The following is a 53,590-nucleotide window of genomic DNA, read 5'->3' on the forward strand; positions in this document are numbered from 1 at the left end:
CCCACTAGTTAATACTCAACTTTGTCACAAAGGTTCCAAAAATATATAGTGAAACAATTTGGTGCATGAGGCAAGGCAAACCTTTACATATCTTAGAGCCTAAAATATCTGACACCATATTACATTTTTTTTATTTATTCATCTTATACGACTTCTTATATTAGAATTTTTTTTATTATTTTTCACATACTCCTTGGGGTCAGAGCACAGAGTTAGCCATTGTACAGCACCCCTGGAGCAACTGCAGGTTAAGGGTCTTGCTCATGGGCCCAGTGGAGTAGGATATGTTTTGGCAGTAATGGGATTCGAGGCAGCAACCTTCCTGAAACCAATGCAGATTATTAGCCTTAAAGCCACCACTCTACTAAACAAAACTGCCAACAATTGGTATATCTACATTGTTTCATGGATATCTCAACATCTTTTAAATTTTTAACATAAAATGAGTTTGATGAACATGTGGGAATATTAATTAAACCTAAAAGTGAATATGTGATACATACTTGTGCTCTGAAACAGTCCAATGTGCATTACTGTGTGTATGGAAGATATGGTCAAGTCTGTAAATCATTGAAATTTACATTAAATCACAAAAGGTACTAAGCAATAATGTATTGGCCTTACCCTCCAAATAAGATAATTGGATAATGTCAGGCCATGGTGATCTCAGGATGCTTGCACTGCTGTTTCATCTTGCTAAGAATGCCTCCAGGAGGTATTTGACAGTTGTGTCAGTGAGACCAGGAGGTAATCCTGAAACATTGTGACAGCAAGTTGTGTGTAAGGGTGGAGGAATGGGACTAAGCTGATTAGTTGTAGGAAAGGCAATAACATTGATTATGAAGGATTGTTCTAACAAAGAGGAACACCATCATGGGTACTGTAAAGAACATTTCATAAATACTTAATAGCATTATGATTTTCCACCATCTAGAAACCCTCCATAGATCATTTAATAATAATAATAATTCTTTACTTTTATATAGGACTTTTCTCAGTACTCAAAGTGCTACCACACAGAGAGAACCCAAGATCTCCTTACTGTGAAGCAGCAGTTCCAGTTGTGTGTACTAAGTAACAACTCAACTTATAAACCAACTACGCACAGAGGGGGAATTTTATTTCTTTTATTAAAGCATGTCACTTTTAAGAAAAATATTTTAAAATAAAGAATAGTTGTGAGTCATCATTATAATTTAATCCAAAAATGGGTGTCCTTTATTAAACCAGGTTGGTGGAGCTCCGCCATGTGAACAACTGAGTGCTCTATGGCAAGACTAAATAATCTTCATTTATCAGTTAGCTTAACTTACATAACATAGACAAGCAAGCATTTTAATCACACCAATCATAGAATAGATACCTGATATGAACACCCTCATGGCTAAACATTATCTAAAGGTGCCAAAATAATTAAATGGATTAAAAGTCTTAAGTAAATATCTGGTTCCTAAATAAGACTTCTTATATGTGTTATTATCAGAAAATAAATTAAAAAGTTTCAATAGCTTAATGTACTGATACAAATAATAGGATGACCTAGTTAAACTGGCAGTCGTAGTCTGAAGCACTTTGCACATTCATACAGTATGTTTTTTTTCCCTTACACTTGCATTAACTGCTTGCTAGTGCTAAGTGTATGATAATTTGTGTCCAGCTTGAGAAGCCTGAACTGCTGTCATTTTCTAGAGTCCAAAGACCTCCATATTCACACAAAAGTGTACTCAAATGGTATATAGCTAGAAAAGCACATGAGCCAGTTTTAAAATGTTTGTTAAGGACCAAAGTCTCTGATTTATGAGGTTTAGGGTGAATGAAAATGATGCTTGTGCAACTTTTAAAGACTTCTGGAGGAACTGATGTTTGTTTGAATGTTCTGAACTATGTAAGTAAATGGAGCTCTATCAAAAGGTCAAGGAAGCCAGTTGTGTTGTAGTTTTTATAATTGTGCACCTGCTACAGGTGTGGGAAGGGTTGGTTCAGAATCTTACACAATGATCTCTTTGTTATTTAACCTGATAATCTGTTGTACACCCCTTCCCTTAGTGAGTTTGCACAAAATACTGTAAAACATGCAGAGAAAAGGCTGTTGCTGCCACCAGAAGTAATGCTGCTTTAAAGTAATCCACTGATATTTTGTTACCCATGCAACCATTCAACCTGACAAAAGAAACACCTAAAACCGTTGAAGTTATATACGAGGGATATCCAGAAAAAAAGGTTACAAGTGCCCTGGAGGGTGCAGGGAATTTTTTTTTCGAAGGTTGGCATACCTGCGTGTAGGGGGGTCCAAGTCAGTCAGTTGTGAAATGTCATCACAGCAAGCGAGTTCGTCAACCTCTGCTGAGGCCGTTTGCTCCACCTACCGTCGATGCGAGATTCGTTCGGTCATCAAGTTCCTCACTTTGTGTCGCGAATCCGTGGCCGAGATCCATCATCAGCTTGTGGAAACTTATGGACCTTAGGTAATGTCACGTCAGCATGTTTACAAGTGGGTTAGGTCGTTCAAAGAAGGTCGCACTGACACTAATGACGAAGAAAGGAGTGGGAGGCCTTCTCTCGTTTCAGAAGAGCTTCTGCAGCAAGTTGATGAAAAAATTCGCAATGATCGTCGTGTGACGATTGACACCCTTCATGAAATGTTCCCACACATCTCACGAAGTCTCATGGGTGAAATTGTCTCAGAAAAACAGGATTACAGGAAGCTGAGTGCAAGATGGGTGCCAAAAATGTTGACTCCAGAACATCAGCAAAATCGCGTTTTGGCTGCACGTGAATTTCTTCAGCGTTATGAAATCGAGGGTGAGGCGTTCCTTGACTCTATTGTGACTGGAGACGAAACTTGGGTATGTCACTATACTCCTGAGTCCAAAAGGCAGTCCCAACAATGGCGCCATACCCATTCCCCATCAGCCAAAAAAGTTCAGTTTTCAGAGCGGAAGATTATGGCATCTGTCTTTTGGGACAGAAAAGGGGTTTTGTTGGTGGATTTCATGGCCGAAGGGACCACCATCAATGCTGAAACATATTGTGAGACCTTAAAAAAATTGAAAAAAAAGAGTAAAGACAAAAGGAGGAGAATGCGGACTCGTGGTGTATCCCTCCCTCAGTACCTGCTTGAGTCCTTTGGATGGGATATTGTTACCCACCCACCCTATTCTCCGGACCTTGCGCCCTCAGATTTTCACCTTTTCACCAAACTGAAAGAATTCTTGGGTGGGAAACATTTTTCCAACGATGAGGAGGTGAAGGAGACAGTGGAGAAGTGGCTTTCGGAGGTGGATTGGAGCATATTCGACGAGGGTATAAAAAAGCTGGTGCCCAGGCTGAAGAAGTGCGTCGAAGTTGACGGCGATTATATTGAGAAATAAACACATATTTTGGAACATACCCTGTAAATTTGGTTGAAATATATTCATTTTTCGATTTTTAACAGCTGTTGTAACCTTTTTTTCTGGATATCTCTCGTATATACAGAATTATATGTAAAGCAAAAGTAAAGCAAGATGTGCAAGTTTTAGTATTACCCATGCAAACCTTAAGATATAAAGGATCGAGTGAACTCAAGGTCTGAAAGAACAGCAAAAGTAAAGCGGTTTGAATTCTATCTTTTCTATTTATGAAACTATATCCTTTTTGTTTTTCCTTACTATTGGATATTATCTTTTATGTTTTTAAGTCTAGCCTTTTTTGTATTTTTTCTCTTAGAATGTACGTTGCATCTCTTTAGTTTTGTGCACATTACACCAGTATTTATAAATGTTAGTGTGTATGGGAGAGAGCGGTATTTCAAAGTTCATTAGTACTAGGGGGCTTCGCCCCCTGCTCGCTTTGCTCGCCAACCACCGTTTTTGTTTTTCCAGATACACACTTTAAAGATTTTTTTTTCTTTGAATTGTTGCTATTTCATTAGTTTCACTTTTATTTCAGAGCTTCTGTAAAAACAATATTTGGAATCTTTCAAGTCCCAATGTGCTGAATCTTTTTAATGAGGTCAGTGTACATGTGTTTAATGACTTTGTACCATAATTCAGGATAGGTTTCTCTGTTTGGAATTTCAGCACAGACAAAAAGATCCACATCATCAGCAGTTAATAATTTATTTTGCAAAGTAACCAATAAAAGCATGTGAGGTAAACTCCGTTTTTGAAATTCTCTGACTTAAACTTCAAAGCCTTACAATATTTACATACTTCTGACATATCACCTATGTCCATATATTCTATCTCTATTCGCCTTTTCATTATTTCTCCAAGTAATAATTTCTCTTTCTTTGCGCTAATGCAATGTTTACTTTCTTTGTTCTGACACTGTCAATTTTTTCTGCTTTCATATTTTGAATCTTGCTCTGCATGTGTTTGACCCCCTTGTTCTTTAACATCTTTATAACGTTTTACTTTGTTTTCTACTCTGTCTTTTCTTTCTGACCTTGCTTTATCCTGCTTTTTTTTCAATGACACCTGGTCCGTGGTGATTATTTTCCCTTTTTCAAGTAATAATTTCCGTTTGCTTGTGCTACTGTGATCTTTACTTTCTTTTTTTTATACTTTCTAATTTTCTTAGTTTCATATTCTTTAAATTTCTCTGTGTATTACACCAACTTTTTTTTTCTGAGCCTTTCGAATTCCACTGCTTTCATAATCTATAACCTGCTCTGCATGTGTACAGTGCCAACGTCTGGATTGGACGTGCTTTTCTTTCAATTCCACTTGTTCCAGGCTGATAATTACTTATAATTACTTTCATAATCTCTAACCTGCTCTGCATGTGTATACCGTCAATGTCCAGATTGGGACAATTTTAAGAACTCCTACATTTTGCCATACTGATCTTCACCTTTTCCTTTCTAAGGTGGACCAAAGCCATTTTTCCTGTTGTTAATGTGTAGTTTTCTTAAGCCTTCAATAGCTGTTTGTTATAAGAAGTGTACCTGGCATTAATATTAAGGCTAAGTTCCATATTTCCTGTAGTGTTCTGGTTTCATATGGTCTCTTATTCCACTATGGGTAGGAGGGTGCGACTGTGATATGCAGGTTTAAGGAAAATAAATATTCCCATGTGGTATTCTGCAAAAAATGTGAACCTCATGCAAAACACAGCTACTGTGTAATTTTAAGAGTGAGTAAAATAAATATAATATTTCTCTATAAAGCATTAAGATAAATGCAAGTTATACAAGCAAATAAGCTTCTTTTAATCCTCAAAACACTGTTCATGCTTTGGACTTTGGGACTCATATGGACTTTGGCCTCCTCTGGTCTTCCATGGAACAAATATTAACAGTACAACAGCATTTTGTAATCTAAAACAAATGTTATCTCGTTCAAACTATGTGCAAGCAACAAAGCTTTCAATGAAAAACATCTGATTTAACTGAACTAACAGTGCACAGTGCATAAGGTCTGTAAACATGAGGTCTCTTTCCAAGACACAGGTGTCTTTTTGTTGTATATTATATACATATATAAATAATATAAATAAACAACCTATTAATAAAGAGTAAAGGAAAAAAAAAAACTATGCATAAAATTTGTTGAACAGAAGGGTGGCACAGTTGTTAGGACTGCCCAGGAATTGTCTGTGTGGTTTCCTCATGGTCTTGTATGAGGTTTTGTTCCAGATATTATACTTTTCCTTATACATTTCAACTGCATTTCAGTTAGATTATTAGGTAACTGGCATCATATCCACAGTTGGTTGCTGTTCATTGCAGCGAGAATAGGCTTTGGTACCTCATGACTCTGTACTGGAAAAAGTGATTTTAATAATGAATAGATTAATGTACAGATATATTTTGTTAATTATGTAGCTATACACAGGGTCAAAAAATATTTCTCTTATTATATTGTGACTTCTTCCTCCTGCCAGTAAGGCTTTCTCTTAAACTGTCCACCTATCTCCACCATAAGTGGAACCACTGGCCTGAACCTCTTTAAGCCTTAAAATCATTTTTAGAGTCAGGGGCAACCCTTCTTTATGACACCAGTCTATAACTAGCAGCCTCCGAGGTCCCTACACCAGCAATCGACCTTAGGTCAGTTCAGTAAGTTACACAATAGGTCACACTGCTTGCAGCAGATTGATGTATAAATGGAGTTGGGCAACTACTTAATTTGCATTTTTAACTTTATGTTTTGAATTATTTAATATTTAAAAAAAATCTTCACACATATTCTAATTCGAACAATTTTTAAATTATTCATTTTAAATTTTTGCCTTGACAGTTGACCTTAAATGTCTGTGATAGTAAGTAATACAATATTTTAGACTCATTCATGCTTTACAAATTTTAAATTTCAGGTTGGGAATATGGTCTGTTCACAGTCTGTCTACCATATCAGAGCAGCTAGCAGTTTTTTGAGCACATGCCAGTGATGGAAATGTTGTCCATAAAGGGAGGACACTCAGCTTGGTTATTGTATAAACCAACAATCACTGGGGCCTGAGTCTACAATATGTAGATAGCATTACATACTAGGCAAAATCCAGCAATACTAAGGGCACCAGTTTGTGACAATGATATAATTCCATTTTATACTTAAATGAGTTTCAGTTCCAGCCCATTGCAGAAAAAAATAAATTCTGCTTAAGTGTACCATAAAATTAACTGCTGTTGTCAGCATGGATCACCCAAATCCACCCATAAAATGTGTCCTATGTTTCACTGTTGTCATGATCTACAATCATGGTGGAGGCTTTCTTCATGGCAGACAGCAATGTTACCAATGTAAACTCTCAGTATAAGAATGTAAGAAGTCGTTCCTTCAGCAGTTCCAATATAATAAGAATTAAGGTTCCATCATCTTCACAACTATATGTATTGAAAAATTCTTTGGACATGGGTGCAGATAGTTTGGGCATCAACATGGCGAGACCTTGTTTAATAATTTTCAAAGGAAAATAAAAGCAACAAAAATGAGTCTGCTATGTCTTGTCTGAGAGCTCAGACTTCTTCAGAAATTGAGGGTACAAAACAACGGCTTCCATTGAGTGGATTGTTGGCACATGAAAGCCTGGGCCTGGGCCCCTTGTGTGAAAGAGTTTAATTGTCAAGGTTTTTTCTCTTAGCCTTCTAGGTGGTCCCTAAGTGTACCTGTGTGTGTGTGTGTGTATATATATATTGTGGTGGATGGCCGGCCGTTTATCCCGGCCAATACCCCTAAGCCGCCAGGTGGAGCCCTCCTTGCAGAATGGAGGTCCCCAGAAGACCAGCAGAGCATCATGGACAATGTAGTTTTTATACGCAGCCCTGCTGGATGCCATGGGGGCAACTATGAGACGCTGCAGGGAGGAATAACGGATATTTTCCCTACGCCCCGGAAGCACACGTGGACAAGGTGAATGACAGGCTTCCAGGGTGAAGAAAAGGACTTGTACCTGACCCGGAAGGGATTGAGAGTCACATGGACTGGGGATTGGAACACTTTCGGGTCAGGGAATATAAAAGGATTGTGGGAGCTCCCAGACGGCGAGCTGAGCTGGGTGGAAGGAGGGCAACGCGTCTGGGAGTAGGAGGATTGATTTATTGTTGAATTATTGTTGGTTGTGAGTAAATTGTGGAGGAGAGGGTGCTTTGTGCACTGTGGCATTTAAATAAAGTCAACTTGTGGACTTTTACCTGGCGTCTGGAGTCGTGGACAGGGGTTCAAGGGAGCGATAGCGCCCCCTATCTGTCACTATATATATATATATATATTGTCACGCACGAGTGCATGGGGAGCAGCTTAAGTACCCGACACGCATCGCGACAAGTCATTCCAGGGGGCAATGGCGGGGTACTAACTTCTCTCTCTCTCTTCCTGTAGAAAAGATGAAGCGCCGCCACCATAATCCTACCTGGACAAGCAAGAGAACAACACTTCTGGGTTCCTTTCTCTCCTCTGGTCCACTGATGACGCCCGTTACCCATCCACCACCATGCCTTCCCAGCATTCCACATTCCTAATTTCCGGTCCATCTCTTTAAATTGTCTGTCCACCCACTCTTTTTTGTCTTATGATTTCTTGGAAATTTTTGACTAGTTTATTTACAGTATACAGGGCCCAAAACCGCAAACCTTGATCTGTTTGTGCTTGTTATTATTACTATATATATATATATATATATATTACACAGAGGCACGTGTAAAACAAACAGGCTTTTATTTTTCTCTTTAGCCGTGGGGCATGTCTTCCCCATGTCCCACAGGCCCAACACAGTTCCAAAAGCACAAAATACAGCACAAACAACCCTTCCTGGCACCACCACTCCTCCCAGGCAACCTCGTCCTCTTCCTCCCGATTCTGGCCTTGAATGAAGGGAGGCTGGCCTGTTTTATAGCCCACCCGGAAGTGTTCCAGGTGCTTGACCAGCTGGCCCTGATTGCACCTCAGGGTGGGGCTGATAACTTGTCCAACCGGGTTGTTGGCTCTCAGCAGCACCCCCTAGCGGCCACCCCATCTCCCAACCAGGCTGTGAAGGACTCCATGTCCCATAGAGCCACGTGGGAGATGGGGAAACAAATAACGGTTGGGGAGGCTGCCACCAAGCGTCCCGGGGGAGGTATTGAGCTGTCCATGGTGGCTCCCCCGGAACATATGCAGCAGGCCGGGCATGGGACCTGGCTGTCCGTCACATATATATATATATATATATATATATATATATATATATATATATATATATAGTGGACACTAGGTGGTGCTCTTGCCCCTTTAACCCAACAGACAGACACACAAAACACAGGGTAAAAGCACCAAGAAATTGTTTAATTATATTTTCTTCCTTCTTATAGTGCCCTCCAAGCACCACAGCCACAATAACACATGTAAATATAATAATAATCACAATTCTCTCTCTCTCTCTATCTCTATCTCCTCCACACCTCTCAGCAAGCTTTGTCCACCTTCACCTGACTCTGGTTCACTTGCTGGGTTTTCAGCAGTCCTTTTTATTGTCCTTGACCTGGAAGTACATCTGTTTTTCCATCCATGTGACCTGCCAACACTTCCAGGTCAGACATTGAAGTCAAGTTTTTGATCAGCCCGGAAGTACTTCAGAGTTCCTGTACTCGTGACCCACATGTACTTCCGAGCTAGGTGAGAACTTTGTCTCCTACCATCTTCCCACAGTGTCCCCTGGCGGCACCCATGGTATTCAGCAGGGCTGTGTTGCCGAACTCCATGTCCCATAGTACCCTGCGGGAATCCGGGGCACCACTGCGGTCCAAGGGACCTGCCATCTAGCGTCTAGAGGGAGGCAGTGTTCTAGAAAAGCTGCCTTCCCCCATCCTTCCATATCAGGGGCGTCCCAGCCAGGTTGAGCTGCTTGCCGTCTCTTACAATATATACTGTATAATATGTTAATGTGTTAATCTTTGGGATTAATGTGGCCAGTTTAATGCGTTAAAAAATATTGGTGCATCCAGGGCAGGTAACAAAGCAATCGCCTCACACTGGTGTTAATTTTCTTGATTTATACATACCCACACAGATGCAGGTGAGTGGGAGGAAAGGGGAGAGTCTGGGGGTCATGGCAATCTTAGAGCAATGCTAGAGAAAAGACACAAAGCTAAAATTTGTGCACTTTTTTTTTCATTTCACGTTTGTGTAAGAAGATCATATCAATGTCATACCATATACGTGCAAAATAATTTATCTTTGAATGGCACTAAAATCAAATGTAGACAAGAACCAAGCAAAATGACACCTTTTATTGGCTAACTAAAAAGATTACAATATGCAGGCTTTCGAGGCAACTCAGGCCCCTTCTTCAGGCAAGATGTGATTACATGTAGTTATATTCATATAATTGATCACATCTTGTCTGAAGAAGGGGCCTGAGTTGCCTCGAAAGCCTGCATATTGTAATCTTTTTAGTTAGCCAATAAAAGGTGTCATTTTGCTTGGCTCTTCTCTACATTCATAATGGCTAACACGGTACAACACCCTAGTACTACTAAAATCAGATAAATCTCTAGTACCGCTGTGTTTAACTTGCCAGTCTGTCAGGTAGCTTGCAGTGCTGACTGCCCAAATATAATGACAATATGAAATATAATAATTATCCCTACCCATTATTCCAGTTTGCAGTATCTGCTAATTTATGCAAAGAATGCAACATAGCCATCCAAATAATGTACAGTTTTTAGGTGTAATAGTTGTTATGGAGAACTTTTTGCGTGCAAGAAGCAAAGTTGTACGTGATTTGACCAACTACAAAAACATTAAATGTCGTACATGTACTAAACTCTCCAAACAGTTTTGACTCCTGGAGATGATGGCAAAAAAATCAGTGAGCACTTGTATGTCCTCTGTCCTTTGGCTCTTTGAGAGTCGCTGTGAACATGCAGCCCAGCAGCTGCACCCCTGACACATCTCCTGGCTGCTACAGTGCACTCTAAGTGCTGTGTCTGCAAAATGGAGATCACGGAGCTGCTTTTATGTCACCTGTCTTCCTTAGACACCTGAGGAGTGTGTTTCTCTCAGGGCAGGAAACAGAGGCACTACACTGTTATTTCCACAGTGCACCAGTTGAAAAACACTTATGTATAAATTAAGTATAATTATCAAGTCTTTGATGATGATGAACAATTAAGAATTGTATTTATGGAGTTTTAACACAATTTTTATATATGCAGATTTAAGAGCTGCTGATACTTCAATTAAATTTAATTTTCAATAAAATTAGTCTTTAGCAGTGCATTCAAAATCTAAAGTAATTTTGATCATTTAGTTTTACTTCGACACGTCTGTGTTTTATATACTATGCCCATTTGAGAATTAACACAAGATTTTTGTTGTTATTTTTGTAGGTGCTTATAATACATTGGTCATATTTTTTTATTACCTTCTTTTCAACTTATCTTTTAGGAAGGCATTCAAATTCACATTGTACTTGCTCAAATAGAATTTTGTTAAAAGTTCAGGTTTAAGGTCATTGTTTAAGCTTAAGTTATGACATTCAAGTTTTTTTTCAGTTCATTTGTGTTGATTCTACATTATTTTTGTGACTCAGTGTGCATTTACTTGATTTACTGTGATTTAAGTACTTATTTTATGATTGCATGTTTTAATGTAGGGTGGCGCAGTGGGTAGCGCTCCTGCCTCGCAGTTAGGAGACCCGGGTTCGCTTCCCGGGTCCTCCTTGCGTGGAGTTTGCATGTTCTCACCATATCTGCATGGGTTTCCTCCCAAAGACATGCAGGTTAGGTGCATTGGCGATTCCAGGTTGTCCCTAGTGTGTGCTTGGTGTGTGTGTGTGTGCGCCCTGCAGTGGGCTGGCACCCTGCCCAGGGTTTGTTTCCTGCCTTGCGCCCTGTGTTGGCTGAGATTGGCTCCAGCAGACCCCTGTAGTTAGGATATAGCGGGTTGAATAATGGATGGATGTTTTAATGTTAATCATGATTAATTACATATAATGATGTGGTTAATTAATTTTTTATCAATTACCAGCCCTAATATACATTGTGTATGTGTGTGTAAATATATATATATATATATATATATATATATACATTGTCACACACGTGCGAGTAGGAGGCAGCTAAAGGGGCTGAGTAATGGTAATACCACAACAGACCAGGAGGTGGTGAGGTGTTCTGACTGTCTTTCTCAGTTCCTTGCAGACCATTCCCAGGAAATCCCACCAGGTTCCCGGGGCCCTCGGTGATGTCACTTCCAGTCCCGATGAAGTCACTTCAGGTCCTGGTCCCCTTGATGAAGTCACTTCCTCTACGGCCCTTTAAAGCTGCCAGTTAATCAGTTCTGTTTTGGACTCAGTCTTGTGAACTACTCTGTTCTAAATCTGAACCTTTTGCAGCCAGGGCATATTATACGGGTGGCTGCCCCAAACCTTTATAATGTCTGGCATTCATTCTTATCACAACATACACATATATATATTGTCACACACGTGCACATGGGAGACAGTTTACAGGCTCAAATAAATATATTACTTTCCGAACATGGGTTGGCAACTCCAACTCTTTCTCCTCTTTCTCTCTGCAGACCATCAGAAGAGCCTGCCACATAGAAATGTCACTTCTGCCTCCGGTTCCTCAGAACCTGCCTACTACAAACGTAATTTCCACCTCCAGTCCCTCAGAACCTGTCTCTCTATGATATCCTTTCCACTTCCAAACCTGCCTCTTCCTGTCAGTGAGCTATATATCGGCCACCTTCTCCAATATACCTCATTTTTATTTTGGACTTATGTCTTCATTGACCTACTTTCAAGTATATGGGGTGGCTATATCAAACCTTTTTCTGTCTCCACTGTTTATTTTACTATATATATATTGAGGTGTACGGCTGTGGTCCATGACTGGCCGGGACGCCCCTTCATTATATGCTCAGGTGGAGCAGCCGTGGACAGTGCAATACCTCCCCCTGGATGCTAGATGGCCACCCCCTTGGTGCCTCAGTTTCCCACAGGGCTCCATGGGAATTGGAGTTGGGTGCAGCCCTGTTGGGTCCCGCAGGCACCGCCAGGGGGTGCTGCAGCTGAGACTCCAGAGCCTAAATGGGCAGCATATTCACCACACCTGGAAGAGCAGCTGGAACTCGGCAATCAACCACTTGGAGCACTTCTGGGTGGACTATAAAAGGGCCCAGCTACCACCACTCAAGGAGCCAGAATCGGGAGGAGAAGGAGGACAAGGTTGCCTGGGAGGAGTGGCGGAGGAAGAAAAAGAGTTTTGCTTGATGTACTTGCTGTTTGTGCTTGGGAATGTGTACTGCCTGTGGGACACGGGGAAGACGTGCGCCCACAGGTGAAGAAAAAATAAATAGTTTGTGTATTTTATGTGCGCCTCCGTGTCCAGTCTGTGTCGGGTCGGGTGCCTATATAGTGCCTTTATCACAATATATATATAAATATAAATATAAAATTTAGGAAATGTAAATTGGTGTGCAGATGGTTTACACAAGTTCAAACTGTTGATGTGGTTTGCTTTTCCTCCAGAATATTACTTGTAAATGTCTTGTGTTTTGTAAACTTACCATTTGAAAACATCACAGAAATCCCCTACACCTTTTTGATAAAACTACATTTCTTGAAGTGTTAGTTCATATATAAAAACATGTACATTAAACTCATTTTATATGGTTTCAATGGGAAGATTCAATCTGCTATAGCTCTACTTTAATCTGTTAAATAATAATTATATCCATAGATGTGTGTCCTGCACTTAATGGAACTACAAGTCACTTTTTATGTCTTTCTATTAATAGTACAGCACCCCAGGCTATTGCACTGATTATATTACATTCTCTTCCCAGGCCAGTGAAACTTTCTGGAACACTACAGCAGTGGGTGTGCAAATTCCACATTTACAATTACAAATTACTTCATCATGCAGCCAGTGATCACAGATTAAGAATGGAACAGATAACTACGAGGTCAGCAGCTGCAAAAGCACTAAAAGATACTTTTCTGAAAGCACTGAAGTGTAACAACTATGGAAAGATCCAAGCTCTTCTGCAGAGCAGGAAAGTTGACGTCGACACAGTATTTGAAGTCCAGGATGAAAACATGATTCTGGCGTCCTATAAACAAGGTATGTAGTGAAGGGGGAAAGGATCACCACCGAACTGGATTAAGTGGGTTGGAAAACTGAATAAATGGCTAGTCAAGAAAATATTTGAATGCAAATCTGGAATTATAGATATTTTTATTTCTGGTAGTCTGTACTTTGCCTGTGTTTATTTCTTGCATGTGACAAAACTTAATTCTAGGAGGTCTGCTACACAGACCGAAGAGCCAACATTGGGGTTATCATTTTGTGGTACAAGACACTAATGTCCCAAAGATCACCCTATAAATCAAGCAGTACTTACAGTAGTAAGTTCAATAAAAAATTCATTTGATTGCATTTCCTAAGATTTTTTAACCTTTCTCAGACTGTAATCTTTTATCATCAGAAAGCTATTTTTCATCTGTTTAAGGTATGATTAGACATAATTCCAAATCTTGTTAGTGATATATGTGCATGTTCACACATGAACAGAAAAGGAAAGCTTAATTTTTTGCAAAAAAAAAGAATCTCACATTCGCAATATTGACATAATGCTGCACTTTATTTGATTCAATATTAAGTGAAATGGGTGAAATGTGAGTGTATCAAAAATGGCACTTGCATACTAATATGGGAAAGATGTCTGATTTTATTAGTTATTTGTAGCACAGTCACTACAACAACCTAGGTGAAAAAATACATAAATGGCATGCATGAAATGGGCTGCATTTTTTCATTATTTATGCAGGTGGAAGATATTAAGTACAAAGCAAAAGTGCAAGACACAGTCAACTTTGACCCATTTACCCTGCAGTACAGCTGAAACGATCAATCCAGTGTGTGCTTAGGTCAAAAGGTGTTTAGCAGCATTTGAGTTTCTATAAAAATAGCAAGACAGCTTTCTAACAATAAGTATAGCTTACTTCTGGGCCAGCACCACATGTCTTACTGACTACATGCAGATGCTACTGATATGTTCACTCGGGATAATGTATACTGACAACGAAATGATTTGAAAAAGAATCTTTTGTATATGCTGTTTTTGCTATACTTCACATCAACAGTTTCAGATCAAGTTCCATTTCAGATTTACAAAGAAAAGTCTGTATACTTGGTGATGTGGCAATACAGTAGGAAGCAAACAACACAACTATACACTGTATTAAAGATATCTCAGAAATTATTGAGATAAAGCAATGTACCTCTCATGGGCACCCTAAAATGTAAAGTGTTAAGACAGTCTGAGTGGTTCAAAATGAATAAAGAAGCAGCAGTTCCATTTTTGGGCAAGAAAACAGTGGCTGATACCCAGTTGTGGGCTATGTAGTTTGGGTAATGTGAATGCAGCGGTAAAGAAGTTATGCTAGGAGACTAAACTGATTCATTTTATATTGAGTGTGGAGAATGGATTCATTTTTGGCATACTATATGTGTCCTACTGGCTGTAGAATGGTATCTTACTCTTTAAAGTGTGTCAGTTGGTGGGGATTACATTCATGTTAGGGAAGCTGGAAGGACATACTTCATGTTTTCTGCAGCTGTTTTTTGATAATTCACTCCTCGGTAGCCTCAGCTCTTAAGTGGTAATTCATGACTCAGTAGCCCCAGCTCTTTAGTTATAATTTACTACTCGGCAAACTCAGCTCTTTAGTGATAATTTACTATTTGATGGCCTCAGCTCTTTTATGATAATTCACTCCTCGGTAGCCTCATCTCTTTAGTGTTAATACCTTACCTATATAATGCATCTGATAGTTGAGCTAGGTATAGGGTAAATAAAGTATTAAGGAATTTTACTTCCTCCATTGATTGATTGATAAAAATTGTGTTGCAAAGGGACTGCTCAAGTATGTTTTCATAACATAAATAATGTAAATGAATAAAGCAATTACTGGTTTAACAGCACAATTTGTATCTTCAGAGCTCACCAAAGAATTCTGGAATCATCAGACTGTTGTACTCATTAAACTTACTATTTTTTTTTTTTTTTGCTCATACCACACTGCATACTACATATGAACAAAATGTCCATGATTTTCTACCCTTTCAGGGTGTAAAACAGTGTCTACTGACTCTACAGGATTTAAAGGTTATTTGAGTTCCTATGTGCTGCAGGAAGTCTACTCTGACTTTGATTATAGTTTTGCCTATGCAGTAAAACTCTGATGGATTAAGTTTATTAGACTTCTGTTGAAACAAAGTTGACCTGCTCAAGCTAAGTTTAGCTCTAACTTAAAAAGAACTGACATAATATGCTAATTCATAAATCAGCAGTGCCTCACCTAGCTTGTAAAAAAGTCTGTTCTGAAAATCACACCATTATTTTGTATAAACTTATGTCTGCTTTTTGCTGAGATCTCAAAGACTGGTCTTTCCTGAACTTTTTTTGTATATTTCCTGAACATATTTTTCCTGTTCCTGAATATTTCACCTCATCTCAGTTTTTGAAAAACTGTTTAATTTTAATAGTTAATAGATTCCTCCAAACACATTTGTAATACTTTACCACCTAAAATCAATCACTCATATAAAATTAATATTTAGTTTTAATGTATATCCCTCTCCTTATCACTCTGTTAAATTAAATGTGTTCTGTATTAATATGAAGATGAAAACAAAATCCCTTTAATAAGGAAATATTAACAGTGAAATGTTCAAGATATCTAAGCCTAGTAAGTGTCACTGTAAATAGGAATAACCACTTTATTCATGTTGTCACACACACGCATTTGGAAATCAACCAAAGAGACCAGAAAATACCAATTCCATGCCAGGCTAGGGGGCTGCGGGTTGCACTAAATCTCTCTTTTTTTCAGCTGACTGGCTCGTCCACTCTCACTCCCAATGCTGCTCATCCTCTCTAAGCCTCTTTGTTTCTTTTTTGTCTCTTTTTTTCCTCCTTAGAAGTCGGATATTCAGATGGTATGTCTAGGCTCTTCTTAGGTCTGTCTCCTGATTCATGAAGGAGGCCATCCTGCCGACTACGCCAATGTGAAATAAATGGCTGGACACACAACAAAGGTTTGGGGAAGCCACCCGTATACTTTCCCTGGCTGCAAAAGGGTTTTAAGTTTTTAGTACAATGTGTACAGGTTTGAGTCCAAAGAAGAACTGATCAAGTATGGAGGATTGTGGGTTTATGATGCAGTTCAAGGGAAGTGACATAATTGGGTTGGAACTGGAAGTGACATCCTCGGGGCCAGGACAGGAAGTGATACCCTCGGATACAGGCAGAATTTCCGGTGTCTGGTCTGCCAATTGAAAAGAGAGAGATTTAGTACAACCCGCCACCCCCTGGCCTGGCGTGGAATTGGAATTTTCTGGTCCCTTTGGTTGGCTCCAAAACACGCGTGTGTGACAATGTCTACAATAAACTTTCATATCGTACTTAATGACCCAATTTCAGTCTTCAGTATTGTAAACCTCACAACAAAGTATATGCGTCTGTAATACTTTATGTAACACATAGCATTTATTTTACTGTATGACAGAAGAACAGGTATTTTGAAAGAAAGACTAATACTAATTTTGTCACATATGTCTTGCATAGAAACACACAAAGGTGTGTGCAAATGAGAACAGGTCACTCGGTTAAGTTGTCACATAGTATGCATTACTTATAAAATGTCTACATAACATAACTAGCATATCTTTCTGCAACCTGTTTAATCTAATTTAGGGTTGTGGGAGGCTGAGGCCATACAAGCAGCAATGGGCACAAGGCAGGAAATAGCCCTGGCCGTCACAGGGCTCACAAAATCTATATATCTACCAACATTTCAATTATATTTAAGACAAAACAAAATACAATTCATCTGTTCTTCCTTTACATACATAGTTTAAGTGCTTGTGCAAAAAGTGAAATTGCCTGCATGCTTAGTTGAAAATGATCCCATATGAACACAGACTACATTTTGGCAGTAAACATAAACAAGAAACCTACTCATGATGCAATGTTTTGTAATACAAGAATTTTTTAAAATTGTCATGTCCATTTAGAAATTAAATATCCTTTCTTCAAGATCACCTCTGAGTTAGCATTTAGTGGAAACACCTGTTCCTTGAATTACTGCCATAATTCTGCTTGGCTAGGTATGTATTCACATAGCACACCTAGATTTTGCAATGTTTGTGCATTCTTGAACACCAAGTAATTCTATAATTTTTTTAATCGGCTTCGTCAATGCTCTGATATTTGCCTTTTCACGTGTTAGTCATTCTACAATTACTTTAGCTGTGTACTTAGGTTTGTTTATACTCTATGTTAGAGCTGGGCTGATCAGCAATAAGAATTTGCTATTATTCACTCTTAATCAAACTACATGTAAGTGTATAATAGCTCATACGGAATAAAGAATGTGCTGGGATTTGATCATTTAAAAGAAGAAAGCAATACGAGTATGAAATGTTATTGCCATGTTAGAGTAGTTTTCTCAGCTTACTTGAATACATTCTGTTTATTTAAGTAAGTGTAGCTCAGTTTCAACATGCTGCTCCCCAAGAACGGACATCTTAATGTATTCAAGTGGTGATCTGGGTTTTTGACACTAGATGCATAGAAGTTTGCAATAGAAGGAAGATGGTAGTGAATAGAAGCAGATTTCATTTACTTGCAAATTACTAACATGTGAACATACACAAAAAATGTGATTGTCAGGCACCTGAATCAGAATCAGAATCACTTTTATTTGCCAGTACATAAGGGGCCTTTGTCAAGTTCTGTTTAATCATCTTTTTTATTTTCTGGAATATAACACAGTAGTAGTTTCCCAGTAATAAAGTCAAGTGTTTGTTGATCAGGTGACTCAAACATTGTGAAAAGAGTAAAAGGTCACCAAAAATCACCCAAACTAGACCAGGACATTCAATGGCCTGCCTAGAGATCGGTCTCAACCAAGGCAGCCTGACCACAAACGTACATAGGTGCAAAATGGGGCTTGCCTTTCAAAGTTCAAAAAATATTTTAAATGTTCAAAATGCACAAAACTGCCTCTCAAGGGAAAGGAAACCATAAAACCTCTGGCTCAAAGGACAAGGCCAACAAAGAATATTTATAAAGGAAGAATTTATTTAGAATAAAGAAAAAGAGAATAAAAATGGATAACAGGCAAAATAAGGCAAAATGATTTGTCTTTAAAGGAAATCCAAAGCTGTCCAAATCCACAATTCATCCATTTCCTAAACCCACTTATCCAGGACCAGGTTGCGTGGCCACCAAACCCTGGACAGGCGCACCAGCCCATTACAGGGTGAAGACAACACACACACACACACACACAAACATACTAGCAAAAAAACTAAAACAATAGCAAAATCTATAAAACCAAAAAAAATGAATAAAGTACTCAGAACACAATCTTTACTCCACAAATTCCATTGAATGCCTAGTGGGACCAAATTGTCCACCAGAATATAAAAAGTGGAGGACAGCACCAGCAGCAGGGATGTTAAGCTGGACAAACCTCTTGGGGATCAACCAACAGAATACAAGATACGTAAGAAAACAACTTAGATGCACAATGCATTAAATAATATTTAAATATAACAATGCTAACAAAAATTATATAAAAATAATAAATATATGAAAAATAATAAACTACAAAAATAACAATAAAAAGAAAATAAGCATAAGCCAAGAAGCAAACCCTGATTTTAACATGGTAATGTATGTCTGACAATGTGAAGCCAAGGCTTTTACTTCTTTTGGTTAAATCCAAGAAGAAAACAAGATACTCGTACAAGGACAGAGATGAATACAAAGAAAAGTTCAATGTGATCCTGTTATGCACAGAGTATGAGGTCATTAAAGCGCTGAAAGTAAAGGGCAACAAGTTTTCCTTCCGTCCTTAAATGTGCAACAGACCTTATTGAGGAGAAACACCTCCAGTACAAAACAGTGATAGTCTGTCATAAGTACAGAGTACAGTAAAATGCTTATGTGCATTTCTGACCAGCATACAAAGCACTGCTACTCTCCAGTGCTGTGGGAAAGAACTCCTTATCCCATTTCCATACCACATGCTCAGTGACGCTCCCAGTACAGGTCTCAGTGTTAACATTCGTATATTGATGCTGTATTCTATGGGAGGCATACACTCTGTAGGAATTGTATTCTATCAGAAATGTAACATTTACTGAAATGAAACCTTTTTACCTTACACATTACAGAAAAAGAGGTTAGCAAAGAAGAGTGCACTTTTTCAAAACACTGGCTTGTACCCAAATGGCTGAAGGAGGAGTACCATGAGAAAATGTGATGCAGCCATGGGGAAAATGTGCTAAGTATTGTCCCATGTGCGGCGCTCTATTAATATTCATTTATTTTAATTTATTGGGCCTTGATGTACACTTCATAATTTTGAAAGGCACTATACAAGTATTAAAATACTATCAGTCAGTCTCCAATCACCTTGATCTAGATAAAGTCTTACTAAGGATAAGCATTTCTTTCCTTAATAGAGATAGATAGATAAATACTTCATCCCCTCAGGGAAATTCAGTACCAGTCTTAATTGTGTTCCTTGGGATTATTAAGGGCTTTGCAGTCTTTTTATATCCCTTTTATGATTTGCCCCACTCCAGACTTTATCTGAGAGGACTTAACGCTCCATAGTTGATTATTTACTTTGAAATGTAGTACTTATCAAATTAAACATGCCGATGGCTATACAAGAATTGATTTACAAATATTGTTATTGTGTGTACTCAACATAATGTTCTTAAATCTGTTTAATTCAATTTATGATCCTGTTTATATGGAGTCTATCACACCCTGCATGTGACTCAAAGCAGGAACCAGGCATGGACAAGGTGCCAGTTTACTTAACAGCCTACTCACACCCACAATCACGGAGTGCCAGTTTAAAAATTGTCAGTTCATCTAACGTTACATATCTTTGTGATGCAGGATGAAACCGAAATACCAAGAGAAGAACCCACACAGATGCAGGAAGAACACGGTGACTCCTTACAGACAATGAACAATTTTGATACCCCCAATTCATTTTCTTTATTTTAATTTTTAATCAGTTGTCAAAATTATTGAACCTTTCTTTTTCACTTGCTGGTTTTCAGTTAAAATTAGCAAATGCAAAAAAATATTCTGACTGAATGCATCTTCTTTACTAGCTGTCAAATCAAAAAAATCAGTGTTCACTTTCTATAAGCATTATATACAGTAGTAGCCTTCAATTGCTAACAACTCTGTATATTAGTAGAGCAATGCTAAAGGTGATGCTGTTTTATTTTTTGTTGTATACTATATTGTTTACAGTACCTAAAACTGAAATGATGCTTCAGTACCAGGACTCTCTGCTTACCACTGATGAGCAGGTAGCGGGAGTTTAGAGCGCTTTAGTCCACTAACATTCATCTGAAGGACTGGGTGGTCGGTTGGGGGTCTGACACTAACATACTATCAAAGAATTGAGGGAGGGAGGCTCCCATAGGAATTTGAGTAGCGTGTGATGCAAGCTGAGACGTTTGAAAACCATGCTGGTACATAACTTTAATAGAGCCAAAAAAATAGAAAAGTCTCAGAACTCCCTACTAATGGGTATCTGCCCAATTTAAGCACCGTATACATTTAAACTAAATACCACTTCCTTTCACTTGCGTACAAAAATATTTTTGAAATAAGCATGCCTGACAATCAGTTAGGAACATTTTAAAACAAATAAGAAAAAAAGTCATACTGCATATTGTACTTGTGTTATAAGACAAAAGCTTTGTTAAAAAAGGAAGTGAGCTTGGAAACTGGATAAAGTGCTATTTACAATAAAACTAGTGAGAATGAACCAATCACATAAAAGTCAGAAGCACATCTGGATGCCCATCCAGTTGTGGGAGTAAACTTATAGCTGTAATGTTCCTTGCAATAACTTAATTAATTTGCCTAAGAAATGGTTACTGGTGCTCTTAAGAGTATCAGCATGTACTCTTCACCCACGTAATTTAAGTACTTCTCATCTTCAGCTCGTACTTGAAATCAATAGAACTTACTTAACAGGTTGGATAGGCTCTAGTCCCTGTGACTATGAACTGGTTTATTGTGCTTTCATAATGAATGAATGAACGAATAAACAAAGGAAAATGGCATGTTATGCAGCACCCTCACATACTCCCAGCATCATTTTAAAAGAGTCTAACTTAAACTGTAAATGTGTAAGACTTGGGCTCAATTCTTAAAGTCATGCCAGTGTAGATACGTTTTATAGCCGGTATGGCCTGGTTGTGATGATAGGCAGGTAGGAAGTCAGCCTTTAGCACTACTGAAGCACATGAAAGGGCGAAATTACAGCCAACTCAGGCCTTGCTTGCCAGAGAATGTGAGAAAAAGAATTGATTGATTAATGCTAATCTATCAGTTAATTAATTATCAGTTTTGCCTTTGGCCCATTCCAGTAGTTAATTGAATAATTTCATATGGATTCCACTTTATTATCCTTACTGTTTCTCTGTTGGAGAGGTTAATGGCCATCATCCTCTTTAATAAAACCCCTGTGTGCGTCCAGGTGTCCGTGTGTGTGTGTCTTCTGGTGAAGTGCGCATGCGTGGGCCGTGCCGCACATCGCACCGTGCCCCACCCATGTGCTCGGCACTGTGGATGCAAACACACTGGAAGCTGGGCACACAGTGAATGGCCTTGCCATGGCTGCGCATGATAAGAAATAAAGGACACCATTGCTGGGGAGATTGCTAATTGGGTAGTCGCGGCCGCGCACATAAAATCCATTGCTGGGGAGATACCACACATTAAATAATCAGCTGCACACCCCTCACAGATTAAAATACTTGCTGGAGAACTGCACAGTACTTGCTGGGGAGACGCCACAGGTACGATTATAAGCAGCACGCCACACATTACATTAGTTGCTCTGCTGATTGCCCACTGTTGTGACAGAAAATTAAAGTCATAATACGGACAACAAAGCCAGTATTACTGTCAGAGAAAATTAAAGACATATTAAAGTGATGCATATTACAGCCACATACAAGCCAGTATTACTATAGGAGAAAATATTACGGACGTATCTACTAACAACATGCCACGTCAAGTAGGACAAAAGACACAGACAATTAAATCCTATACAAGCAACACCTCCTGGAAGAACGGTCAGCTCAACAAGTAAACATCAACAAAAGAAAGGCTGAAAGACAAAGAAAAATATGAGCAAATAGATAGATTGAAGAAAAAGAAAATGACCATCAGAAAAACGCTAAAAGAGAAAGACTCAGAAGAGCAAACCTTACAAAAAGTTGGCATTTACTTGCCAGAACCAGTATTCAGCCACGGTCAGTTTTATGTTGCATTATCAAGAGTTAGAAGTTTTCCTGATGTTGTTGTCAAGGTTGTAGAGATTCCTGAACAAGGCAAACTGTTGCCAAACTCAGACAGAATATTTACTGTACAAGAAATGTTGTCTATAATGAAATTGTATAGAAACATTTCATGAGGTAAAAAAATAGAAACTTTTACCTAAATATCTTCTTCAAATATTGTGTCTTACAGATTGTTACAAAGTTTTACATTAAGACAATATTAATTATACTTACTGTGTTGTCATATACATTTGTTTTATTTTTATTATTATTTTACTTTAGGCTTCTTGCAAAAATATTTTTGACAAAAAAAAAAAATGAAGACAAGAAACAGAATGAGGTCAAGGTCCCTTGCCGTTTAATATAGACTGTTCCTACTAATGTTTATGCACTACTGTTCTAGCGCCCATTATTGTAACGGGCTTAACGTCTAATACTTATATAAAGGTAAATGAACCTCATTTTAAGAAACAGAATAATATAGTTTATTGATTAAACTATTCTAACAATATCATATGCAGTATATGAACACTGAAGACAGAATTCAAGACGGATAAACATATAACACATTTATATTTACAATACATTACATTCACATTTATTTGCTTAGCAGATACTTTAATAGTAAGTGACTTACTTGTAAAACAAAAGAGGCTGGATGTTTACTGGCTATTTAGATTTCTAATTTATCTTGGAAAGATAAACAATTTTATAAAACTAGGTCTTTAAGGATAGTGTCCGATGCTTTGTAGAGTTGTGTGTTTCTGCCCTGTGTTCAGGTGGAGACCTTTTTCTTGCTTTGCTGTGCACGTTTGGTTTTTGTCGGATTTTCCTTTGTTGGCGGTGTATTGCTGCTTTCCACGGCTTGCTGTTAGGCTCTTTGCTGTGCCTCCCATCACTTCAAATAGAAAAGCGTTCATTTTTCTGTCACAAGAGTATATGTGCCGAAGTTCCCTTCCTAAAATAATTCTGCTTTTCGGTCGTCACAGACCTTGGCTTGGCGGAGTCAATCTTAGAGCTAGTTCAGAGCATCCAGCTCCAAGTCTTTACGTAACTTCCAAAGCAAAGAAAGTTGGTGAGCTTTTTGTTCCGTAGAGAGTGGGTTGCTTGTCACAGTCGCACCAAAGAGAGTGGCTCGTCAGCTTTCAGCTCAAAAAAAGAACAGATTGTCAGCTTTCAGCTCCACCCATAGAGAATGGCTCATCACTTTTAGCTCCACAAAAGAGGAGGAATAACCTCTGGTGATAGGATCAAAGTCACCTCCAGTTACTGAACCAGTGCCTGCTTATGGGGGCTTTATTTTGCCAATCACATCCAGCCAGAGTTTAGTTTGAAGTTAGAAGCCTAAAATGAATGTCTGTTTGGGTGCCTTTTTGTCTGAAGGAGTCTCTGCAGCAGTGTCAGCTCAACTCTGATTTATATCTTTGTTATCAGATGAAACACAGGGCTGATCAAAGTGTTGGTTCGATCTGCAGTCCAACCATTCATTCAGAAATGCATGTGTGTGAGGTAGAGGTGCAGCTAGATTTCAGCAGTTCCCATTAAATCTGTTAGTGTGTCACTAATAAGCCTAGCAAAATTGGCAATGCCTACTTTTTCCAACACTACTACGTATTTTCTGGTCCAGTTGCCAACACGGATTGTGACTGCCTGGGTTGGGTGCAGTTGCCCTAGCGTCCTTTGAATACAGGCCATTGATAGTCGTATCCAAGGATGAGCATGGCAATAAGGACACAAAACAGCAAGAGTAGGTGCACTCAGTGCTTTTATTTCAAAAAGTGTTCCAAAAATCAAATAAAGTGCAGTGCAAATGTCATCCAATAAATAAGTTAATAAATAATTCTTGATAAAATAGTGATAAAAAGGAGGTTAAAATACTAATAAATAATGCCAAAAAGGTTAAAATCCAAGGTTAAAACACACAGAATCTGTCTGTTTAGAACAAACACGAGCCTTTTGCCTCCTTTCAAAGCTGTTGTCATCTTTGCTCCACCTTTAGGGTCTCCTCAGCAAGAGAAGACCCATCTCCAACAGGCACAGTCATGTTTTAAACCAGCTTGTGTCCATCACTGCCAACACTTAGCCTTTAGCGGAAGCCCCACAAGCCCTTTTCCTTTCTCCTGCTTCAGTTGGTCACTCCTGCCCCTCAAGTGCTGTCTGCTCGCTCCACCTGGCACAGTTTCCAACCACCAGTCCCCCACTTCTCAGCACTGTCTCTTCCTGCCTGCCTATTTGCTTTTTGTTTTCTCTCTTTCTTTTAACTTACGGACACTACATCTTTTTTTTTTTGATCCCTGTCTAAATTACACAAGCTTCCTTTTATCCTAATGTGCGCAAATGCCTTAATTACAGGCCCCAGTGCACTAATGAGGAAATTGGCTAAACTGCACACATCTACACGTAAATGCAGCCTCACCAACTGCTGACAATGTCACTTCACTTGACCTTCTTGTTAAAAACAATAATGTTGCTGTGCTACTCACTTTTGTGTTGACTATGAAAAAACACAATATAATCAAAAGTTTTCTGGTTTAGTTGTTAATATTAAGTCATTGTGTGAGAAAGTTGCAATGGCCGGAATGGATAGGACAAGTATCTTTAGTATCTCTCATGCACCGAAACACAAATAATATATATAACTGCTTAGGAAATATAACTGCTTATATTTTGTGAATTTAAATGTCAGATGTAATATGAAATGTAAGAATTGTTTTAATTATTCTTCTTGTATGTCTGTAATACTAGGGTGTTGCACCATGTTAGCCATTATGAATGTAGTGATACGTCAAGCAAAATGACACTTTTATTGGCTAACTAAAAAGATTACAATATGCAAGCTTTCGAGGCAACTCAGGCCCCTTCTTCAGGCAAGATGTGATGTGAAACAATACTGCATCTATTCTTTAAAAATGCTCTTGTTTCTTTTAAATGATCAGAATAACATGCCCAATAGAAAATTAAAAGTTGTGATTTTTTTTTTCAGGTTACTGGTTGCCTGGGTACAAACTGGAATCCTCCTGGGCGACAGGACTACACATTTGTGTGATGTACGGCTATATAGAGAGTGCCCTGGTGTTAATTGAACATAAAGCTTCTATCAACAGCCGGCCAAATGGAAAAACACCATTACATGTTGCCTGTGAAGTGTCCAACGGCGACAGTGTAGCCCTGCTTTTAAATCATGGGGCAAAAATTAACAGTTTTTCTATGAGCGGACATACACCTCTGCATTACTGCATTACAAAAGAATCAGCAGCTTGTGCGAAACAGCTGCTTTGGAAAGGTACAGTAGATGTTTCAACTTCTGTGTTAAACATTTCTCTTATAGGCAGGAAAAGTATAAGAAAGGTTTTTTTAGATAGATATTTCTCTCTATTATAAAAGGAAATCCCAGGACAAGACTTTCTTGGAGATAATTTCAAGTCCCGCGAGACGCGACTTTTGCCAAGAGATTTTGACAAGTCCTGCCCTCCTCTCAAACAATTACAACCATGCCCACGGTCCATTCACTTGTCATTCATGTGAATGCTATTGTCAGACACAGTTCCTGCACTCTCAGCTCCAAGCAGGGTCAGAAATAAAAGACAAAGAGTTGTAAAGAGATTCAAAAACGCTGGCGTGATACACATGCAGAGCAGGTTAGAGGTTGTAAAAGTACTAAAATTCTTTTTATTTTTTTTTTGAGATTTTATTAATTTTATTACAATCAATCCATACAAATCAATCAATTTTTACAAAAGGTAGAATTGAAAACAATTCAAAACTAAAGTACTAAAATTCAAAAGTCTCAAAAAACTGATAGTAAATAACACATTAGCGCTAACAAATGGAAATTATTACTCGGTGAAATGACGGAACAGCAAAAAGAGATTGAATATATGGACATAGGTGATATGACAGAAGTATGTAGATATTATTCGGATTTAAACTTTAAGTCGGAGACTTGTAGATCGTCTAATTCGTGTTGCCATCAGGGAAAAGTAGTGTTTCTTCCCAATGAAGAGGCATATCCGTGTGAAATAAAAGAGTTGTTGTTTATTGAAAGTGAAATTCACATACGTGAGTGGCAGAGATGCACCCAGGGTTGGCGAGCGAAGTGAGCAGGGGGCAGAGCCCCCTATTTTTTTGTAAAAGTAAAAAATCCATCCATCCATTATCCAACCCGCTATATCATAACTACAGGGCCACTAGGGGTCTGCTGGAGCCAACCCCAGCCAGCACAGGGTGCAAGGCAGGAAACAAACCCTGGGCAGGGCGAAAGCCCATGGCAGGGCATGCACACCTAGCACACACTAGGGACAATTTAGAATCGCCAATCCACCTAACCTGCATGTCTTTGGACTGTGGGAGGAAACCCACGCAGACACGGGGAGAACATGCAAACTCTACTCATGGAGGACCTGGGAAGCAAACCTGGGTCCCCTACCTGTAAGGCAGCAGCGCTACCCACTGCACCACCGTGCCACCAAAAGTAAAAAATGGTACATAAAATTAACATCAAAGGTTAAGTGCATGAAACATACAAAAACGGATGCAGCTCAGCATAATCTGACTTTGACTTGATTGTTTTTCCCTTTTCCCACCATATCTTGTCAGCCTCATTCCCGACAACTCTCTCTCACTCACACACACACACAATATGTTAAAGTTACAGTACAAGCTGGCCAATGTGTGCCACTGTAACATGTAAAAACACTATGGTTATTTGCCTGCTTGTTTTGTATGCATAGCTACAATGGATCCCTCTAGATGATTTCTATAATACCAGTTTTGTGATCTTACTTTTTTTTTTTTTTTTAATCGTTCGATGTTGTTGTTATTTTTCTATGCATGTTGTCATGGTAGGAAAAGGACAGTGCTTCTCAGTAAAAGAAGGCTGTATAGCCATATTTCATGTTTGCACCCAAGAAGGGGATACACTGGCAGAATCACCACCAGGATTGTTCCTGCCTGTCTTCCAGAGTGTTATCAGTGAAAACTTCCCAGTAAGTGACAGCAAAAGCCCCCACACAGTCTGAGAGGCATCATCACAAAGGTTGCCTACCTTTAAGCAAATGAAACAAGAATTATGTATCAGGGTGTTTTGAATAATCCGCAGGCAATTCGTCATAATGGCTGCATTAGTTGACTAGGATTATCTATTGATAGCAGAATGCTGGTGCAGTGAGTGCTGCTAATAACACATGGCTGCAGCGACTTGGCTTCAATTTCTAGCCCAGCTATACTCTGTTGTATCTGCCCTCCAGCTTCCATTTCCTAAATGTTATGCTTCTAGGGTTGGTTATGGGCTACATTTAATTTCACAGTTACTTTATAATTTTGTTTTAATTGTGCGTCTGTTTTTATTTTTATTATTTGTTAACATTTTTGTCACTGCCATTTTGGGCACCAGTTTTGTTCACTGGTGCCACCATTTTATGGAGTTTTGTTTTGGTAGCACATGATGTTAAAGTCATGTCAGAATTTCAGAGAGCAGTGTGTTACTGTTGTCATTTAAGGTTGTGGATAGAAAAACAAATCCTTGTGCATGTTAGTTTGCTTATCGATTTAGGTTATCAAGAATTCTGAGTGTATTTTGACTATGAGTTTGTACGTTTTGGTGCAGGATTAAAAGTCCTTTTGGTTTTGACCCATTCTTGTCTTCTTTTACCTGCCTTTGTGGGCAGCCATTCCTTTCCAGCTTGGCAGCATACTAAAGATAAGAATGTTACATTATTGGAAGTTAAATGTGCTTTTGGTTGGACTGGTCTTGTACTTCATTCTGCAGAGAGAGCATCTCTATGCCAATGTAAAGGAAAAAGTTCAAAGTTACTGGAACCAGCAGCTCACCACTTAGTATGGGGCTATTTACACCATGAACTGTAAATCTGTTTTAACAAAGTATTTGGAATTAAATTGAAGAAACAGGAGAGTGAGAATTACTAATTTGTCCCCAGCCACAAATCATTTGGTTCATATCCTTAGGCCGGAAATATCTACAATATAAAACATCTACAATTTAAGAATAACCTGACCTGGCAGAGTGAAAACAAGCCGTAAAATTAAATATCAAGATTTGTTATTTACAAGGATTGGCTTCTAATTAAGAAAATTATTTAGAACAGGGGTTGGCAACCTATAGCACCTATGTGTGGCACGTGGAACAATTTTCAATGGCACTCTGATTGAATTGAAATATAGTAAAAAATATATTATTTTAATTACAGCGCATGTGTTCACGCTCCGTGTCCCACACCCACGTTTTGAGCATGTGACTCACAGTAAAGGAAAACCATGTGTCCAGTGCAGGCCGTGATACGTTAAAACAAGCCTCTTGTTATTATTAAGTAGTGTACTGCCCTAAAATGATCCATAGTAGACCAAAACTTGATGTTCGCTCATTTCAAGACTCTTTGACGAATGAATATGGATTTGTACAACAAAAGGATGATGTTGTGTGTGTGTCTGTTATTCTGTGAAAGTGTTGTGTGTCATACATCAAGTGTACAAAGTCGTTATCAAACTAAACATCAGTCCACGTTTAAAAACTCTGATGAGAAAAACAAAGCTATAAAAAGGGCTGCTTCTGGCTTTAAGAAACAAACTACTTATTTTAGTCAAATTATTGGAACCAAAAGTAAAGCCACTGAATGCAGTTATAAAAAAAATTGACAAAACATTCTTTTCACATATGATCCTATGTATTTTAAAATGTTGAATGACAAATAATATAAGATCCAGTTATAATGGGCTTCAAAAGTATATACTTTTGCAGCCTATTATATATAACCAGACCAATTTTGATAAAATATATAACAAAATTGGTAGAATTATGTCAGCACGCGGAATAACATTGTAACATAGGATTGGCACAACACTGCTGAAAGGTTGCCAACCCCTCTAGCCATTCTGGTCCTTCAGTACTGCACTTGTGCACTCTTATTCAAAGGTTTGCTTGTGCTTAGGTGCCCTGAATTACTTCAGTTATGCTTTTTTGCATCTTTACAAATCAATGCTTGGATTTTTGATCCAATGTAGGATAAGGATGGGTGTGCACTATGCAATTTTAATGTATTGTGAGCAACCAAGTGGTTTTTCAAGAAATTTCAAGAAACCTTTTAAACATTGTAATGTTGCTACTTTCAGGGCATGAGATATGTTCGAACCTAACCCAAGTGGCCTACGGTCCCCCAATAGTTTTTTGACATATAAAAAAAAATCTGGTGCAGTTGGCTTAAGTTTGTCAGCTGTGAATGGTCATGCAAGCTGATCCTGCACATCAGTCTTTATTAAAAAGTCAAGAGCAACACCATGTTAATGCTACATAGATGAACAGGAAGGAGGCCAGATTAATCAATTTGTGGCAAGGGAACCATCTATTGTATTATTTCTTCAGAGAAAGAAGAAATATTGAGAAACGTTGTCATAAGACACAGTAGAGGCTAAATAAGTGAATACTGATAAAGAGATCAGTTACTGTTACCCTACTATAAAAACAGAAATACAGCAAAATACCTCATCATTCTTCACAGTGTCAAACTACACTTATACAGTGAGCCTTGTCTAATGGTTTTTGCCACACAGTCTCATTTGAGATTGTTCTAATGGCCTGCAACCATTTGTGAATCCACAAAATCACAGAGTACATGCCTTCCTCTGATCAGCTGTAAGTACAAATGAGTCTAAGTGTGAGAAGGCAACTGAACTCCCAATGTATAAACTTTGAGAAATTCACAAAGTGTACACCCACCTTAATAGGACACTTCCTTTGGCAATTTCCTTTCTGATAGTATTTAATGGCAATACTGTAGATGACAGCGAAAAGGAAACATATTTGGAAATACAACTGATTTTTCTTGTATAACTAATGATAAATGAGGCAAGGTGACTTGGGAAGCCTATAGCTGTACCACTGAAATTTGACCCCAAACATCTGTGAGTTTCACCAGTACTCTATAATTCTGATCTCTCCACTTAGGTGTGACGCGTAGTTTGCTTACAGTTTGCATCACCCTTTCTTGCACCTGAACATTGATAGTCATCACCGGGATGACGGGGCAATGCGGCCACATAACAAACAATCATGAAGTTTTATTTAAACAATCAAATGTCCAATAAAGTGTAGTGAAGTCAGTTCAAATTTCATCAATAAATAAATAATCCATAAAAGTCAGTGCAAAACTTGTGGAAATCATCATTAATAAACACATAAATCAATTATAACATACCAGATATAAAATCGATTTCTCTCACCCTTCATTCTTCTGTAAGCCTATGTGCCTGTCTTTCTGTCTCTCTCACTCTCTCTCCTTTCTGCCTCCTCAGCTCACTCATTGGGTCTTTGCAGTGGGACGAAGGCACCAGCAAGTGCGGTCCCCAACCTGACTCTTATCCCAGCCATATCAGCCAGTCAGTGCTGGATTGCTCAGAACTGGTCTCCACCACCCTGCCACCTCCCTTCAATCCAGAAGGACCTTGGTGCACTCGGTCAATCCTGCTCCTCCAAATTGCTTAGTGGTGTGGCGAGTGGCTGAGGGCGGTACCCAGCCGGGACGCCTGGAAGGACCGGGAGAGGGACTACACCTCTTCTAGGCCACGAGAGGGCAGCCACCCTGGTTGGTATGGGGGCCATGGGAACGAAGCATTGAAGGTCAACCCTATAGGGGCCCATGGTCACCACCAGTGGGCACCCGAACGCTTGAGAAGCCCTGGACGTCATCACTTCTGCCACACCCGGAAGTGCTGGCGGAAGGAAAACCAAGGACACCCAGAGTGCTTCTGGGTGCTCGTGTGGTACTTCTGCCCTGCCACACCAAAAAGTGCCACCAGAAGCTCATCAGGAGGCACCTGGAGAACGGCCAGGTGGACTTAAAAGGGGCCACCTCCCACCATTCAGTAGCTGGAGTCGGGTGGAAGAGGACAGAACTCGGAGGAAAGGAGTGGAGGTGGCTTGAGGGACTTGAAGGTGTGGGCTGCAAGGGCACTGGGTTGTGGGCTGTGAACTGCACAATGGAGAATAAACGTGTGTGGTGTTTTAAACCATCGGTCTCTGCCTGTCTGTGTCGAGGCTGGTCTCCACAGTGGGAGCAACTCACCCCTGGATCCCCATACTCCCTTGCAGAGCCACCAATTGTCTTGCCTCCAGTCTACCACACTGGTGCACACAGCCAGTCCACTCTTTCTGCTCCAAACTGTCTCTCTTGATTTTACTCCCTTAAGTTTTTCTTCCATTCTTTCTTGTTTGATCCCTTCCTTTCTAAATTATCCGCAGAGCATCAATGAGGAAACTGGCTGAACTGATCACGAATTCATGTGTAAATGTGATTAGGCAATTTCCTCATTAAACATTCTCAGGCCACATGGTTACGCTACTGCACACACTCATTCTCAATGAGCCTGAATACATTTTCCTCATTTTAAAATCTGCACCACCTCAGACCCATAACCTGCTTCAGCATGTTAGTTTACCCCCAAGGCTTACATGGATGGTGTTAGATATACCAGAGCAAGCAACAAAATATGATTAAAATAAAATGACTATAGAAAATGGAAAAGCATAGAAACAGTGATGATATAAAATGAAGATTGCTGCTCTAATGTGTTGGGCCTGTTATGATAGAAATGGCTTTATTTAAACATGTCCTATTGTAAATATTCCGTATGAACGGGAGTACGGCTTTAGTGACAAATTAAGCCATTTTAACAATGACTTGCAGGAAACAATGATCCAAAACACGTTGTTGCCATACTAGACTGTAATATAGCTAGTCAGTTTCCTGTCAGCTGTACTTTTGTACATACCAGTAAAGATGTTTGGAAACAAATTCACTTTCTTCAACCTTCTTAAAAAGCTATATAGTGGGATAAGGAGAGGTCCTCAGTAATATGTGCCCCCTTAGCACTTAAAGCTACTTACTCCTTTTCATGGTGATCCACTTAGTATCAAGGAGAAGATGATTGCATGAGGCCTCCTGAAGGCGACAATCAGCTCTCTGGTTTTGCTGATGTTCAAGGACAGACTGTTGTCATTACATCACTCAGTAAGAAGTGTGTAGATTGTCTCATCATTGTTTTGTAATCCGAACCTCTACCAGTGTGTCCCTCTGCAGACTTGACAGAAGAGTTTGTGTTAGGCTTGACAACCAAACATGCATAAACTGTGGTTGAAATTTAACATCTTATTAAAGAAAGAAACGTCCTCTAACAGGACAATTCAGTAGTCAGGCAGGAGAAAAGCTGTTCATTGTTATCTTTTAATTAATCCTCAGCAAAATGCCTTGGAGGGAGCATTCGTCAAAAGCAGTCCATTACAGAATGGTCAAACAAAGAACAGAGGTTCATTTTATAAACTTTTAAATTTACATGCAGTGTCAATCAATGCATACATTTTACTCTGGTTGGTTCATTGGTTTACACCCAAATGATTTATATAAAATAAAACTCTCTTATATTATATTCTGGTTTTTCCTATACCTTTGAGTTGTGCCACCACCTTTGAAATTTCTGTGCATATAACAACTGTCCATTCTCGTTTATGGGACATCTGTTCATCTCTTAGTCATCTCTCAGGACATTTTGTATATGGCATCAGCCTTTCTTCTAATACATTATTTTCTTGACCATCTCAGTATTTTTCCTAAACCAATTCTTATATTTCAGTGTACATTTTGTTGTTTACATGACCTTTACATGGTTTCCTGGTGTGCCTGAACAGGTTTCTGACATTTATTAAGCCTTTATGCTATTTCTTTCAGATGAATGCTATGTTACCCTAAAATTATTAATTTACAAAACACAGAAAATAACCCTAGTGTGCCCTTATGTTCACACCAAGACTATCAGATGCACATTCTTCAAGGCATATAATCTGGGCGCTACGAGTCAGGAAGCCATGGGTCATAGTTACAGAGGCAGGTGTTTAGTCCCAGGGTCTTCAGTTTTGCTATTAACCTCAGTGGGATGATTATGTGCAATATCGAGGCGGAAGCTAAATAAACTGTATTCTCACATAAATGTTTCTTTTGTCAGGATGGGATTGTGGCGCATGCACAGTATGGTTCTGAAAACTGCATCTATCATTGATCTATTTGCACCTTAAGCAAAGTGATACAAGTCCATTGGCTTTGTGCCCTTGATTTGAACCAAGACCAAGCACTTGAAACAATTCATAACGACTGAGTGTCTGTCACAGTTCAGTCGTCACTCGGTGATTGTAGATTCTTATTGCTCTGGAAGAATGGTGGTTACTTTAAAGCAGTTGGTGACTACAGTTTGAGTCTGAACATACTGAAGATGTTTGCTAGCTGATCATCATGTGGTTTGAGTTATGGATGAGGATGCCGTCTGGACCTGCAGCTTTAAGAAAGTACACCTTTCTTTGAGATGTAATCACTTCATCAGTAAACAGTAGACTGGTCACCCGTTTGTGTGTGTGTGGTTCGATTCAAATCAGAGATATAAAATGTGTTGCAAAGGGGCACCAGTGGTTACAGCTGTCGTGACTTTGCTCAAATATTGCCGCATTATGGTTTTGACTTTTTACTGAAGCAATTTACCACCTATTAATTGTTGATGTTCGTTGTAGTTCTGAAGTCCCCAAGGCAGCAGCTACTTAATGATAATATTGTTAATGTATATATTCTGGTCTGGACAATTGAAGCGATGCTGGAAAACTTATTCTCTACCATCTTCTCCTAATTTCACTTATTTCAGTATTTTATATTTTTGCATGAAGCAGGAACAAAAATATGGTCTGACACAGCAAAAGCAGGGGAGAGGCTTAGCCTTGTAAGTATCACAGATATTTGTGTAAATGTAATCCAAAATGTTCTTCCTTTGTTACGGAAAATGTGCTGATTCAGTTTAGCAAGAAAAGATTAAAATCAGATGAGACAAAACAAGTCAAACACGGGGGAAACCAAAGCCTGACACCAACCTGTTGGTGTAATCAGTGCTGAATACACTTATACCGAGTACTTGAGCGGTGTTTCCCACAATCCATTTCTTTGCGTTATGTTGTGGCAAGCGCACTTACATTCCTTGAGGGTTGAATATTTTTTCCAAAAAAACATAGTTTCTGAAAAGCAATGATTTCACACAGAAATTAACATAAAATGTCTGTTGCTGCATGCTGTGGCTCCCAGTTTGCCAAGAATATGTGGCAGGCTTGCTGCCAGGCTGTCTTTGCATGGCTGGGACACAGTCGCAGTGCAATGCAATCTGGTTTCTACCTCTTATCATTGGTAAGTGGCAGTCCTCCCTGGCGGACATTGCCAGTTAAAACAATTAGCTGGGGACCATTCAGCTGAAGCTGGAACCTCACATTCATTTTCATTCACTTGTATCAAAATCTGAGTCTGACAAGTCATAGTCCAGTTCAGAGATAACTGGCAAAACGTATTTTGCTTTACGCATTCGCTTTGATCCCTCGCCAGATGTCAGTGCCATTTTTGCCGTTGTTTGTGCCTTGCTACTCAAGCGAGCGCAGGAAATCTCAGTCAAACCAATGAATCTAACTTTCCTTCTGGCAATGAGAGTCCAACTAAAACATAACGGTTGGCTTTGTCACAGTTTACAGTTGACTACTATTGTCAACTCCTCCTTTTGACAGAAGTCGACATAAGCCCTGAAAGAGTTAATACTTTTGTGCTCTGCCTCACTTAGAGGGGTTTATTAGCATTAATTATGGGGCAGCATGACAAAATTATGACTAGCTTACAAAAAAGTGGTCTACTTTATTCAGAATGTCTAAAAATTCTTACATTATGTTGCTCTTTCTCACACCTCCTTTACTTGTACTTTAAACCCTGTATAACCTAATTTATCTAAATGCTTTTGACAGGTGCAAAACTGGACATCCACAGTGACAACAGGGATGCGGATACACCACTGCATACGGCAGCACGCTTTGGCATACCAGAGCTTCTATCAATGTATGTTACTCATGGCGCCAATGTTGACAGCGCCAATGGACACATGGAGACTCCACTAATTACTGCAGCATTCTGGGCACTGAACTATAAGGAACAAGAGTACAGCACTGATCACCATCTCATCTGCCGCATGCTGCTGGATTATAAAGCTAATGTCAATTTACGGGAAGAAGATTTCAAGACTGCTCTTCATAAGGCAGCCTGGAACTGTGATCATATCCTCATTCAGATGCTGCTAGAGGCTGGAGCAGAAGCAAACACGATGGACATCAATGGATGTGCTCCCATACAGTACCTTCTGAAGGTGACCTCAGTCAGACCAGCAGGTGTACCTGAACTCTGTTACCAGTTACTGCTCAACCATGGTGCTGCAAGAATTTATCCCCCACAGTTTCATAAGGTAAAATTATCTAGTATATTTGAAATTCTTTAAATGTGCTTTAACTATGTATAGTATAGAGCCCTTAAGTTAGTATTCATTTGCTAAATATAGGCAGGCCAGGCTAAGAAACTAATCTCATAAGCATGTGGCTATGGTGAAAAGAAGTTTATCATAAGCACAACTTAACATGTATTTTTAATTTGTCGCCTAGCAATCTGCTTCATTTGAGTTTGTTGGGATTAATGTCTGTGTTGCCCCTGTTTCCTGAATGCTGTCTTTCTTTACAGGCAAACCTTGTTTTAACTGAATTTTTAAGCATACTTTTTAAAAGATGCAAACTACATATTATAATTGCATACAAGGCCTTTCTTCATTTTTTACAGTAGTGATGGCCTTGTACCTAAAGATAACAGACATGCTCACTGCCCAAGCTACAGGAGATCTTCTCTGGCTCAGATGTTTAGGGTAATTGTGTGTCTGCTGCAAACTCTGGGGTTCTGTCCTTGGTCACGTATGCGTCAGAGCAGTTACTAAGAGTGAAATCACCTTGTTTTTCCAATTTCAAGAACCCTTTTATTTATCTCCAGGATGAATGATGCTGAAGAAGTCAAATCTCAGAGACCAAACTCAAATCAAGGAAAGTAACAACACTATCTCACTTCAAAATAGGTTCTGCAAGCATGCCACTGTTATCCGAGGGCGATTGAAGTAATGGTAAATTCATATGAGCATATAAAGGCCACACGAAAGTGGAAGCTAGCTATACCCAGTGACGTTTTTGAGGTAGGTACTTTTCAAATTATTTAGAATGCTCTTTGAAGATGTTACATTCTGGTCAGATAATGCTTGATCGACATACATGATTACAGTGCAAAGCAATGAAGCTAAGTCTCCCAAAAATATGGTGGAGCATTGAGGAGCAATGAATGGTTTGCTTCCCTACAAAATGTATTCCTCTCCCTTACTTCTTTGTCAACATAGCCCTATAACCTATTTAATGTCCCTTTGTGGAGGTAGATACCTAAGGGACGAGGTGCACAAAAAGTGCATTTCCAGACTAGACACAAAAGGGCATCACTGTCAAGAGATCAGGCGTACTCTACATGCTACACCTAGCATAACGCTCAGTAAAGTAGATGGACTGGATCAAGAACTTGACTTGCTGGTTACTGGCCTGGCACAGCATCAACCCTGTGACCACTGCAAGCTGCTCTCTTGTCCATGAGCCCTTGAATAAGTTACCATGTAGTTTAGTTTAAGGAATGGATGGATCTTCAAAACTCGACATGTGTTATTTTGAAGAAATCCAGTGAATAGCATTGACAAGCTTTGTTGGGCCAAATGATCTGTTCTTTCAAAATTGTTCTAATGTTCTTAAGCCATATACCTCTGCCCTGTAACAAAAAGTGGACAAAAATGGTCAGAAATGGCATGTCTGAAAAAAATCTATGTAGTTAGAGCAATCTGATTAAAGAAATAAATCTTGAGGAATTAAACAAAGGTAGAAATACAATTTTAAACTATACTGTATAGTCTGCCTGCTTTAAGCAGATAAGTAAATGGCAAGAATCATATACCAAAAGGGTCAAAAATTGGACAGAGGGTAGAATTTAAAATGTTATGATAAAAACTGCATTTAGAAAAATACAATGACTCCTGTCACATCCCAAAGACGTTTGTTAGGGTAACAGGTGACTCAGAACTGGCCCAGGATGTGTGAGTGTGGTGGTATGCATGAGTGTGCCTTGAAAAAAGCTGGCACCTTACCCAGGGTGTGTTCCCATGTTGTGGCCTGTGTTGCCAGTACACCACACCAATTCTTGAGATCCAGTACAGGATAAGTGGATTAAAAAATCGATGAATAAAAGGCACATTACATTGATGATTTGCATTGTGAGGACAATGAAAATAACACAAATACTGCCCCACATAAAGATCTAAGAACTTTAACAATTCATTTTTCTTTAATTACTTATTGCTTTAATATACAAGACTTAATATATAACTAGCTTTTCTATGTATACATTGTAAGAATAAAGACCACAAGACATTGCAAAGGTTTGGGGCAGCCACCCATATAATTGTTCCCAGCTGCAAAACTCAACACTCAATACTAACACGATGGCGGCTTTAAAGGCCATTACAGGAAGTGATGTCATCAGGACCGGAACCAGAAGTGATGTCGTTGGCTGCCCCAGAGCCGGGCAGGATTTCCCTAGAATGGTCTGTAAGAGATCGAGAGAGAGAATTAGTGCACTTTGCCACCCCCTGGTCCGGAGTGGAATTACATGTATTTGAGCCCTTTAGTTGTTTCCTAAACACGCGTGTATGACAACATATATATTTTTTCTGAAGAAATTTTATCTCATCTTATCCAATCCATATAATATAAGTTGATTTCTATTCATCTGGCAGTTACATCATGGTGGGCATATTCAGCTCTAATGTTTGCGATACACCATAAATTGGAATGTACTGTATATTGTAATGCATGTAAGTAATAAAATGTACTGCATTTTTCATTCCAACAGATGGAACACTGCAAATATTGGCACTGCTGTTGAGAATCCTATAGCAAATCCCATATAATTGAGGGAACAGATAGAACGATACTATCTATACTAATAAAAGGCAAAGCCCTCACTCACTCACTCACTCACTCACTCACTCACTCACTCACTCACTCACTCACTGACTCATCACTAATTCTCCAACTTCCAGTGTAGGTAGAAGGCTGAAATTTGGCAGGCTCATTCCTTACAGCTTACTTACAAAAGTTGGGCAGGTTTCATTTCAAAATTCTACGCCTAATGGTCATAACTGGAAGGTATTTTTCTCCATTAACTGTAATGGAGTTGAGCTGCAAAGACGTGGGGGGCGGAGTTTCGTGTGACATCATCACGCCTCCCATGTAATCACGTGAACTGACTGTCAACGCAGTACGTAGAAAACCAGGAAGACCTCCAAAAAGCGCTTAAGAAAACATGCATTATATAATTGAGAAGGCAGCGAAACAATAAGAAGCGAGCGAGTGGCATATACTACCATATTCATGAGTGCTGCTACCTCGGAAAGAAAGCAAGGTGTAAACCTAAACTTTAAATTAAGTTCATAGACAGGCTACCACTGGCGTTTCACATGCCCACAGGTAATGCGGGATACAAGTTTAATGAGAGGACGCAGGATATAAACGAGAGTTTTGATCACTTTGTAACTAAGTTAAAATTGTAGGTGAAGGGGTGTGCTTATGCAAATTCCGAGACTGTGTTTGTGGGGATTGACAGTTAAGGCGGGTGGGGAGTCACGTCATCATCTCCCTCCCACCTCATTTCGCTCTGAGCTGAGCTCCGCTAACGCCGTCATCCAAGCAACTTGTCACACTGCCACCAAATACTCACAGAAAAATCCACAAGTTAATACACACGCTGTCTCTAGAGTTTCAACACACTGAATCCTCCAGGCACTACTTACAAAAGGTCACATTGACAATCGTGTTACGCTATTTTTAAAATCTTTCCTTTTCTTAGCACAAGCACAGCTGAGAAGCTTCAATGCATGTGCTCCATAACGCGTTGAAAAATAATGCATTTAATCACACTTTGCATTACAAGCAAAGGGAGCTTTTGTCAATGCATGATTTCCTGGTACACGATTACATTGATCAGCGCATCCCGATTCATTTTACCCTCGCACCACCTTAGTTTGAGAAGAAGTATGAAAAATATGAGGTTAACACAGAAAAACAGATCACCAATTCAAGCTTTATGAATAATCGATTAAGCCATCAATAATTGTTTTGGTAAAGCCATCCTCCTTCCATTTTATAATTTTTCCGCCACTAGCCATGATTAAATGAACGGTAAAAAGTAAGAGCGAGGTGACTTATTTAGGCAGGAATATATATGACAGCAACACTCATGACAATGTCAATCATGTTACGTTATTATTAAAATGTTTCCTTTTCTTTTCATTACTTCTTTAACACACTACTTCTCCGCTGGCGCGGGTATTTTGCTATATATATATATGAATTACCTCCAAAGAGCTGAGACTTTTGATATCATGAGCGTGTGTACAAAGGGGTCTCCTGCCCAGCAAAAGTCGAGCAGCCAGCGCGTGCATAGCTGTGCCGCCTTTGAGACGCTGACTGCGCTTCTGCCTTAAGTCAAAGTGAGCACTTTTAATTTTTCATCCTCCCCCTGCGCTATAGCCCAGACAAGTGCAAACACGGGACCCCTTTTCTACACCACGGCAAAATAATATTAAGGCGATTCACACTTTCTTTTGCATGTATACGATTATCAGGTCCTCAGCTCGGATTATGAACACACGCATACGAGTGGAGGACTGACAGTGCCATCACAGCCGATTAATGGCGGGACGTCTCACCAGTCTACACAAGACCCACGCGACTGTCCCAAAAGGCGATCATAACGCCAGCGAACACATCTCTATACTATATAAAAGAAAAAGGCAACTTTCCTTTCTTTACACCTTTTTCCTTTTATCCCAAACCAAAGCCTTTCTCTCTTAACACTGCAGAGGACACAAAACTAATTTTCTTTAAATGCCGGTAAGGCACATTACCAGAGGCACAAATTTGAACGTTCACATAGAAAATGTAATTTCTATACCACAGCCGTCGTGTAGCGCCTTTCAAAAGGGATCTACTACTGAGAGATGATCCATATACATTTTAGCTGCTGTTAGTTACTTACCTGTTGTGTTACACAGTCTTTAAAATGTAGTTTACCCAATCCACTCCAGTAGTGCTCAATGTACCTGTACTTCTTAAAACGTTAATGTTTTACTGTTTAATAACTTATAGACTATATTTCATTATTTTTCCCTTGCACTCAGTGACCAAAGCTATACACACACATATAGACACATACAAACATACACACAAGTATATGTATGTGTATATATATGTATGTATGTGTATATATATATATATATACACACACACCCTATCTAGATTATATATATATATATATACACACACACACACACACATACACACATATATATAATTTGTGTGTGTAGATATGTATATAGATATGTAGATATGAAGATATGTATGTATATATATATATGTATATTATATATATATATGTATGTATGTGTGTATGTGTGTGTGTGTGTGTGTGTGTGTATATATATATGACAGCAGCAATCCAAGCTGTGAGAAAACAGTAAAAAGGAGGCGTGGCAGACGTCGTGGTACATTTTCTGATGCAGCTACCGAAAACAACTTTGTGACGCTGCAACCAAATACACAAAACAATTACTTTGACAATCATGTTACATTATTTTTAAAATGTTTCCTTTTCTTTTTCATAACTTCTTTAACACATGACATCGCTGCGAAGCGCGGGTATTTTTGCTATATATATATTGTATATAGTGTTGTTGTCATATTATTCCTGAATAAATCAACTCAAACCTTAAACAACTTATAATATTTTGCTCTCCATAAAAATATATCCTGTCTAAATTATACAAGTTAGAAATAAAGTAAACATTAAAAGAAAAAACATTCAAATTTCTTTACTCTTATGTAATTTTATATTTTATAAAAATAAACTTAGATTTTAAATATCCCAAAAGATTTTGCTCTCCATAAAAATATATCCTGTCAAAATTATACAAATTCAAATATGAACATGCTGCATAACAAAACCTGGAAATATAAATAAAATGTGTTCCTTTCAGCAATAACAAATCAAATCATTCAGTTGTCTTTGCTCATATGTCATTTTAGAGCTGGACGCCTGGCATCTTTTTGGCACAGGTTCGTTTCTGTTTGGTGTGAGGTTCTGTGTTGTGGAGATTCTCAGGATGGATTGCAGGTGCTCATCAGTGAGGCGACTCCTGTGTGCTGTTTTGTTAGTCTTTATCACTGAGAAGAGCTTCTCACACAGATATGTGCTACCAAACATGCACAAGGTTCGAGCCGCATGTAGACGAACTTTTTGTTCTTCAAAGTCACCAAAGCGCCGTGCAAACTCAGTGCGCCAGTTTATCAGCAAAGTGCGATTTGGGAACACCGTAGTGACGACTTGGTTTAACATTACTTGGTAATAGGGAAAGTGGGGCAAGTGGTTGTGTCTCCCATAAAAGCAGCTCAATTGAAATCACTTTGTGATTGTGCACGGTAAAACGTCCGCTGAAGTGTCAGATTCTTATTTAATTCTTCTGCTTTCTGTATCTTCTGCATTGCATTCAGGTCTTTCAGGTTACCCTGATGTTTTGTTTTATAGTGCCGTCTTAGATTAAATTCTGTAATTACAGCCACATTAGCTCCACAAATGAGACACACGGGTTCAGTAAACATATACTCAGCCTCCCATCGGTTTTAAAGGCTCTATTTTCAGAATCAACTTTTCTCTTCAGCATCGTGTGAGCTAGCTTTGCAATAACTTGCAGCATCTTAAGGTAGACTTGATTAACGCGTAACTGTTCGGCAAGGCAGCTGAAGCGCTGCATTATGGGATCTGTAGTTTATTGTGTTACCAGCGCTTCATATACCCGGCTTTAATAACAATAATACAGTATATAAAATGATCTCGCGGGCGGATATAATTACACGCCGGGCGGATGTGGCCCGCCCTTGAGTTTGACACATATGGACTAAATAGAACTTGAAAAGATATATTTTTCAAATGTGATCGCAATTCAGATAGAGTTGACGCCAAGACTACAGCCTGCATGCCTCAATAAGTCATCCTCCCTTGCCCTTACTTTTTACCGTTCATCTAATGAATACACTGAGTATGGCTTTACCAAAACAATCACTGATGGCTAATAAAGTATCCATTATTCGAGTATGTAGATCGGGTTATATATATATACATATATATACAGGTTATAAAGCCATTTCTAAAGCTTTGGGACTCAAGCAAACCACAGTGAGAGCCATTATCCACAAATGGCAAAAACATGGAACAGTGGTGAACCTTCTCAGGAGTGGCCGGCCGACCAAAATGACCCCAAGAGTGCAGAGACGACTCATCCGAGAGGTCACAAAAGACCCCAGGACAACGTCTAAAGAACTGCAGGCCTCACTTGCCTCAATTAAGGTCAGTGTTCACGACTCCACCATAAGAAAGAGACTGGGCAAAACGGCCTGCATGGCAGATTTCCAAGACGCAAACCACTGTTAAGTAAAAAGAACATTAGGGCTTGTCTCAAATTTGCTAAGAAACATCTCAATGATTGCCAAGACTTTTGGGAAAATACCTTGTGGACCGATGAGACAAAAGTTGAACTCTTTGGAAGGCAAATGTCCGCTACATCTGGCGTAAAAGGAACACAGCATTTCAGAAAAAGAACATCATACCAACAGTAAAATATGGTGGTGGTAGTGTGATGGTCTGGGGTTGTTTTGCTGCTTCAGGACCTGGAAGGCTTGCTGTGATAGATGGAACCATGAATTCTACTGTCTACCAAAAATCCTGAAGGAGAATGTCCGCCATCTGTTCGCAACTCAAGCTGAAGCGATCTTGGTGCTGCAACAGGACAATGACCCAAAACACACCAGCAAATCCACCTCTGAATGGCTGAAGAAAACAAAATGAAGACTTTGGAGTGGCCTAGTCAAAGTCCTGACCTGAATCCAATTGAGATGCTATGGCATGACCTTAAAAAGGCGCTTCATGCTAGAAAACCCTCAAATAGAGCTGAATTACAACAATTCTGCAAAGATGAGTGGGCCAAAATTCCTCCAGAGCTGTAAAAGACTCATTGCAAGTTATCGCAAACGCTTGATTGCAGTTATTGCTGCTAAGGGTGGCCCAACCAGTTATTAGGTTCAGGGGGCAATTACTTTTTCACACAGGGCCATGTAGGTTTGGATTTTTTTTCTCCCTAAATAATAATAAACATCATTTAAAAGCTGCATTTTGTGTTTACTTGTGTTATATTTGACTAATAGTTAAATGTGTTTGATGATCAGAAACATTTTGTGTGACAAACATGCAAAAGAAGAAGAAATCAGGAAGGGGGCAAATAGTTTTTCACACCACTGTATATATATACCCGCGTATCGCAGCGGAGAAGTAGTGTGTTAAAAAAGCTAGAAAAAGAAAAGGGAACATTTTAAAAATAACGTAACATGACTGTCAATATACAGTATTTGTTTTGTGAGTGTTACTGAGTGTTGCTGTCATCAAGGATTTGATTATCATTATTTCTTTCAATCAGGTTCGTATTTGTAGGATGTGTTGTGTTCAAGTTACATTCCGTGTTTGTCAATCGTTGTAAAGATGACAGGTTTCATTCATCGATTCGTTTCTTACTGCATCAATAAACAGCTCGTCTTCTTCTTTATCTGAGACCTGACACACTGCATGCACGGGTTTTTTACACTGTCTTCCTTTAGCGGACATTGACTTTTTCCAACGTCTGCTTTGTTTTCGCAGTAGTTTGATTTATGAATATGCTTGTATGTATGAGGCGCTTCATATTTTTGCTGCCTTTTCAATTGTGTAATTCAGTTTTGTTCAGCTTTTGGAACTGTTGCCTTTTATCTGTGCACTACGTCAGTTCACGTGAGCCGCTCGGTGTACATGCATTGAAGGTTCCCAGCTGTGCTGGTGCCATCTCGTGCTATGTCCATGGCTGTATTTAATGTTACCTTAGTCCTGGCACTTAAAACTTTCTCTCGCAGTTTCGCTGAGTTTGTGTCAAACACCACCCTGACCATCTCATCTTCCTCTCCATAAGCACAGTCCTTCACCCGTGAATATTTAGTGGGAGTTTGCTATTGATTGCCGCTGACGGACGGCCTTATATGGGCAGGCACTAAATTACAAACGCCAGCGCAGCCTGTCTATGAACTTAATTTAAAGTGTAGGTTTACATCGCTTTGTTTCCGAAGTAGCAGAACTCATGAATATGGTTGTATATGTCACTTGCTCGCTTCTTATTGTTTCGCTGCCTTCTCAATTATATAATGCATGTTTTCTTCAGCGCTTTTTGAGGTCTTCCTGGTTTTCTATGTACTGCGTGATTACGGGGAGGCGTGATGATGTCACACGAAACTCCGCCCCCACGGCGTTGAAGCTCATCTCCATTACAGTAAATGGGGAAAAACTGCTTCCAGTTATGACCATTACGCGTAGAATTTCGATATAAAACCTGCCCAACTTTTGTAAGGAAGCTGTAAGGAATGAACCTGCCAAATTTCAGCCTTCCACCCACACGGGAAGTTGGAGAATTAGTGATGAGTCAGTGAGTGAGTGAGTGAGTGAGTGAGTGAGTGAGTGAGTGAGTGAGTGAGTGAGGGCTTTGCCTTTTATTAGTATAGATATATATATATATATATACAAGGGGAAGTCAAAAAGTAAAGGGACATTTGAGAAAAGGGGCATTTATTCTAATGATAGAAATGTGAAACATACCTTATTTTTCTACATAACCTCCCTGGACTTCAATGCACTTTTCCCAACGTTTCACACGTTTTTTGATCCCGTCTGAAAAAAAGTTTTTTGGTTGCATCTGCAACCAATTCTGCACCGCATCAATGACTTCTTCATCACTTGCAAATCTTCTTTCCCTTAGCACTTCCTTTAGTTTCCAAACCATGCTCACAGCCTTACTTTCCGGTTTGTGATGATGAACCCAAGTTTCATCTACAGTAACGATTTGCTGTAAAAATCCATCTCCCTCGCCACAATAACGGGCCAAATGTTTATGAGCGATGTCCAACCTTTGCACCTTATGCTGTGCTGACAATTCTTTCGGGACCCACCTTGCACATACTTTCCAAAAATTTAGCCTGTCCTGTACGATGGAATACGCTGAACCATGACTGATATGTAAAGTATTGGCGATTTTGTCCACTGTGATTCTTCTGTTTTCCTTCACCATAGCCTCAACGACTATCACATTGTCCTCAGTGGTTGACGATGATGGCCTGCCCGATCTTTCTTCGTCACATAAAGAAGTTCTTCCCTGTTTAAAACGCTCTATCCATTCGTAGATCTTGCTTCGCGATAAACAGTTGTCACCATACTGTGCTTGCATAATGTCCGCAGGTTTAACACCTTCCGCAAACAAAAAGCGAATCACTGCCCTCATTTACTCCTTGGTGCAGATCGACAATGGAGCTGTCATGTTTAACGGTCTGCTACACTCCAACGAATAACGCGGGAATAAGAGTTACACGTTGTATAGAAGTGTTGGCGACTACACTCATTCAGCGCTGGATACGAGCAGAGTTACCAAACTCTGAAAAGAGAAATTTAAAAAATCCCTTTACTTTTTGACTTCCCCTCAATACTTACATACTGTATATATATATATATATACACGTCAGTTTTGTTTTATTTATATTGATCTCCATTCCATACATCTTGCCTGTGTAATTAAAAATTTTCATTAGTGTCTCTACTTTATTGTTTGATATTATTGCTTTATCTTGTGCAACTCTTACAAATGCAGTCCATCGTCCTCCAACTTTCATCCCTGACTCATTTTATTCTCTGCGCTTCTTTAATTATTCTCTCAATGTAGATGTTAAACAGGATTGGTGATAGTGAAAAAGTAAATTTTAAATTGAAAAAATATAGGAAATAAAAAAATATATAAAAAAAGAATTTTTAAGTGACACATTTTTTTTCAAAATTGCACTAGAAAATAATTTTTTTTTGTACTAAGATTTTTGTTGGTTATATGTGACTAAAAATAAAATTGTGGGGCGTCCATAAAAGAATTCATTTAATTAAATTAAAATGTATAGATTTGTTAAAGTTGCCTTTCTTACCAGCTTAGCTATGGAAAGAAAATTATACACCATAGAAAAGTTGATTTTTTGTTGATTGAGTTTTTTAAAATTGTTTAACAAATTTAAATTGAATTGAATTTATTCTTAGTTCAAGAAAAAAAAAAAAAATTTTCTACTTTTTAGTGTATTTTGGAATAAAATTGTGACACTTAAAACCCTTTCTTTTATATGTTTATATATTTTATCCACGCTAATGCTACACAATCCTCGCCGTGTTACAGAAACCTTGTCTTGGGTGGGAAGGTGATTTGACAGAAATTACATTAGAAACAGAGTGGCATCGAACCTGCAGTCTTAAAATGAAATGTAACATTCATTCATGCTCATTTCTCTTTTCAGAAAATCTTATCCACCTTACACATGTGAGGTACTGGAAATGTGCGTTTGTCTACGGAAGAATCGAACTTTCAATCTTTCTTAGAAAAGCCCAACACTTTGTCTACAGAGCCAATATTGCCAAATTACTGAAAAGAGCATTTCATCAGATTTGTATATAAATGATGACAAATTGGTAATATTTAAAGAAAAAAATATTTCGTATACATTGGTCTCGAACCTTCGACCACTTGATTGAACGTCCAACACACTGACCCCTTCACCGATGCTGCTTAACTGTCATTTTGAAGTAATTTGACAAAACTTCAATATCATCCATCCATTATCCAACCCGCTATTTCCTAACTACAGGGTCACGGAGGTCTGCTGGAGTCAAACTCAGTCAACACAGGGCGCAAGGCAGGAAACAAACCCTGGGCAGGGCACCAGCCCACTGCAGGGTGCCCACACACACACGGGACAATTTAGGATCGCAAATGCACCTAACCTGCATGTCTTTGGACTGTGGAAGGAAACCGGAGCACCCGGAGGAAACCCACACAGACACGAGGAGAACATGCAAACTCCACACATGGAGGGAAGCGAACCCGCGGGTCTCCTTACTGCGAGGAAGCAGCACTACCCACTGCGCCACTGTGCCGCCCACGTCAATATCATTTAATCAAAATATATTCTTTTAATTAATCTGTCTACATTGATCTTGAACCTTCAACCAATTGATTGAAAGTCCAACATGCTAACCACTTGGCCAACACCGCTAATTTTTCACATACAGTATATGTGTGTAATCAGTAAAAGTATAATATATGGAAATAAGAAATTTCAATTTGGCGTAATTAACGTATGGATCCCAGATCAAAACTGATGAAATATCGCATTGTCACTGGAGATCAGCATGCATGCAAATTTTGAAGGAAATCAATTCAGTAAAAGTGGGTAAAAAATTGATTGCAAAATCTGACCCAGACAAACAGAGAGGACAAGTTGAATAAGATTGTGTAATAAAAATTAATAATGATAGAGGGAATGCTAATGTTATTTGAGTCCATTAATCATTCTTCTGATCTGCCCTTACTAATGTAGAAAAAATAGAATAGGAATAAATTGTGTAAATAAACAACAAATTCCATTAACAGCTAAACCAGCTACTTCCTTTGTGTGATGGCCAATGGAATTCAAAGAGATTATTACTTTATCTATGAACCTTTGTTTTTTCGTTAATTTTTCCCATTTAAATTTTCCTTAATTAGATTAAAGTGTCAGTTGTATAGACCATCTGTGCACATAACAAACACCTTCACCAACGTCCGTGAGCACCGGAGGCACTGCGGGTTGCTTCATTTCTTTCAGTCAGATGACAGTTCTACACCGAGATTTAAGTACCACTCCAGTAATTTATGATTTACTGTTGACTGGGCCAGCTTGTATATAAATTTGACCAATACTTATATAAAATGATTACTATGTTAACCCAAAAATTTTGAACAAGAAAAAATGTTATTACATGTAACAAAAACTTGTAAATACCTATATGTCAACATAAATACAGCAACAAGGGTCCTATATGTCTAGTGTCCATTGCTGTACTGATGCAGATTTAGTACATATCCTTGGTGTGACATGTTTAGTAACAGTCACCAAAGCACAGCCTAACGTCTCAATCGGGACAGTAGAAGTGTGTTTCCCCATTGACTTTTCTTATATTTTATTCTGTTGTTTGCACATTAGAGGACAGAATGACAGTGCCTGATCTGCTCAAGCGATGTGCCCTTTTGTGTTATTGCAGGCTACCACAGGGCAAGGCTTAATGAATTCCACATTTCCCCTGACATGAACACTGACAGTTGCTGCACTGTGAACACTGCTTAGGAGCTAATGTCTTTCTTGTCCTTCCACTTGATTGTATCATTTTGCCTTTTCCCCATGCAGCTAGTGTAATACCACGGTGAAGCGTCACCAGGCATATCATGGATTTTAGGTTGTGCAGTGCTGTATTCATCAATTTCTCTGTCCATGAAAACGCCTGATGACCAATTCACATTATCATTACTATCACTCAATTTGAGCAATGGTTCAGTTTAAACTTGTTCTAAAGCTGGCTTTATGGCTTTTCATTTGCTATTGTGTTTTTGATTGAAGGCTCCAACATACTCATGATTACTGATGAATTACCATAGATTTTCCATTAATTGTCTCAACGTATAAAAATATTTATGACTTTTTGCAGCATGGTGTTATTTCATCCACTATATGGAGGCAGAATATTGCCCTGAGAGTTACAGTATTTGGGCTGTAACACTGTAAAGTGGATGACTGCACATCACCCTCAGTTTGACTCAGGCTTAATCGTATGTATTGTATATAGCAGTGGTTCCCAAAGTGTGTGCCGCAGCTCCTCCTCACAGGGGCGCTGCGACATATTACAAAAGTTTCATAATGTTATTGCCATTTTCAATTCATTGTTGTAGGACGAGACATCTGGCGGACCTGGTGCAAACCAGTAACTCACTTAGTAATAACTGTTTACGGGAGCCTCTTCAAATGGTTACTAGATGGCGCCCTACAATAATTAAGTTTCTCGATTGTTTTAGTAGTTTGTCGAACTTTCTCGGTACTTTGTGTTCGTATATAAATAGCTGCCGGTTTCACGCAGTCTTAGTGTTGAATTCGTTTTTGGAGATTGTATCAACTGTATATTGTTGTGATTAAGTCAAGTGAAGTTTTTGAAGTATTTCTTCTCGTATGTATTTTTAAAATTGTATCGATTTTTACTAAACAGTAATAAGCATTGTGAGAGTCAAAATAAAGTGGGGACACTGTCAACCAGTGGCAACGTAAACCAAAGTGTGAAGAAGCCCAAATATTGAAAATATGATGACAGTTATTTGGACTTTGGTTTCACGTTGACAGAAGTCAATGGTGAAGAGAGGCAGCAGTGTGTACTGTATATGAAAGGTTTGGCACCAGAGTGCATGCTACCAAATAAGTTGAAACTCCATTTAGAAACCAAGCATCCCAGCATGGTTAGTAAATCTCGTGACTACTTTACCAGAAAGTTAAAAGAGTTAAATCAACAAAAAGGTAGTTTTTAAAAGCAGGCATCATTACCAAGCAATGAATTGCTAGCATCTTACAAGGTAGAACATAGAATCGCACTGACTTCTCTCATTCATGCTGGCTGGCTGGCTGGTCCTCTTTCTTTTGCGCCAATGCAGCACTCTCACTCTCCAAGCCTTTTTCCTTTCCTTTCCTTTTCGTTTCTTTTTTTATTTTCCCTCTTCTTCTATGCTGGCCCATTCTTATATGGCTCTGTGGGCACAGAGTCTCAATCGCGCACCACAGGAAGCCAATTAAGCAACTGAGATCGTGCGGTTGCATGATTGTGCCCATGGAGACTGACAATTTTTCGTAACTGTAGACCCGCTACAACACAATCCCACTAATTGTAATTAGATCATTAAATTACATGTTTTTGTGATCTTAAATATTATTGGCCATTTCGAAAATTAGAATTTGATGAGGGGGGTGCACCTTGGGAAAACCTGGATTCAGCAAGGGTGCCGAGAATCGAAAAAGTTTGGGAACCACTGGTATATAGAATTCTGAGCCCTGACTTAATATCGTTTTGGAGAAGTTGGGTGATTAGGGTTGACAAACATTATTGTGTTAAACGGTCTGTTCTCATCAAAACTGTTCTATAATGTTCTAAAGGTTTTTTTTGCAATGATTATTTTTTTTTATTATAATATACAACAAAATATACAAGTATCTGCAAGTAATTTTGTTAATAATCTTGCTTTTCTGTTTACCTTATGTCTGACTTAAATCATAATGAGAAATTACTGTTTTCTCACAGCAACACCAGGATTTCTATGAGTCCCTCTTTGCTGTCTGCTGTAACACACCGCGTACTCTCATGCATCTGGCCAGATGTGCGGTTCGAGCGGCCATGAGACATCGCTGCCACAGATTGGTTGACCAGTTGCCTCTTCCACCTTTGTTGCAAGGATATTTGCTCCTGGAACCCACAGGAATACTCTATTAAATATGTCAGTGATGTCTTTGGATCTCACATCAATTGCATTTCTCTGATCCAGATGACAACTTACTCAGAGGTGCACTGCAGATTAGAAAAGCAGGTCTTAAAACAACAATCTGAGTATTTCTTCATTCTTTCTTCTATCACTATGATGTGCTAAGGGATGCATGAGGTGGTCAGGGATGTTACTTTCAGTTCCCTTGGCATCAGGATATGGTTGTTTCTTGGATTATGAGGCAGGTGATCTGTGAAAAGGTGAGGCAAGTGAGCCTCATGCAAAGACCAAAACAACATTTATAGATAATTACTGTATGTAATAAACCAATTTTTTGAGCAATTTGCAAAAAATAAAAAATAAATAAATAAAAAATGTGTGATGATGTCAGATGATTTTAATGTTTAAGAATAAAAACGGGACAGGTTCTAATGTGGTGTTGTCAACTTCAGCATGGCTTCCTTTCCACATTTCAAAGATGTGCATATTTGTTTTCTAACTCTGAACTGACTCTTTATAGGTGAGTGTGGATGTATGAATGAATGTGCCCTGCCATTTTGTCCAGTGGGAGGATTAGAAATGTCTGCCCAGTGAATCCAATACACTGCTACTTACTGTGTACTGTAATAAAAAGAGGAAGGTCCTGCAGAAAACCTCAGCAAGAAGGAACACTCTGGTGACAAGACAGCCCTTGTACCTGCCACTGTGGGAGGACATACAGTACTAGTTGTTAGTAGCCTTACCATGATATGTAGTTTACTCCTTGGCTGGTGTCCATGCGGGAAACTGAGGAGATTTCCCTTTAGACACTTAATAGAAGGTGACCCAGTAGATAATGTGGGTGACAGTGCTGGACTGTGCTGCTTATCTTATATATAAACGTCTACGTGTGGAAGTGTGTGTGTGTCTGTCTGTCTGTCCAGCCCGGAAGTGAGAGGTAGAGTCGGGGTAAGGGCTCCACCTCCAAGGATACGTGAGCGAGGCCAGCACGTCAGCAAAATGAAAGCTCTGAAGAAAGAGAGACTCGCTTAGTTGCTAATACAGAAGCGAGGCGAGCACATCAGCAAAACAAACCTTCAAAGAAGGAGAGACTTGCTTAGCCACTAATGCACAAGCAATGCGAGACTGTGCTGCTTATCTTATATATAAACGTCTACGTGTGGAAGTGTGTGTGTGTCTGTCTGTCTGTCCAGCCCGGAAGTGAGAGGTAGAGCGGGTGGGGCTCCACCTCCAAGGATACGTGGAGCGAGGCCAGCACGTCAGCAAATGAAAGCTCTGAAGAAGAGACTGCTTAGTTGCTAATACAGAGAGCACATCGGCAAATCAAACCTTCGAAGAAGAAGAGATTCGCTTGGCCACTTATACACAAATGTGGTGAGCACGTCAGCAAAACGAAACCTCCTAGAAGAGAGACGCCCAGAGTAGTCCCTTTCAATTACCTGACATCTCTACATTTCATTTTTTTTTCTGACAATTTCAATAGTTTCTAGGACCCCAGGCTTTTTACAGCACGGTCTTACACAGCTAGTTTATGAATAAGTCTGGGGAAAACTGTCAGGAAGGCAGTACTCTCCTTATTGACCATTAGGTGGCAGCACATGATCTCTAAACCAGAAGGAGGCAACATGGAAGGTACTGTTAAGAACTAAACAGGGTCACTGAGGCTGGGACACAAGATGCAGCTAGATGGACTTACAGTTTGGTGTCCAGGCCGTCTATGAATCTGGATTTGATCTCAGAAGTGGGGATAAAGAAAGTCCATTGTGGCAAGATATGAAAGCAGAGAGAGTCTGGAGGTGAGAGGGAGAGTGCAGATGACAAAATCTGCCACTGGTGAAGGAAGGTCCATTTGGCTTTATATACTTCTACTATGTGTTTTCTTTTGTGTACTTTCTCCAGTGTTTTAAAATCATTGTACACCTTTTGATTATCTGAGTCACTCTGGCATCATTACAGAAGAGATTCCAGCAGTGTGTTTCCATCCATCCACAATCCAACCCACTATATGCTAACTACAGGGTCATGGGGGGTCTGCTGGAGCCAATCCCAGCTAACACAGGGCACAAGGCAGGAAACAAACCCCGGGCAGGGTGCCAGCCCACCGCAGGCAAACACACATGCACACACACACACACTGGGGACAATTTAGAATCGCCAATCCAAATAACCTGCATGTCTTTGGACTGTGGGAGGAAACCCACGCAGACACAGGGAGAACATGCAAACTCCTCGCAGGGAGGACCCAGGAAGCGAATCCAGGTCTCCTAACTGCGAGGCAGCAGTGCTACCATTGCGCCACCATGCCTTCGCAGTGTGGTTTCA

The 53,590-nt window shown here is 39.2% G+C and overlaps 1 protein-coding gene across 1 annotated transcript; it reads left to right on the forward strand.

The window, feature by feature from the left end:
- Nucleotides 1-12,838: 12,838 nt before the first annotated feature.
- On the forward strand, nt 12,839-51,664 carry asb4 (ankyrin repeat and SOCS box containing 4). The gene is made up of 5 exons (XM_039737598.1): nt 12,839-13,537; nt 25,800-26,099; nt 35,637-36,127; nt 36,779-36,892; nt 51,091-51,664. Exons 1-5 carry the CDS (start codon nt 13,360-13,362, stop codon nt 51,277-51,279), a joined length of 1,272 nt encoding a protein of 423 aa, XP_039593532.1. The 5' UTR covers nt 12,839-13,359; the 3' UTR covers nt 51,280-51,664.
- Nucleotides 51,665-53,590: the final 1,926 nt, after the last annotated feature.

The sequence above is a fragment of the Polypterus senegalus genome, chromosome 15 (genome assembly GCF_016835505.1).
Source record: "Polypterus senegalus isolate Bchr_013 chromosome 15, ASM1683550v1, whole genome shotgun sequence".
In the NCBI taxonomy this organism is placed as follows: Eukaryota; Metazoa; Chordata; class Cladistia; order Polypteriformes; family Polypteridae; genus Polypterus; species Polypterus senegalus.

Bases quoted from the DNA above. Each gene is read 5' to 3' on its own strand.
- asb4 (XM_039737598.1), top strand. From the start codon at position 13,360: ATGGAACAGATAACTACGAGGTCAGCAGCTGCAAAAGCACTAAAAGAT. The intron at 36,128-36,778 runs GTAAAATTATCT...ACTTCAAAATAG, and splicing joins ATCCCCCACAGTTTCATAAG to GTTCTGCAAGCATGCCACTG. The intron at 36,893-51,090 runs GTAGGTACTTTT...GTTTTCTCACAG, and splicing joins TACCCAGTGACGTTTTTGAG to CAACACCAGGATTTCTATGA.